We start from the raw sequence: 72089 nt of genomic DNA on the forward strand, positions 1-72089 counted from the left end.
GTGTTAACAGTGTTAGGAAAAGTCTACTAACCTCAAAAAGTTGATGGTTGCAGACTGGTGCCAAATTGTAACCTTATGAGATACTCTAATGGTCATCTGATCCTTTTCACCAAGTGCTTTTTATTTTCTTTCTCTGCGGGATTGGCATATGTTTAATTTATTTTGGATGGTATTTGAATTTCTTCTGAACCTGGAGTCAGATTTTACTAAGCTATAACCATTTTTTCCCTTTTATTGTTATTATTATCATTTCCATCAAACCCCCTGGTATTTTTAAATTTTTTTGTGTGTGTGTCTGAAGGCGCGCACTCAAACCTTTAGTTTTTCTTGTTTTTAATTCATATTTAATTTTGCTTTGTTTGAAGCTTAGTAAGTCTGACTTTCATGCTCTTCAGAAAGACTGTCAGTGACACATCAGTGGTCTTGAAAAAGTTAAACCCAACATGCTCTTTGAACTCAGTAGAGTTTCTTAATTCTAGTGGCAAATGTTGTCTTTATAAACCTTAATTTTGTACAGAATAGCCTTGGATTAGTTTTAGTTTCTTGGCCAATCACAGTACTCCATTACAAAAACAAAAAAAATGAAACGGATCCTCATTACACTGCAAAACAAAAGAGTATTTTGTACGAATAATATGTTGGTATTAGTTATTTGAAACAGTTTGGCATGTTTAAGCAGTTTTGTGGTATTTATAACTTGTGGTATTCTTTAACTAATGAAGTGCAAATAAAGATATATATTTATTACACAAATGTGTGTAACCATTCTGATGCTTTTCTTTCACTTTACCTAAGCCTAAACTTACTTTTGCAGAATTGTATTCTATTTATTCTTATATTGCAAAATATTTGAATGTGTGTACAGTTTTATGATTTTCATTTTTATGTTCAGAAATGTACTTCCTCTTTTTCACAGTATGATGGCGCTGTTGGATAAAAAAAAACTAATTGTATAACTACTGCTATCTAGCCTAGGTTAATTTAGTATTGTTAATTTATTTAGTGTTAATTTAATACAGTTTTTATTAATATTTTAGTTTTTATTTTAATTATGGTTATTTTATTTATTTCAGTTTTCGATTTAGTTTACTTTATTTCCAACTAGTATGCTAATTTAGAGCTTTACTTTCAACTGATTTCTGTTGGTAGCAGTTTCATTTTAGTATGTTTGAGATACTGTATTTTTATTAATATTGCAGTTTTACCGCAATAGTTTCCGTTTTCAGTTTAATTTTATTTTTACTATTTTGTCCTGTGTTTTTGTCGTTTTTAGTAGTTTTTGTCTGTATAGTTTTATTAATTTATTTCCGTTTTAGAAATTTTACACTATAAACATTAAATTTTTTATGTACATAGTTTATCTGATAACACCATCAGTAAAATGGTGTTGTTCTGTAATATTGTTTTAAGACTCACCCGTATTCACTTATTGCATTTAGTTATTTTTTTTTATTTTTTTTCATAACACATATAATGATAAAACATTGTTTCTCTCCGTGTCTCTTGTAGTTGTGTGTGTGCGCGCACGCGCTTCTCGTTGCGTCTCCACGCGTACGCACGCGTGCACTGCCTGACCTGTACCGGTGCACGAGGAGGGGTATGTTCAGTATTTGTGTGTGAAAAACAGGCGCATGCGCTCCTCGAGACACGGACGGGGAGCGTCAGACCGCAGCAGCTGCAGATTTTTTCCATCAGTTGGGGGGAGAAGCGGCCAGGAGGTGGAGAGGACAGCAGGGAGAGATGGGAATACTGTAATCCTGGGGAGGGTGGGGGGAGGGATGGACGGACGGATTGATTTTAAACCCACAGAAGCACGGACACCACCAGCACTTGACCACATCATCCACCGTATTCCGTGAGGAGCATCGCGGCGATGGCTGAGGGCAAGTGAATTACGGGCGCGCGTCCATCTGAAGTGATGAGACAGAAGCGCGCGGCTGGATCCGTCTGTCAGGTTGTATAATGGAGAGCTCCAATGGCTCCGACGCCAAACCGCAGAGCCATCATCCTCATCCTCAGGTGGAGAAGAAGAGGTTAAACCGCGCGCCTTCCCCTGCCAGACCCGTCCTGAAAGATATCCACTCGCGAACGACCAAACCGATCGTGCCGAAATCCCCCAAATTCAACAAGCAGCCCGCGTCCGCCGCGCCGGTGACGCCTCACAGCCGCGTTCCGAGACGCACCGTCCCGAGCGCGAAGGACAAAACTGCATCAGTACCTGCAAAAACCAACACCAAGCCCTCAGCAACAAAAAAAGCTGTTAAAGTCACTCAGCATGCAGCATCCGAGCCGAAACCGGCCTGCAAAGCGGTTGATACCGTTGCTCCGCAGATCGCCAAGAACAAGGGAGGGCTGGCCCCGATACGCGTCCCCACCGGACGCGGCGTCTGTCAGACGGACAGCAGCTCGGATCTGTCCGACTGTCCCTCCGAGCAGCTGTCCGACGAGCAGAGGCTCGTTCCGGCCGCCAGTAGCGATGTGGAGTCTGGAAGCGGCTCCGGTTCAAGCGAGCAGGCGGCCGGGGCTCGGGTGCGCGGAGGATCTCAGGCTGCACTTGTGCACGGTGCGCACGCGGACAAATGCAAAGCCGAGAAAGATGCACAATTCAAACCGGAGGGCAAGGAAATGGCCCAAGAGGAACTGCTGAGGGAAATCGAAGACCTTCGATCGGAAAATGACTACCTCAAGGTGAGCAGACACACCGATATTTATTTATCCTACTATATTCAGTATTATCAGCATGAAGCTGCATTTAAGTATTTTTTTTTTTTTTTTGGTGATACTTTAAACTCTTAAAAAGAACTGTGGTAGTATGGTACAGTGGGGAACTTTGATTTATAGGCCTACTGTACTGTATTATATTCATCCATTTCGTTTACATCTCTTAGACTAACAGTACTGCAGCATCATTTGTCTGTTAAAGCATCTTCCTAGTCCTTTGACAGACATATTTTCCAGAGTAAATAAATACATAGAAGTAACATGGCCTAACATTAGGTCACGGTAAAAAAAATTTTGGAATACCAAATAGACATGATACAACATCTCTTTAGAACAAGATTCAAAATGACAGTGCCATTATAGTTAACAAATAGATTAAAAAAAAAAAAAAAAAAAATATATATATATATATATATACTATTATAAAAACATGGTACTGTTAGGAGAGTAAGATCTAGATCCATAAATCTGCACTTGAAATGATTTTAGGTCACATCAATCAGATGAAACCAGCGTGCATCAGAAAGACCCTCAACCTCTCGCAGGAAACACATCACAGGCTTCACCCTCAGTGTGCTGGGTAGATGAAGGCAGGCCTAATTAGCATAATTTCATAAATGATTTATCTTTTTTGTCACATGCACAGGGATCGGCTGCTGTCACAAACAGGATTTTCACAAGTTTATCTCTGAAGACATGGTGTTAATCCGCTTTAGTAGCTGTGCATGTAATGGCTGCGTCCCTCGCAGGGAGCCGTTCGCAAACAAGCGTCCCTCCTGACCCAGAGCCGGACCGTGTGTTTGGAGCCTCCCTAAAGCAGATGTGCACAGCATCTGTGTGCTTATCACTCTTATTTCTGTCTCTCTCTGTCTGTCTCTCTGCAAGTAATACTATACTGCCTGTATGCATCAATATTTAATCAAATATTATCCATGTTATAGTAGTATGACATAGGGCTGTAGCTATCGAATATTTTAGTAATCGAGTATTCTACCAAAAATTCCATCGATTAATCAAGTAATCGGATAAAATGTGTTTTTGCTTAATTAAAGTGCAATATTAATTATGCAAGACAAAATAAGACTCCTGAGTCTCTTAAAATTAACAACTAAGTTTCCTTTTTTAGAAAAATTTTTTTTTTTAAATGCATAGAATGCAATGCATAAAATCAAAAATAAACATTTAATTATTACCCATTGTTTCTCTGTCTGTACTTGTACTGTGAACAATGATAATAAAATTGACAGATGAATTAAGTGCATTTAAGTGTCATTCAGTTGGGGTTTTAAATAAAGCCTTTTCTGAGATGCACATTAAACATTAAACACATAAAACATTCATTTAATTTATCTTTTAATAAATTCAGTGTGTGTGATAAAGGAACTTGCGCTTCTGCTCCATTCATTAACAGAGACACGCAGAACATGCAGGATTCATATTTAAATAGTTTGTTTAAATCCGGCTTAATATTTACCGATATTAGTCCATATCGTGATTTGATGTAAGTGCAATGACCTATTTTTGATTAATTCATTCAAAATTTGGCAAATTCCGTGCCATTCCGCGTTAAACTGTAAAATCCATTTTTATGACTGGATTCCGCGTTTCCCTCCGCGTTTTCTGCATCGCGGAAATCATAGGGCCCTAGTTGTGGTATGCCAGCTCTATCTTGCAATGTACACACGCCACGACGTTCTCTTTACGTTTGCCTGCGCCCTCAAATCAAAACACTGCTGACTCGGGCGCAGCGCTTGTGTCTCTTTCCGCTTTGTGGGTGACGTAAACGCGTTGTCACATTAAAAAAATCATTGCGAAAGAAGAAGAGGAATTTGCCTCGATCATTTTTTGTATTTGAGTTAATCGAGTACTCGAGGAATCGTTTCAGCCCTAGTATGACATTAATCGTTTAGTCCACCATAACTCATGTTTGACAGGAACATCCATACAGCTTCTGTCACAGGACTTGTCTCCAACATCATACAGTGAAGGTCATTGTGTTTTGACTGTTTGTAACTGTCGGTCTTTGTTTGTCTGCCTTTCCTTGCCCTTCTGTCGTTCTTGCTCGACCTTATTTACACTGAAAGGCATTGTGCAGTATTTACTGGGAAATGAGGCGTCACAAATGACGGGGGGTTTACAGATGACTACAGTTTCTTTACCTGCACTCTTATTTGTTCATTTTTGACGTGTCATTTTCTTTATTGTAGTAGGAAGGTTGTTCTTACCATTTCAGACCATGATTTTAGTTCATATAGACTGCAAAATTAGATCAATTTATAATCCTGAATTGGGATTCGTATTCGAATTCTAATTCAGTCCTAATTCTGGTTTTCATTTCATTTCATTTTCATCTAATGTTTCTCATTCTGGCTTTTAGTTTAATGTTCATCTTAATTTTGATTCTGATTTTCATTTTCATTTTTCATGTAACTACAGGACTTTGAGAGCAAAAGCATTGATTCAGAGATTTATAACCGAAATTCTAATCCTGATTCTTATTACTATCTTATTATAAGAACTGATTCAAATTATGATTTTCATTATAGTTCTTATGTATTACTTTCCCTTTGTTCCAACCCTAATTCTATATCTGATTTTCATTGTTCTTGACCAATTCTGATTCTCATTCTGTTTCTAATCCCGATTCTAGTTCTGAAATTCCTTCTGATTTTGGTTTTCATTCTAGTTCTGGTTCCAATACTTGGTTCTTTTTCTATTTCTAATCCCAATTCTCATTTTAATGTTCTTTTTGATTTTCATTGTAGTTCTGGTTCCAAATCCGCTTCTGATTCTCTTTCTGCTTCTAATCCTGATTCTCATTTTGCTGTTCATTCAGGTTTACTCCTAAATAAAGTAATTTCAGTGCAAGTTCATAATCAAATCCGTTTGAATTAGCCTCCTGAATGAGTATGATTCAGAGTTTTATCCTTTATTCCCTGAATTTAGTTCTGAATCTACTTCTGATTCTCTTTCGGTTTCTAATCCTCGATACTCATTCTGATGTTCTTTCTGATTCTAATTTTCATTCCAATTCTCTTATATTAATTGTCATTCTGTCTCTGATATTGATTCTCATTCTAGTGATGATTCTCATGGATTCCATTCATTCTTATTTTCCTTTTGATTCTGAGTCTCCTCATTTTAATTCTGATTTGAACTCTAATCGGAATTTGATTATAATTCAAATTTTCATTCTAATTCTGGTTCCAATTCTGTTTCAAATCTTGATTATGATTCTATTCTTCTTTCTTTTTTTTAATTCAGATTCTGATTCTGATGTTCATTCTGATTCTGGTATTTGATTCTGATTCTAATCCTAATTGTCATTTTGTGTCTGATATTGATTCACATTCTAGTGATGATTCTCATGGATTCTGTTTATTCAGATTTTCGTTTTGATTCTGACTCTCCTTTTTAATTCTGGTTTGAACTTCAAATTTCAATTTAGTTCTGGTTCCAGTTCCAGTTCTGCTTCTATTCTTGATTCGGTTACTCTTCCTCTTTCCTTTTTTTAAACTAGATTTTCATTCTGATGTTCATTCTGATTCTAATCCTGATTTGGTTTGCGTTAGGATGAAGTGGATGAGTTGCGGGCAGAGATGGAGGAGATCAGGGACAGTTACCTGGAGGAGGAGGTGTACCAGCTCCAGGAGCTGCGCAGGGAACTGGACCGCTCCAACAAGAACTGCCGGATCTTTCAGTACCGCCTGCGCAAGGCTGAACAGAAGAGTCTGCGTGTAGCTCAGACTGGACACATCGACGGAGAGCTTCTGTGCGGTCTGGAGCAGGACCTCAAGGTGTGTTTTTATAGGCAGTGTGTGGGGTTACATATGTGTTTTGATACCTAAGATCACATTGGTTAAATTCTTTTACTAATGAGAGATGAAAACAAATTAACACAACATGTCCTTCTTTCCATAGGTGGCCAAAGATGTATCTGTGCGTCTGCACAATGAATTGGAGACGGTGGAAGACAAGCGCACACGGGCGGAGGATGAAAACGAACAGCTCAGGCAAAAGCTCATCGAGTTGGAGATCTCCAAACAGGCCATGCAGAACGAGCTCGAGAGAGCCAAAGAGGTACAACACGCTTCACTATTAGATATTGAGACACTTTTGCATAGTGCATACTTTTATTGAATTGAGGAAGGTTTTTTCAAGTCGAGATCTTTAAAAGCATGTTCATGAAGTAGTGTGTCGATTTTGTGTCTTTTTAAAAATCTGTGCGGTTTAATTTTTATTGCGGTTAACAGTTCTTAAGAGGAAAATTCTGGATTGTTTACTTACTGTTTAATTTCTGTGGACAACCTTTTAGCCGATTATGAAAATTATTTCTTTAGTTTGTTAAGAAAAAAAGCAGGAATTCCGTTTATATTAATGCACTTACAATGAAATCTTGAAGCAGCTACAGTTTTTTTAAATAAAAAGGTGAAGCTTGTGTTTTTGTTAATGGCGCTCTAAGATTTTTTCGTATATAATGCATAAATCATTCATAAATTAATGCGATCCTTAAAATTAATAGTAAACAAACATCAACACTGAGCAATGGGGTGAAATCATGTCAGTCTTTTTGCTATTGAGATGACAGAGAAAATGGCCCAAATATCATACACATTTGTATTTTTGAATATTTTTATCACTTTTTTATAAAAATACAACTCTTCATTGTTAGTATACATATTAGGTCCATTAAATACCTTAAGATAACTTTTGATTTTAATGATGTATTAGTAAATGTTGGAATTAACTTTACCTTACAGCAAAGTGTTTTATATATATATATATATAAAACAGTTTACTGTTCTGCAATGTGTTTTCATTGCAATGCTGCTTGTTTTCCACAGCATTATTGTGCTTGAATTGTAAATAACCCAGAATATTACTTGAAGGCAGTTGAAATGATTCAGACTGTAGAAATGCTGTGATGTAAATCTTGCTGGATCACCTTTGTTGAATAAGGCACTTAAACTCGGACGGCCCGAGGGTTAGACTTCCTCCCACTGTTAGTGTACTGTGAACTGCTTTGAAGTATGGATGAATACATTAACTTTGAAGTCTGCTGTCCTGTGCATTAATGCATGAGAGGCCGTAGTGGTTGCTCTGCTTCTGTTATTGGATGCTGAGTAGTTTTTTCTGGAGTTGGTCAGGGTAATCTGAAACAAATAAATGCAGAATTGGTGAGCATCTGTTTTGGCTGTTTGTCTGTTTCTCCTATGTTGCATTGCCTTTTTCGGATTAAGTCAGATTTTAGAGCTGCTTTAGAAATATGTATGTTGCGTACGCTATACCCTTGTTATTGTAGTTCAAACAGCAGAGGATCACAACAGTGAATCATTGCACTGGTATCCCAGAATCCCCTTTGATTCATGCCCTGGGGGGAATAACAAATCTTCTTAAAGGAACAGTTCGTTGGAAAATAAAAATTCTGTCATTGTTTATTCATCTTCATGTCATTTGAAGCCTGCATGGCTTTATTTCTTGTCTGTGGAGTAGAAAATTCACGCTGCTTTTTTGACATGACTTAGAGTGCCATTGTTTGTTTTTGGGTGAACTTATTTTTCAGGATGCTGTCAGCCTTTATGGTGTAAATACATTTTTGTTTTATTTTTGCATTAATATTTATCATGTATTTTGGAAAGGTAAACACATTCACATGGATATATATAATGAGTGTGAAGGAGACAAAGTGTTGAAATGAGTGTAAGCGCTTTGTAAGCTATAGCGTGTCTCTCTGGAGGCTTGCCCCAGAAAAGGTCTAGCTTCACTTTTTCTCCATTCATCATTTTCCCTTCCCTTATTCGCCCCACACACAACATATGTGACTGAAATGGAGAATCATGCCGTTTCTTGCACACTGCCATGTTTAGTTAACGTGACATACTGTTCCAGCTGATGTTATGCCTTAAGTTTAAACCGGATGCCAACCTTGTTTCAACGTTAACAGTTTTTAAACATTAAAGTAGATGAAATATTAAAGCAAACATGAAATCAGAACTAACCCGGTTTGCTTTTAAATACATATCCCTGTTCTTAATGTGAACAGTTTATCGGTGTTTATGAAAAAACATATTTGTTTAAATAGTTTCTCATTGTATATGTAGTTAAATTTCAAAATGCTGCATAATGTAAGTAATGTTTTTTTTTTATTTTGTTTCATGTCGACTTCAAAGACTTTACACCTTAAAACCAGTCAGTCAGTAAATCAATCAATCAATCAATCAATCAATCGATCAGTTAGTTTAATTTATCAAATATTTTTACAAATGATAAACATAAAATCTCTACAAATATATAATGAATGAATAAAAGGGAAACTAAATAATTAATTGGAACAACCAATTATTTGACAATATTTAGTATTTGTTTTGGTTTTTCTGAATATCAAAAGAAACCGTATAGCAACTCAAGAACCCCTTCTGTGAAAAACAGTTCTTGATCAGCAAGATCTTTATTTTCTACCTGCATGTGTGGCACAGGTTTGGATGGTTTTTGTTGGAATGAGGTTAAGCTAGGCAGACGGGATGCTGTTTCCGTAAGTATCTAAATACTGATCTGGCAGTGAAGGAGCGATTCTGAACTAAAAATACAGCATTCAGTGTCATCAGAGTTCAGGAGGGTGCAACTCTAGATTTCAAGATTGTCAAAGCACAGTTTCCACCTGTCTGTGTTTGACAATACAATGCTGCCCTGCTTGGCGCTTTTGATTTACAGTATTTACATTTTACAGGGTTTGAGGCACATTTCTTGTGCCGTCTTGCAAAAATACTGTGGATATCAATAGTGGCTTGAACTACTGTGTTTTCAGTTTCTTGCATGACATTTTGTGGCAAGTTTGCCTGCATTTCTTGTTCTTGTTAGTGTCAAAAAAAGAAAGCAATGTTTTTGGATGTTTCACTTCCTGTTTCCTGCTTCCTTGTTTCCTGAGAATAATTTCCATAATTTCTCAAAGATTAAAAAAATATATATTTAAAATACTAAATTTATATATATTTATATATATTTAATATATATAATATATATATAAAAATTTTTGAAATATAAAATATATATTATAAAATGTATTAAAATGTTGTGCATTATTATTTTGCATTTGTGTATTAAGAATGTTGGAGAAAATAGAAATACACTTCTTTTTCATTAAGCAAAATAGAAAAAAAAAGTATTGTGATAAATATTTAAATTCACTTTTAGCTGTTATTGTATGGAAATGTTTTGTGTGTGCTATCGCTGGTGTCCAGGCTGTTTGCTGTCAGCTCTGGTTCCTGCAGTGGGATTGGCACTTGCACCAGAATTAATCCAACTGAGCTGCCTCTTATGAAACCTCCTGACAGAGAGAGAGAGAGATGCTCAGAGAGGGAGAGAGACTCTCAGATGGGCATATTATATCTGTCAGGCTGTGATATGACATCAGCGTATGGAGGTTTTTGTAAACAGTTCAGTCGTCTCATGTGCGAGCGTCTGTCATTTGTAATGCACCGTACTGCCACCACACGTCCAGAACTCGGTCTCAGACTGTTGTTCAGATACAACCCGAATTCCGGAAAAGTTGGGACATTTTTTAAATTTTAATAAAATGAAAACTAAAAGACTTTCAAATCACATGAGCCAATATTTTATTCACAATAGAACATAGATAACATAGCAAATGTTTAAACTGAGAAAGTTTACAATTTTATGCACAAAAAAAAACTCATTTCAATTTTGATTTCTGCTACAGGTCTCAAAATAGTTGGGACGGGGCATGTTTACCATGGTGTAGCATCTCCTTTTCTTTTCAAAACAGTTTGAAGACGTCTGGGCATTGAGGCTATGAGATGCTGGAGTTTTGCTGTTGGAATTTGGTCCCATTCTTGCCTTATATAGATTTCCAGCTGCTGAAGAGTTTGTGGTCGTCTTTGACGTATTTTTCGTTTAATGATGCGCCAAATGTTCTCTATAGGTGAAAGATCTGGACTGCAGGCAGGCCAGATTAGCACCCGGACTCTTCTACGATGAAGCCATGCTGTTGTTATAGCTGCAGTATGTGGTTTTGCATTGTCCTGCTGAAATAAACAAGGCCTTCCCTGAAATAGACGTTGTTTGGAGGGAAGCATATGTTGCTCTAAAACCTTTATATACCTTTCAGCATTCACAGAGCCTTCCAAAACATGCAAGCTGCCCATACCGTATGCACTTATGCACCCCCATACCATCAGAGATGCTGGCTTTTGAACTGAACGCTGATAACATGCTGGAAGGTCTCCCTCCTCTTTAGCCCGGAGGACACGGCGTCCGTGATTTCCAACAAGAATGTCAAATTTGGACTCGTCTGAACATAAAACACTATTCCACTTTGAAATAGTCCATTTTAAATGAGCCTTGGCCCACAGGACACGACGGCGCTTCTGGACCATGTTCACATATGGCTTCCTTTTTGCATGATAGAGCTTTAGTTGGCATCTGCTGATGGCACGGCGGATTGTGTTTACCGACAGTGGTTTCTGAAAGTATTCCTGGGCCCATTTAGTAATGTCATTGACACAATCATGCCGATGAGTGATGCAGTGTCGTCTGAGAGCCCGAAGACCACGGGCATCCAATAAAGCTCCCCGGCCTTGTCCCTTACGCACAGAGATTTCTCCAGTTTCTCTGAATCTTTTGATGATGTTATGCACTGTAGATGATGAGATTTGCAAAGCCTTTGCAATTTGACGTTGAGGAACATTGTTTTTAAAGTTTTCCAAAAAAATTTTACGCAGTCTTTCACAGATTGGAGAGCCTCTGCCCATCTTTACTTCTGAGAGACTCTGCTTCTCTAAGACAAAGCTTTTATAGCTAATCATGTTACAGACCTGATATCAATTAACTTAATTAATCACTAGATGTTCTCCCAGCTGAATCTTTTCAAAACTGCTTGCTTTTTTAGCCATTTGTTGCCCCCGTGCCAACTTTTTTGAGACCTGTAGCAGGCATTAAATTTTAAATGAGCTAATTAAGTGGATAAAAGTGTAAAATTTCTCAGTTTAAACATTTGCTACGTTATCTATGTTCTATTGTGAATAAAATATTGGCTCATGTGATTTGAAATTCCTTTAGTTTTTTAATTTTATTAAAATTTAAAAAACGTCCCAACTTTTCCGGAATTCGGGTTGTACATTCGTTATCTGGCTCTGCTGCACAAATTTTCCCCCGGCCTTTATTTAAGACCGGCCTTTATTTGTCTGTGTTGACCACGCCCCCGGCCATTATAAGAGACCCAACGTTTATTTGACTACCGGTTTTTATTTGAGGAATTACGGTGTGTGTATATATATATATATATATATATATATATATATAAAAATTACCCTTATGATTGGTTTTCTCAAATAATATACTAGCATATAAATAATACTTTTTTGCTTAGCTAGATAGCAGCATAAATAATTAATACAACCAAAAACCATGTTAATATCATACTTTGCCAACGATCTCTAAAGAAATTGTGTGTCCACAATCAGAATGAAGGTCCAGAGTTATTTTTAAAGTCAAATTCTCATATGTATCCTTGTGAAAGCACATTAATTTCATTCAGCATTAATGAACAAGTGTCCCAGTTTGGCAAAATGGCTTTGGATCTCAGTGTGAAGAGAGTAAAAAAAACTAAATGCTCCAACCAGTAGTCAGCTACATTGTTGTCACATGCCCAGTATTTATATGCATTGTTTTTCGTGGGTTGCAATCATTTTTTAATAAAATCAAAATTCTTAAGTTAAAAATAAATAGATATTTTCTTTGTTGCACAAATGACATAAGCATATCCCTTTGCAACAATATAAAACACTTGTTTTTGCACATGTATCTTTTAAACCCTATAAAGCGTGCTGTATCATAATTGATGCATGAATTTCTAAGGCCTCTAAATGACCAACATGATCAAAACTTTGCTGATAAATGCCTTCTGACATCCTGACGTTGATAGTTTAGACTGTTTTAAGTAAAAGCTTTTTTAGAGTAACTGTGCAAACTTCCACCTTCAGCTCATGCTTCATGTGTCTTTCTGCTGTCAAATCTTGACTGATTTTTATATGTGATTGTAAGAATAACTTTTATATCGTTAGTAATATTTCAAGATGATCACTGACTTGACTGAAGCAGCTTGGCTTTACTCAATTTTTTTTTTTTTTAAATCAATTATCAAATATGATCATCAGGTCAGCTCTAGTTCATCATTATATTGCATTGCACTATATATTTTTTTTCATAAAACTAAGATTTTAAATATCATCTTCAAATCTTAATGGAGATATAGAGTGAGATTTAGCAATTCATGTATGTAACCGCTATACCGCTATCACAAACATCAGAATTTCATATTTTTTGTCCAACATTTGCACCAAATTGCAGATTTTTGTTCTGAATAAAACTGACCATTTTTTCTCTTCATATTCTCACTATATCAGACTAGATGAGCCATAAAAGCCTGATGGATCAAATATAAAACATAAAACACATAATATTTTTAACCAACCAGCGAGGTCTGTACCCAAAACAGAGTTCAATTAACTTTTCCGTTATTATTTTCTATGTCAGGCTTAACAGTATTAAATGATTAATTTAAATCTAGGCATGTTAAAAATCACAAATGATATTCAATTTGTATTGGCGGCAATGGAAAGTCAAGTCAAGCACATTATGGGATACAGTGTTCTGTGAAAGCAAGCCATCCGAAGCATAACCTTTCTTGCATGTACCTTTTTGGCCACATCTGTGAGAGAAGCAGTTTGAAACTCTGTGGGAAAAGCAGCATGGAGGAAAACATTATTCCAGGCCTGGCTCTTCCTCCCTTGGACAGAACTACTTCATAGTATTTGGCACTGAGAGAAAGACTGTGACTCAGTACAGCTCGTCTGGGAAAAAGAGCATCACAGTGAGAATTATTTGGCATTTTAGCGGTGGTTTTAGATTCACAGTGATGCTCCACAGTCTGTATGCATCATCTGTGATCATCTGTTCTGGAACAGCAAACTTCTCAACAAGCTGCGTTATTATTAGAGATATCATCTATGTCAAAACAAACCACAGGAGTTTGCTCAGATCACCACGTGTAAGTAACTGGAAACTACGGGTTAACACAGCTCACATTCCCTTAACACCAGTGTGTTTAATGACCTTGTGAAGATGCAGAAGTGGTTCAGGTTGAGTAGTCCTCAGTGGTGCAGGTGGACTCCATCCTGTTCATTTCTCCTGCTCGTCTGTTAGGACAGATGGCGGCCCTCTAACCAGCCCTCAGAATGACAATGCAAAGCTAAACTGGACGTCTCAAGGGAAAAAGATCTGTTGTTGTTTTCCCTTCATCTTCTTTTTGTGGCAAGGATCAGGCGCCTGAGAGCAAACGCTGATTCATTAACGGATAGTTCTGACAGGATGAGCCACTTTCAAAGCCACTGAAAAACAGCTGATATATTAGTGACATCATATCAGCTAAAATCTGATGTAGTGCTCTTTTTAAAATATATTTTTTAATTCTATATTAGGTTTGATTTTAGGCTAATGAACTATAATAGTTGTTAATATTTATTTATGTACATCATTTGATATATATTTTTATATGTATGTAAATAATTTCTTAATGATTTAAATATGTATTTGAATAATTTGGATTGTAATTTCTTAAAAATATTTTTAAATATTGAGCAGTTCTTGTATAAGAATACATATATACGAACATACACTTACTTTTTTTTTTTTTTTGATGCAATATTTTTTTTAAATATTCTTATAGATAAATAGAGCTTTTTATACATGGTAAAAATTTGAGTTGTGTGTGTGCATTTTATGTATTATGTTATATAATTTCAGTTTTATGTTATAAATTAAAATAAATTGCACATTAGTTATATAATATATAGTGGGCAATTTATCTATCTTATTATAACAAATATTATAATGATATAATAATAATATATATTGCATATAACATAGTTTGCATTGCAATAAACAACAAAGTTGAAAAAATCATGAAATGCATTCTTCATTAAATAAGTGCATTAAATGCATGTATTTTTAAGCTTCTGTCCTCCTCCATTCAAACAGCTAACCAGATTTCCAGAAGCAGGTCTTTGTGAAGACATTAGCTGAGCACAGAGGTAATCTCTCACCAGCTGCCCATGTCAGACGCCTCTGACTGCAGGCTCCGCCCCTCTATTAACCACTCACAATAGGGAACCCACTGACCCAGCGAGACGAGAGGAATTGTCTTTGAGTGCAGAGACAGCCTCTCATTAACCAGCTGGACACATACAAATCCCTCCTCTCTCTCTCTCTCTCTCTCTCTCTTTCACACACACACACACACACACACACACACAATCGCATTCCCAACTCTCCGGAGACCACAGCATCACTCTAGCCAAATGAGAGAGCTTAAAAGAGCTTCCATTGTGTTTGACGCTCTCTGTAGTGATGTAGATGGCTTGCTTATGTGTCCAGAACGTCCTCTGGGACTGTGTGCGCGGCCCGTGTGGGGATGGTGATACACACAGGGTCCCTTGACTTTTCCAGACAGAATCCCAGACAGAGATTAATGGCTTAGAGGATTCTCCGTGTCTCCTGACAACAGCGGACAAGTCTTACATCATATACATAATGCTAATGAAATCAGACCAGTCACTAAGAATTCATGGGCTGTGTTGGGAATGGAATACTGGTATACTGCATACTGTGAAGTAATATAATATAAGTATATAATATATATTTATTATCTGTTTTTCACTATATCTAAAGTGTTAAATTGAAACAAAATATAGATAAAGATTGTAGTTCATGTCATTTCCAGCTCATTTGTCACAATAGAAAAATTTTGGGTTCATCGCGTGCATTGCATTTTGACATAAATTACTCACACAGTAAGCTCTGGTTGTAAACTGCACATTCTAGCATCATTCTATGCATGCAGCAAATGAGAATACATCTAGTAGGAGTCCTAAGGTATTCCAAACAAATCCCACATGTTACACAGAAGCTGTATTTTATTTGTTATTGATCACTTTTTGAACCCTGGTTGAGTTCAGGAGAGTCAGAACGGTAGAGATGCTAATGCTAACATGATATCACAAAGCATATATTTTTTGTTTGCAAGTTAGCATTAGCATGTAGCGCTCAAAATTCACAAGACACATCATATTATCCATGCATCCTTTAGCATGCATGCTTCCATGTACATATTATGAAACAAAACACACTGGATGATCTTTATTATTTTTGATACACATATTGATGTCATGTCACTTGTAAGTGATTTACGTTGTATTGCCTTTGAGTTTTTCTCAGAGAGTAAATCACTTTGCTCTTTAGTTTAGATTGTGCTGACAGTAAAATAAGAGGGTTTGGCATATCTTAGACCCCTCTGGCTTCTCAGTCCAGTTTATCTGTTCCCACACATCAACCATGTCATCAAACACATCCAGTACACTAGACTCTACATGTGACATAAGTAAGCACTCGCAGCAAAACACATTGCACAAACTGAACAATTTTATCATCAGCTGTATCTCAGAAAAATATGCTGGTCTCCCTCAGATGTCAGTATGACTCTGCTTTCTGTCATCATGCTGTTCTGACTCATGGAGTTCAGTCAGAGCGAGCGAGATGAGCAGAGCGTGAATGTTTCATTAGTGTTTTGTAGGAGTTCGGTGTGAGTACACACTCTATAACAATGCCTCACTGGCCCAGTGCTCGTCTGATGGATTGAGTGTTTATAAGATTGATCCCAGACCTCTTTTGTACTGTTTTGGGGCTGTTTTTGTGCTTGTAGCTGAAATGTTTTGGGTACAGACCTCGCTGGTTGGTTAATGTGCAGCATTTAGTGCATGTTTGTAGCTTTGAGGTCATCAATATCGACATTTACATTCATGCATTTGGCCGATCCAAAATTATAATGCACATACATTTGTTAAGTTCATGCATGAACTGAACCCATGACAATGGCGTTATATGAGGATATTTTGCTTAGGGGTTAGGAGGTTATATTTTTTTATAGATGTAACATGCACACAGATGAATTGTTCACAATCAGATCTATAACATGCATTTAGAAAATAGAGTGATTGTCCATTAAAGACCCATGCATTCATTAATGTTCACTGATGAAGCAGGAAACGTCTCTGTATTATTTAAGTTCATGCATTGCCTGGGAATCGAACCCATTACATTGGGGTTGCAATGTTGAAGGATTGCTCTATGCATTTACAATTAATCAATATGCAAATGTACCACAACAATGTTGACTTTTGGAGACTTTTTCATGCATAGACTAATATGAAAGCCTATTTATATTGTATATCGATATACATTTATATTTAAAAATTACCTAAAAATATTAAATGTAAAAATAAAAATGCAATTTTTAAATATTAAATATAAAAATATATCTGTGTCTCCTAGTTCTTTTTTGCCTCTTCATATGAGGATATTTTGAAATAATTTAAAAATGTTCTAAATTCATTAGTGACTAATTAGCCTTCTTTGTCTCTGTAGCTTCTGTATAAAGCAATGCTAAAACCTAATGAGTTTATTATATCATAAACCCATCTTAGAGAGAGTCTTGTATTTTATTTTATTTTTTATTTTGTAAATTTTTTTGTAGTAGATGAAATGCATAAATGTAAATGTGTTTTGAGACATAGATAATATATGCACTGCATCTTCTAGTTGTACATCTTTCCTGCTGTTTATTGAATTTTACCTGAAAAGTACTGGAGTCCATAAGCATCATAAACATTTTCCTCCTATTGTTCACTTGAACAAACATCTCCATCAGTCTTTGTGACAAAGCCCTTGAGAGATGTTATTTTTGCTTTTCTCGTCCTTATCAAGCCTTTAGCAGAGAGAGACATCGAGCGGCCCTGAGAGAGCCCTTGTAGCATTATTAAAAATGTGTTTGTACAAGCTTATGTCATCTTCATATTCCAAGGTTACGTGAAATGTGAGGTGAGTAAATTCTGACCCTCCATTCGAGAGGCGAGCATTCATTAGCTTTCATTAACGCAAGGACAGTTAGTAAAGAGTGGTTTTGTGCTACACACTAAATATATTAAAGGGGCCATATTTCAATTTTTTTCTTTCTCTTTGGAGTGTTACAAGCTCTCGGTGCATGAAGAAGATCTGTAAAGTTGCAAAGACTAAAGTCTCGAGATATTCTTTATCAAAGTTAAGACTCTGCCACGCCCCCCTAAAACACCTAGTTTAAACACGCCCCCACATGTCTATGTCACTATGTGGAAATATTTGCGTAATGCCACCCAAATGTTCACGCAAAGAAAGAAGGCGTGGTTTCTGTAACACAGTGTTGAAGCAGTCATGTCAGGGAGATGTGTGTGTATCTAGGAGAAAGTAAAAACACTACACAATAATGTACAGTATTTGAAATATTATGTGTTTTTATCAACATATTCTGTTACACCAAATACACCAAATAATGATTTTTATGACCCCTTTAAAATACCATGTTATTCCAGTCGGATCCTCACAGTATTTGTTGTTAGTGGAGTGTAGTAGAGCACAGGAATCAGAAGAGAAGGTGAGGGCTTGTGTTATTTGTCAGGTTTCTCCAGGGATGTGTTTGTGACTTTGGGGTGACCTCTGTTTTACTGCAGAGTCGGTCAGTCTGTTCAGGTTAGATCAGCACTAGATATTAGATATAAGTCAACCTTCATTAGATGCATTTCAGTCCATCCTCTATTTCTGAAGGCTGTATGCAGTGATATATATATTAAATCTGATTCTGATATAAGATTTGATGTCTAGATACAGTATGCATACATAAAAATATCTAAAAATCTCAACGATAAAAATTCAATTAATTTTTTTATATCAAATATAATTTTTTATCTCTAGATTCTGACTTTTTTCTTAGAATTGCGAGACGTAAACTCAAAATTAAGACTTTCTTTCTTACAATTCAGTTTACATCTTAGAATTATGAGTTTATATCTAGACATTCTGTCATTTTATCATATCTCACTATTTTATGTGTATGTCTTGCAATTCTCAATTTATATCTCTGAATTGTCCAAAAGTGGCAAAAAAAAAGTTTAAACTGCAAGGGAAAAAAGTGTGTGGTTAAAAACTGGTAATTACCATTGACAGTTTTTAATTCTGTGGTGGAAACATGCTTCCATGTACAGATATGTATTTGTGTAAATAGTGTAGGAAATGCAAATGTGTGTGTGTGTGTGTGTGTGTGTATATAAATGGGGAAATCCACAGCATCTAGAAATCGGTTTGCTAAAATAAAACTGAATGCCAGATTCTTCCTTTGTGCAGATTCATTAATTTGTGTATTGAAATGTTTTTTGAGTGTTGAATAAAGAATGACTGAATGTGTTCTGCTTCATCCACAAAGACCTCCTGCCGGAGACAGCAGATGGACACAAACCTCACACAGAGTTTCCAGAACACTGATCCTGGATCTGTAGATGCAACTTCAGCCTTTCCAAACCTATTTACACATTGTGATCTGAGATCAGCTGAGGTCTGACTTTACAGTCTGTTTTTACAGCAAGAGAATAACCTCAATCTGCAGCAGAGACAGATGACTGAAGCTTTGTGCTCATGCTGAATAGAGCGAGTGTGGAACTGTGTTCTGTCTAATTTCATCACTCTGAAATGCTTACACACAACTTAAGTCCCTCAAAAACACATTCTAGCCTTTATTCACCATCATACAGATGGTCAAACGCTTTAAATAGTCAATATGAAAGGGAAAACACTGTGTAAAAATATTTTTCTAAAGCTGTTTTGGAACAATTACTTGAGAAAAGCGCTATAGAAATGCATTTCATTGAATTTATACTGTGAAGAATGCCTTTTCACAACAAAAGTGAAACAAAAGAGCAAAAATAATTAATGATGAATGATCCATCAGCAACATTCAAGCTCGTTTCCAACACAGAATAAAAAATAAAAAAGGTAATTGTGCCTTTTTTTCTCAGAATTGCGAAATATAATTTTTTTCTTGCAAATTTGAGTTTTAAATCTCGCAATTTTGTCTTTTTTTTTCAAGTTCATATCTTGCATATATATATATATATATATATATATATATATATATATATATATATATATATATATATATATATATATATATATATATATATATATATATATATATATATATATATATAAACCTTTATTGAATTAACCTTTATTGTTATTTATGTATTTCCCGTGGTGGAATACATTGAATGTTCGCAAGAAAATACCTTTAAAACATGATTTCCTTCTGGTCATGTCTTTTTGTTTAGAATACTTGTATTTGTTGTACCATATCTACTCTAGCTGATCTGATCTGTTGTAGTGACATCCTGATGCACTGGTCTGTGTAGTGCGATTGAACAGTAGCTGTCGGTCTGTGGATGTAGGGAATCAGAGGACGAGGATTTGTCGACTGTAATTAGACTGTGATTATCTAAGCCTGAACGCACTACTGTTGTGAGCACAAGCTGTCATGCAGCTCACCTCTTCCTGATTTTCTCTTCTTGTACCAGTTGACACTTTTGCTATACAATATTTTAGTTGCTTTTGACATACTTTCAAAAGTTTGAGGCTGGTACAATATTTTATTCAAGTTTTGAAGTATCTTGTACTCACCATGACTGCATTTATTTGATCAAAAATACCCTAAAAACAGTGTAATATCTTTACAGTTCAGAGTAACCGATTTCTACTATAATATGTTTTAAAATGTAATTTATTCCTGCGCTGCTGAATTGCACTGCACATAATCCTTCAGAAAACATTCTAATATACTGATTTGCTGCATTGCATTTGCATTGTTAATGTTTAAAACACTTGTGCTGCTGAAACCATGATACATTTATTATCAGGATTTTTTTTCAGCATATATTTGGAATGTCTATACTGTTGCTTTTGATCACCTGCAACTTTGCTGAATTAAAGTATTATTTTCGTTATAAAGAGACTTTCTTTTAGTTTTAGATCTTTTAGATTTTTTATGGAGGAATAAAAATATGCACACATCAATCATTCGCTATGTATATCAGCTCAGATTATTAAATCATGGTGAAAACTGATGGGAAATGAGTGCATTCTGACTCGATTGCAGATTCAGTAGACTTCATTTGTTCTCCATATAATCATGTCTAGGAGAAACATTTGAGATCTTTTATGTCAGGTTTATTATCGGAGTATTTTCACCATACTCCATATGAGTGTATACTGTAGTTTAACAGTAACAGTGAGGGTTGAGTTTGGGTTTTCAGCAGCTTTGTTTTTTTTTAATCAGGCATTGTCACTAAGCTACACCCATTACATTACGTCAGTCTGGAAACACATGCACACAGGCTGCAGAGAAAAAGCATGCTGTAATGCCTTTCCAATTAGATAATCGTGCAAATGTAAGAGGGACAGAGAACTGAGGATGAGAGAAGAAAAGCACATGTTGGCTGATCTGTTATAAAAGTTCCCTTTGTTTATCTGTTTTATTAGAGGTGTTTCATTAAACACTCAGATCACCCTAGCAAATAGTTGCATGCATTCCTCTAAAGCCAATGCATGGCATTATTGTTGCAGATTTTAAGTATGTTTTAAGCTGCATGTGTGTTTGCATGCTAGCGATGGGTGGATAGAATTAAACCGAGAGTGTTTTGCACAATAATGCATTAATGTGTTTGTGTAACTTAATCTCTGTGTGTGTTATGCAAACACATTACAGTGTTTCTCAGTCAATTGCAAAAGTCATTGCCACAATGCTAATTCTGTTCTGAGTGGTTTCCAAGGCACTACAATGTTGCTACCAAGATGTTTTTAGCATTTTTTTAGCATGTTAGGTGTTGCTATGCAGTTGCTAGAGTGTTCTGGATGGTTGCAAGGTCTTTGCATTCAAGGTATACAACCTTATTAACCAATAGAAGCAACAAGCAATATAAAGTACAAGGAATATAATGCATAAATGTAATGCATTACACATGATGAGGAAATCATTACGTCTGGAGTGTGAATCATGCACTAAACTTCAATGCTTAGTCTGAGAATGTAACTAAATATGAGCAATAGTTATAGTGACGTTTGACTTAGCATGCGTAGAAATGTCAGTTTTTTTCTTAATGGTTGTGCGATAGATGTTTGTGTGGCAGCTAGTGGTGATGACTTCGCTGAACATGAATGGGAAAATTGTGAATCATAAATTGTAACCATATTGCAGACTCCCTCAATGACATCACCTCATCTCATCTCCTCCTTTGTTTTGGAGTCTTGCCTTGTTGCTGTGTGTTGGTGAAAAAGTTTCAAACTCCTTCCTCTCCTGTGCCCATCTCACACTTTCCATCTGTCTGGCCATAAATGATTCAAGCTAACGCAGCCATCAGCAGCAGCTATTTAAGTTCGGTGTATGACTCAAGATAGACTGTGCATAAGCAGGGCTAAGTTTACCTACTTAACTCTTGATTTAAGTAGGAGATTATGTGCGGTCAGCCAATGATTATAGCAAAATAATTGGATGTGTTCTTATTCCTGGTAGCTAAATATAAGCGTACTGACTTTAACTTGCTTAGTATGATTCCCTTAAAACTACTGTTCATCCACAATGACAGTAGCTGATCTGAAGTAGAAATGAGAATAGAAGACAGTTAGCGCCTCTTGTGGCAACTCTGAGAATGCAACTAACGTAGTTCATCTTTGTGCATTTGGCCTGATTTCACCCTGCACTGATTCAACAACCTGAAAATATATTCAACTTTATTTTATTTATTTTTTTCCAGCAGATTTACTGTGTACCATATTATTACCAAACCTGGTCACTCTTTGTTCACATCTTTTTTATTTCTTTTTTCTAAGTGCTTGGCAACTATTTTGGTTTTTTCTACTTCACATATGTAGCATTCTATTTAATTCAAAGTCATCATTTTACATTTTTAATTTGTAAAAGTGCAAAAAAGAAGAAAAAAAAACAGCATTTGGAGCATTTGCAGAATCTCAAACTAGTATTGCATACAGTAGTTTTGTTTATTTTTGTTAATATCCAGAGTCACCTTTATTAACAGCAGAACAGCTGAAAAGCCAATGCAGTTTGCAAAGCATTGGCAGTTTTGTTTATTATGCATTAAGTGTTGTATTTATGTAGTTTTCCGACATATAAAGAAGAAATCCTAAAACTGACAGCAGCTGTGTGTTATTCAAATAGTAAGATCTACTAGATAGTTAAGGACCATGACTTGTAATAGCCTACACATAATAATAGTTTTAAGCTTGACACGGTATTCATAGTTAATAGTGTGTGAAAAAAAAAAAAGATGCTGATTGTTTTTTTTTATTCAAAATTAATAATTTATTATCAGAAGCTTGCTCCTGTTTTTCATGAAGGTTACCAGGCTTGGTAACAGAAATCAAGATGTTGTTCATTAGTCGCTGACTCTCACATTTTGTTTATCTGCTCTGTCATCTTTACACTTTGTAATTTGGCTCTTTTTGTCTTTCAGACTGCTCTGCGGAGGCGAAGCAGTAGAGAAACCTTCAAAGATAAGAAGTCTTTAACTCAGGTGTGTACAAAGAAACACAAAGATCAATTCATAAGCCTTATGTTATGCTTCTTTATTGACATCTGTGGTTTTATGAAGAACCTTTAACTTCCATGGAAACTTTACATTGCACAAACCATTCTTTATTGTCGAAAAAGGTTATTTCGACTATTAAGTTCTTCACATAAAAATTTTTCTATAAATAACTGTTCACAGAAAGGTTCTTTGGAAAATCCAAAAATAGTTATTCTCTGTCATGGCTTCAAAACCCCGCATTGGAAACATTTATTTTTGAGTGCACAGAACAACACAATATACTAAATGCACTACTTGTTGAGTATATAGACTAGATAACCTCTTGACTTCTTATATGTTGTCGATGCCAATTATTCTGTCACTATTTGCTATTTCAAAACGAATGGTATTGCCTTTTATGTTCACTTATTTCTTTCTTTCCAGGAGGACAGTGCAGATCTGCGCTGTCAGCTACAGTTTTCCAAGGAGGAATCGGCTCTAATGCGTAAAAAGATGGCAAAACTTGGCCGCGAGAAGGATGAACTGGAACAAGAATTGCAGAACTATAAATCAGTGTATGGAGACATGGACAGTCCTTTGCCCCTGGCCGAGGTGACAGGTGGAGGCCCCCACACCTCCCGGGAAGCTGAATTAAGGTTACGACTCAAACTGGTCGAAGAGGAAGCCAATATTCTGGGAAGGAAGATTGTAGAGCTGGAGGTGGAAAACCGTGGTCTTAGGGCGGAAAACGAAGACCTACGCTGCCAGTACGAGAGGGACTGCTTTGGGCGTGAACCCTTCTCAAGTGTCCCTACCTCACCGTATGGTGGCGATGCCCTGGAATCTGCAAGCGAACTGCGGCGACACTTGCAGTTTGTGGAAGAGGAAGCAGAGCTGCTGCGGCGCTCCATCTCTGAGATTGAGGACCACAACAAGCAGCTGATGTCTGAGCTCAACTGCTTCAAATTTGCACCCAGCCAAGCCGACCGGGAGTCCAAGGGATCTGAGGGTGGAAATGGTGGCACACTCAAACCTGGTAACGGAGGAGGAAATGGTTTTTCAGGAGCAGGGAGTGGCGCCACACAGCAGGAGGAGCTGAAAGCCGCAAGACTCCAGATCAATGAACTAAGTGGGAAGGTGATGAAGCTGCAGTATGAGAACCGGGTGCTAATATCAAACATGCAGCGCTGTGACTTAGCGGCACACTTGGGAATACGCACCAGTAGCCCACGGGATAGTGATGTGGATAGCGATGCTGGGCGAAGGGAACCAGATGAGGACGAGACGGCCAGGCTTCTGCTGCTCCACCCCAAACGTGAGGGTCCTGTAGGCGGCGAGAGCGACTCCGATGACTTGTTTGAGAAAACGGCAACTTCTGGTTTCGCCAGTGGTGAGAAACCCTCAGATCCTGGAGAGCTGGGAGTGGCCGAGTTTGCCCGACGGAGACGGGAAGACCGGGAGACGCTCCACAACGTCAGGCGTGAAGCTGAGATGCTTGGTAAAACAGTGGAGCGGGTCATCGCGGATACGGACAGTCTGATCCACGAAGGTGGTCTTGTTGTCCTGGGAGGGGATCATCTTGCAGAAGGTTCGGAGTTCAGAGGCGATGGGGACTCTGCTGAATATAAACCCGACTCTCAGGTGCTTGATTCCATCAATACCCGCATGAGGGCTTTCCGAATGGAACTCCAGCAATTCATGGACAAGGTGGACCACCTAGGGGAGGGTCTAAGGGAACGCATCGACGACCTTTCCCCCATGCCCAACCTCACCGAATCTAGCAGCTTCCTTTCCACAGTTACCTCCATGTCAAGGGATTCGCCTATCGGCACAATGGGAAGGGATCTGGTGACGGACTTCCAGGTAGGTTATGTATATCTCGACCCTTCATCTTTATTCAGTTTTTGCCATCACATTCAATCACATGACATAGCAACTTCCTTTTTTGCTTTGCTGCTTCCTCATTTGAAATTCCTTTTTTGAGAATTAATACAAACCTTTATATTGATTCTGCATCTTCATGTATCATATATATCGAAGGTCCTGAATGCATCACAAAGGAAACTATTCACCTAATTTGGCTGGCATGACTCTTCATCTCAAACCAGAAACAATACTCAGATAAGAAGGGAAAAAGGTAGAGTTGCTTGAGATATAGGAGCTGTAGGCAGATTAGCAAACCGTTGTATTGCCCCGACAGTGATATTTCTTATCTTTTCTGTTGTAAGTTAGGTGTGAATAAAGATCCATGTGAAAGATAAATGGGAGATTTGTGAGCAAAGTTACATTCTGATAGACCTTCTCTGAGATTAATGAGATGATAAAACAGCAGGAGACACAAAAGGATACACAGAGTTGTAAAGATGTTTGGTGCTTTTTAATTCATTTTGACATTAATAACCTTAAATGTAGGCAGTTCCAGATATCACAGAACAACACTCGCTCATCAATATTAACTGACCACTTAGTTTTTCTTTGAGAACAACATATTATTTTTGCTGTATGTACATACATTTTCTGCATGAATGGACTACCCAGATAACCTGCTTTACTTCATTTACCAAAATGTGCAGTATAAAATATCCCAGAATGCAATGCACATTTCCCTTACCCACACTTAGACACATACCAGCCCTAGTGCTAATGAGCTCAGCCAAGATGCCCCTTCCTCTCCTTTCCTGGCAAAACCACCCTCAATTGCTGCTCATAAACACCTGCATTTCTACCTGCCACATCCTCTTACCCACAACCCCCTTGTCTCGCACCTGGGGGTATTTCCCGCATGGCTTGACAGAGCTATGTGTACTGTTTAGTTGTCTATGATTTGAAGGGTCCAAAATGTACTATGCCAGTAGTGGGTAAACTAAGAAATATTTCCCAGCCGTAAAAGTGTATTTTACTCAAGCTTATTTCCTACCACAGAATAAAAAATATGACAAGATAACTATGACTGAAAATTCAGACTCTTTTTTTTTTTTCAGAATTCTAAATTTGCAACTCGCAATTCTGACTCTTTTTTTTATAATTCTTCTGACTCCTTGCAGTTCTGACAGTTTTTTGGAATTCTAAATTTACATTTTACAGTTCTGACTCTCTTTTTGGAATTCAGAGTTGACATCTTGCAAATCTGCCTTTTTTAATTCTAAGTTTACATCAATTTAAAAAGCTCAATTTAGATTTTTGCATCCCTAGTTTACATTTCACAATTCTTACATTTTCTTTATTTATATATATATATATATATATATATATATATCATACATTTTGACTTCTCAGAATTGTGAGTTAACATCTCAGAATCTCAAAATGAATTGTGAATGAATTGTGTCAGAATTGTGAATTAAAAAGTGGCAGTTACCTTTATTTATTCCATGCCAGAAATAAGCTTTGATAGTATTTAGTATTTCTTAGTCCATATCTGTTATATTATTTTTATGCATATTTGTCACAAATAGTCTAAATGTTATTCGCAGCATCATATATGACATGAACACAAGTGCAAATACCAGCTGTGAGCGACTGACCAGGGCACATACTTGCATTTGTTTATAAATTGTGTGCCATCTTGTTTTGTAATGCATCAATGCATGAAGTCTATTGGGCATTGCTATAAGCTAATACTCCCTCTGTGCAAATGTTTGTCCTTAAACTTCACTTTTAACAAAGACAGGAGGACACATTGTTTTCTAGATCCTCATATTTTCATATTGACATTGCACATCAGTTAATACTGATGCAACATATATGGAACATGCAGCCATTAATATGAGATATGGCAGACAAGAAGTGATTATACTGCGTTTTTGTTTTCTGAGTAACCTCCAGAGGCTCTGTGTGACCTGTTAACATACTCTGAATACACTAAATGTTTGTTTCTCTGTATATTTTTAAGTGACTCTGATGTGGTGGATCATTCTAAGGAATAATTCAGCTGTGTCTTTTGTCTCAATGATTTTCAAATGTTTTGATGTCATATATGCGAAATAGTCTCGGGAAGCTGCCCTCCATAGAACTGCATGTAGCTTATTTCCTGCTTTGTGCTTTGAATCTGCTTTATGATAACATGAGTCAACTTTCCAACTAATAACTTGCATGTAACTACGGGTTTGACATCTGTTGAAGTTTTAGTAGCTTTGAAGCCTCTGCATGTGATTTGATATTTCAAATTTAAGGTCAATATTGGTTGATTAGCTCATTTGGATCATGTTCATTGGTGCAAGCCATCGGTTGAGCCGGGCGGTTCTTTGCTTTGGGTCACGTCACTTGAATCCAACCACTAAAACAATATTCATCAAGCATAAAGCCACAGCCTTTTCACCTCATATGTATGAACTGTTAGATGTCCCCCACCGGTTAATGCTAACAGACCTGATAAACACTCATATAGGATGTTTTTTCAATATGCTGCTTTTCTTTGCATGGCTGAGCTTTGCTACAAGCAGCATGCTGCCATCGTGCCACATCCAAACCCTTTCAAAGTCCTACACACCTTGCAGATGTTTGTTACGCCTCATCCAAAAGCCTTTAGCGTTGTTCTATCACTGATCTAGAACTACAGTTATAATAAAACAATAAATCAATTATATAGTATAATATAATATCTTTTGTATTCATCATCAGCTATACTTAGCTATGGTAGTATAATTAGTATTATTAAAATGTAAAATGTATTATTTTTATTTTCAATTATCTTAATTGTAGTTTTTATTTAAATGTATTATTTTAATTCCATTTATTATTTTAAATATTAGCTAAATTAATATTAATATTGCAATGAATGGTAGAATAAATCTAATGATAATAATTAATATAATATTTAGAAATGTACTATTTTAATTATTAGCTTAATATCAATGTAAGGTACTTATTAAAATGATAAAATAGTATGTAGTTAAATCATTAAAAGAATGTAATTGTCATTGTAATCATTTCATTAAGAATTATTATATTATTGGATTTTATTAATATTAATTCGGTTAAGCATTAGGGTTTTTACCTGGACTTGGATGTGGCACGACGCCACTAGCGTTTAGTCGCAGCTGTCAGTCACTGCACATTTCGGGTTATTGGTTGTAAGACTCATGTATCCCCATCGCATGCGCTTCATAACCAGTATTTTGCATTCTTTTTCCCCCTTGGTCCTTCCCTTTTTCTCTCTTCGTCCCTCATTTCATTCCCAGATGTTTCAGCCCATGATTCTGTTCCTCCTCATTCTCGTTCTCTTCTCGTCTATCTCCTACGCCATCATCTTTAAGTTGGTCTTTCTTTTTGCGCTTTTCTTTGTCTTGTAGCCCGCTGGCTCTCTCTTTCTTTCTGTTTTCCATTCGATCATTGTTTTGTAATTCATAATCATTTTTTGAATACAGTGTGTCGATGACCCCTCACCCATGCATTCCACACTCTGAGTTTGGCATAAACCCACGTTCAGTTTTATTTTCCCCCTCCACTCTTTTTTTCGTCTCGTGTGTGTGTATTTGTCGTTCACCGATCCCCATGCACCTCCCTCTGTCTCCTCCTCCTGGACCCTTTCCTCCCCTCCTCACTCACAGTACGGGCGCAGGGAGGAGCAGGAGTGCTGTCTAGAGCGGCAGATTGTCCCGGAGACCCCTGGACAGGGACAGGGCTTCACTAAGGGCTCCGTCACAGCCAGGGGAGGCCCTGGACTCAGTAGATACACCAGACCCCACAGTTTCAGACCCGAGGTCAGTGCCTCGTCCATCTCCCTCTCAACTTTAAGACAGATACGTTTCTAAGTGTCTTTGCAGTGCCTCTGACTTCCTGAAACACTGACAGTTAAATGTGGTACACAGTAAGATAGTAAACACTGAATGGATATTCCCGTACTCTACCAAAACGGCATGTTTATGGAAAGCCTTGGTTATCTTGGGATTTCGTCACATGTTTGATTGAAATACGAAAGCAGCTGGAACATTAATGTGGTGAGTTATTTTCAAGAAAGCACTGTAGTTTCAGAAAAGTGTAGCATTTATTGACTCTGAAATGATTTGGTTTGTGTGTGTGTGTGTGTGTGTGTATAGTCTGCTATAAATTGAATATTAAGAAAAGCCCTTATTAAATATGAATGTTAACATTGTTTATAATTATAAATTTTATATTATATATATATATATATATATATACACACAAAATATAGAATTTATTATATATATATATATATATATATATATATATATATATATATCAAACTGAATTAGATGTTTGTAAGTTTCATACATTCAACTTCAATATTTAATTTAATAATTTAATTATTAATGATTTCATATAAATGGTAATATTATGAATATATATAATTATATGTAATGTATAATGTAACCATATCTCATGAAAAGCAACAGCTGTCAAAGATATCCAGAGATAACCAAGGCGGTAATCCTCTTTTTAACAATAAAACAGGCCAGTAGGAAATGATTTGGTGGTGTATGGAAAACTAGAGAGCTGGAGTGCCTTTCCTTGTGAAAATGTGCAGTACAGATTTGTTTAATGACAAAGCTTTCCGTCTTGAAACAGGAATGACCTCGCTTCAGACAGACCAGATTTTCAAGGGGTCATGAACTGCCTTTTCTTTATTCTTTTGTACTGTTTTCTGAGGTCCACTTATAATGTTATAATTTTTTTTTCTACATGAAAAAACAGAAAAGAAGACAGAGAAGCTGCTCACTAGGTCTTGTTTTTGTATTTAGAAGGAAAGGAAAGCCTATAACACACTTTAGTATGAAGAGCAATTCTCTCTAACTTGTATGTATTTCATAATTTAAGTGGATAAAATGCAATAAATCTGTAATGTAGTAAAACCAAATGCAAGCGAGCCAAATGTCATAAAATAGCACTCAGTTATTTTACACCAGGTTAATAGACCAAAAACAGCAACAGCATTGATTCATCTGATGCAACTAAATGAAACTGAAATGAAATGGGACTGCAGATGGAAATTAGCATTTGCTAACTCTGGTACAAAACATCTCTTCGTAAGATTAATGTATTTTGTACATTGTCCCTGACAAATAAACTGAATAAAAAAAAAAAATAAAAAAAAAACACAAGATCTAGCTGAGATCGGTTTGTTCGCTCGAATCATTTAATTCACATCATTGTCTCTCAGTGATTCTTTTGGTTTCTTCTCGCTCAGCTCACAATCACTGCTGTTATTTTAAAATCACACTGATTTGTCATGAATTACGATCACTCACCATCCTCTCACACAGGAGCTTTGAGAATGTGATGTTTCTGTTTGAAATAAGGGCTGTATGTGTATTAACCATGTCATCTGTAGATATATATATATATATGTTTGCATTTAATTGTGTATGTCTATTGCTTGTCCCAGTTTATGTGCTATTGCCATGCAACCAAATCAGCTAAAAGACAGGCAGTCAAGTGTATTTAGCATCTTGCAATATACAACAATGCACACTTACTTTACAAGCATCATGCTTCCTTCAAGTCCTGGTGGATAGGTCCTTACTTTTACAGTCATTTTACGATGATTTTTTACTGGAACAAATGAACACTGGTAATTTTATATATTTTATCTCACTTTTATCATCTATCAGTTTTAGCACTACTATAACAATATAAAAAGTGATGGATGTGCATTAGTTGTGCAACTGAAGCTGTGGATATTTTAGCATGTAGCTGCAGAGAATGATGGGAAATGTAGTTTTGCATGTCGCCTCATAAACCACTTTTTACCTGTTACCAACTTTGGGGCTTCGGGTATAAATTAGTAATGTCACTGTAATCTTGCATGTTTATATTAGTATTTTTATACTGATGTGCAATACAAACAAATGCACTGCATAAATTAATTATATATTTTTTTTACAAATAAAATTATTTTAAAATAATCTTAAAATAATGATTAAATGTTTAAATCTAGTCTGCAGAATTGGACCGATTTCCCTCCAGAATCCAAATTCCAATTAAAAATCCCCTTCAAATTTCAGGACGCGAAAACAAAAGCTTTTGTAATTATGACCTGATGTTACTTCATACGCACTCAATCATTAATGAAATGACTTGAAGGCAGCATATGCTTATTTTTCAGCTTGAAATATGAGATATTCATGCATATGAATCTTAATGATATTTGATAGTACATGATATATGATAGTTTTTGTTAATATTTATATTTAGATAATAATAGGATTTTATTTGTATATATTCACATTTTATTTTTAGTAAAAAATATTGTTTATTTCAGATAATATTATTTATGGTTTTATTTTTGGTGTTAGTAAACAATAATAACTCTGATTCAGCCTTAAATTAAGACGTCTGTTAGCACTAACAAACAGCAGCACATAAAGCACAGCTTAGTATTTCTTCAGAGTAGAAATTAATCTAAATTGATCATGAGCTTATAAAGAATCTACCTTTGGCTGACTGAATTAATTCTCTTGCGTTTATCACCAGCGATCCAGAAAGTTTATTAGGAAACTGATCCATTAAGAATGCAACTTGGAATGCAATTTAATGTTGTCCTGGCTAACCTTTCCATGTAAAGGTAGTGGATCTAGAATGAGAAGATACCTCACATCTGCCTTGCCGCATGACACGTATATGTTTATGCATGAAAACTGATGGTGTTTCTCTCGAAAGTGCTGGGATTTTGAGACTGGTGTTCTGTGTTCTGATGGGGTCCAGATCCGTGACCCGGTCCTGGACCACGACAGGAGGATGAGAGCTGGAGCGGAGGAGAAAGACAGCTTGACTTCATCCATCACTCAGGTACCTGCTGTTTAACATCATGCATTACTGAATTCAACTCAATCACTTGAGAGCTGCTTTACAGCTGAAATTGTATTCATCTCGTAATTGAAGATTAAAAATCACAGTGAAGCTCCTTTGAAATGATCTATAATTGTATAAAGTGCCATAAAAATAAATGCGACTTGAGATGGTTTACTTTTAGAAACAGGATCAGACCTGCAAGTCATCAATTCAAAGAATCCTCACATAAAATACTGATGTGAAAATAGTAGTTTGCAATGAATAAAAAAAAAGTTTGCATATGTTTTTGTTGAGTATCATATTTGATATATCAGGCTTTTATGGTTCATATAGTTTGATATAGTGAGAATATGGAGGAAAAAGGCCCAAATTGAGCAAAAATATCCAATTTATTGCAGATCCTGATATTTCTATCACACAAAAAGTGATGAAATTCTGATGCTTGTAATGTAAATCAATGAGATCTTTATAACAGAATAACAGACTACTTACATAAAATACATATAAATATCTATTGTCACTCTGTATGTCTCAATAATAAGTCTTTTAAGATGATAAATAAATGCTGAGTTTGATGATCAAACCTTATAATGCAATGCAATCCAATGACGGTTGAGAGATGAACAAATAAATGTTCCTCAAAAGCTTTATGATCATATTTGATACTCACATTTGAACATGATTTTATGGATATTCAAGTAAATCCATGTTGTTTCAGTCCAGTAAGTGTTCATCTTGAAATAGTACTAACAATATCAAAGTTATTCTTATGTTAGTCTTATTTTAGAACTAGTTATTGCTTTATTGCTGGTACAAGTTAATATACCAGCCTAGCCAGGTTCCCACTAACTAATAATCCACCTAAACCAGCTTAGACCAGCAAGAAAACTGCACAATAAAAGTGATTTTAGATGGGTTTTCTAGTATGATTTACTTTTCCACTTGCCTTTAAACCCCCACATGATCTTTCAGAGTCTTGGTGCTCTCTATGCAAGCATGCATCTGTCTTATATCATAATGATAACAAGTATATTAACCATAACTCTTGTCTATTTTGAATGTTTTGGCTTGTGCAGGAGGAGGAGAGGAGGCGAGCCGAGGCCCGGCGAGGACTCGAGCTGAAGGGACTTCAATCTAATGAGCCAACATGGGCACATGATAGAGTCATGCTGCAACAGGAAGTGAGGTTGTTCCACCACAACATGGTCATTGTGTACATGAAGCTGCGCTGGATCCTGATGCACTGGAGGCTCGGCCGCAGGACGGACGTCCTGGAGGAGGGAGCACATACTGAGGTGAGCAGATCCAGAATAACTAGCCTAGATGACTAGATTACCAGGACATATGCTGACAGTTTTTATGAGATTGACCCGTTGCATCAATAAAAACAAAATAAAAATATCAGTGGAATATGTGACTCTGGACCACAAAACCAGTCTTAAGTGTAAATTTTTCACAATTTAGATTTGTACATCACATGAAGGCTGAATAAATAAGCGTAAACTATTTTAAAATCTGGAATCTGAGGGTGCAAAAAAAAATAAAAAAAATTTTGCCTGTAATTGAGATTTAAGTTTGCGCTAATTCGGGTTGTTTCGAACCCCTGCAGACAGTCGGTCAGAACTGTGTAATGACATCAATGGTAATGAATTCACTCTGCAGACTCCAAATCTCTTTGAATGATTTACTGATGATAATTTCAAAAGTAACAGGTGTGGTTTCTGGAACAAAATACAGATATAAACTTAAATGAGTGATTACATTAATTTACTTTAACATTTAGAAGTGATAGGCAATACTCTTTACAAATATGAATAACCATATATGTGAGCGGTTAATGCCAGTACTAGGAAAACAATAGACAGTTATACTATGTAAGGCCACAAGATGGCGCCATTGGCACATTTATAGTGACTGAACACATTCAAACCAATGATAGCATGTAATCATAAATCACTAATAATCTAACACATTGTCATATTCTACTGTAAATAGCAGGTATTACTTGCAGTAGCTATTATGATAATAGAGCAAAGAATAACAGGATGGCAGCAGTATTTAAATAATGCAGATAACACAATTTCCTATGCCGCGATGGCGCTAGATACATCCGAATCGCGGCAAGAACGATCAGCATAATTCTGAGGAAAAAAACTAACAAAATACACTTACTTTCTATTCACGCACACAATATTACATCAGTAATATTCAGATACTGCCAACAAACGTGCGATAAAGTGGAGTCATCTCAAAACGATCGCGTTCATTGTCTCTGCTCGTTGCACCTGCTTTTCTCCTTACCACGAGACCAGTGATGACGTTGAAGAGTGCGATTGGTCAACTAACAGAGGAGCCTTTTGAACAGCCGCCCCCGAATTCAAAGCTTGAATTCGCACATCTTCCAAAAGGGTTTAACCTATAGTAGGTTATTCCTAATCAAGCAGGACTGGAAGTTTGATAAGACGGGATACTGGTCGAGTGTACAGTTTTTTCTTAACCTCTACCGTGACTGACCTCACCCTTGAGTCTACTCCCGGGAACACTTCTGTGATTTTTCCCACTGGCCACAACGCCCGAGGCAGTTGAGGGTCAACAATCATCACCACTTCGTCTACTTGCAGATTCTCTTTATTTAACCTCCATTTCTGGCGAGCTTGGAGACTAGGCAAGTAATAGCTGATGAAATGTCTCCAAAAATGATCAGCCAAGAGTTGGCTGTGTCGCCAACGGCGACGACTCAGCACATCCGACTCCTGATAAACCACCTGTGGCAAAGAAGCATCTCTGCGTCCGATGAGAAAGCAGTTGGGAGTTATCGGGTCGATATCTGATATATCTGAAGAGGTGTAACCCAGAGGTTTTGAATTCAAGATCCCTTCAATTTCAGTTAAGACTGTTCTCAAGACCTCTTCCGTCACAGTCTGCGCCCCTATGGTAACTCGTAGAGCCGTTTTAATTGAACGGATCTCCCTCTCCCAGCATCCACCAAAGTGAGGCGCTCCTGGTGGATTGAACACAAACTTGATTTGTTGGGCAGCCAGGTTACGTTGAAGTTCACTGTGCAAGGCAGCAAAGGATTCTTTCAACTCTCTTTCCCCACCCTTGAAGTTAGTGCCTTGGTCACTTAACAATTCATGTGGTTTTCCTCGTCGCGAGATGAATCTTCTCAAGGCCATCAGGAAGGAGTCTGAATCTATACTGGTTAGGTAATCAATGTACACTGCCCTGGTTGTCAAGCACTTGAATAATATGCCCCATCTCTTCTCATTTCGACGTCCAATCTTGATTGTGTAAGGACCAAAGCAGTCCATGCCAGTTGAGAAGAAAGCAGGTTTGAAGAGCTGTTGTCTTGCAAGTGGCAAGTCAGCCATACGGGGGACTTCTGGTTGACCCTTCCATCTTCGACACTCTACGCAGTGTCGTTGGTGGCGCCGAACTGCTTCACGTCCTCGCAATACCCAGTAGGTCCTCCTTATCTCTGCGAACACCCGTTCTGGTCCAGGATGGTGCAGCCTTTCATCATAATCTTTGATAATGAGTCTGGTCACAGGATGCTGAGGGGCAAGGAGGATAGGATGAATTAAATCCAGATCTGTCTCACTGCGACGTCTCAGGCGCCCACCCACACGAATGAGTCCAGTGGTAGGGTCAAACTCAGGAGAAAGAGAAGCAAGCCTACTCGTACCTGATACCGGTTTCCCTAACTGCAATTGGGCCACCTCAACAGCGAAAGAGTCTATCTGAATCTGACGAAGCACTAATAACTCTACCTCCCTCCGTGTATCAGCGCATGAGAGTTTTGCCGCCCCGTGAAGCTGCTGACTGCATGCCTCAAGTAACTCAGTTAAAGTGTCATATTGCTGTGGATTCGGCATGGATAGCACTGTAGTTGATCCACAGAAAGCAGACTGTCTTAACTCGTTACTTTGCCCATCAGTTGGCAAGGAGGGTTGATTGGGCCAATTTGCTAGTGGCAGTTTAAGAAAAGAAGGCCCTTGAATCCACTGGCTTCCTTCAACAAGGTCACAGAGGTGTTTGCCTCATGTTATGTCATCCGCAGGATTGTCTTCTGATCGTATGTGCTGCCATGTTGCATTTGCTGTGAGTTCCTGTATTTCCGCCACCCGTGTCCCCACAAACACTTTGTAACGGCAAGAGCTTGACAACAGCCAGGTGAGCACAGTCATGGAATCCGACCAGAGTGTTAAGGAACAGATGGGAATAGTGAGTTCGGTGACAAGGACCTTGGAGAGCTGAGCACCACTGAGAGCTGCACATAACTCTAGGCGTGGGATGGACTGCTGCTTTCGGGGTGCAACACGTGACCTAGCAGCCAGGAATACAACTTCAACTTGGCCTTCTTGGTTCTCTGTACGCAAATAGGCTACAGCCCCATAAGCCTTCTCTGAAGCATCACAGAACACGTGTATATCACGCCTGCTAGAAGGGAGGTCCATTTTTGAACTGGAATAACACCTCGGCAGCGAAATCTTCTCCAGATCACTCAACTCTTCCTCCCACAATCTCCATAACCTGAGCAGATCCTCTGGAAGCTGCGGGTCGTCCCAGTCACGCTTTTTATCCCATAAGCGTTGCACCAGTATTTTCGCTCTAGTGGTATATGGGATAATGTATCCAAGAGGATCATATTGGCTAGCTAGAACCCGATAGATGCTGCGCATAGTTACTTTAGAGCAGTTCACAACCCGATGTTTGTAGTGCAAGGTGTCAGACTGACACTGCCAGTGAAGGCCAAGTGTGGATTCAGGGGTTACTTGCTGACCCTGACTAAGCCAGAGCTCACAGCTGTTAGATCTTGATTCAGGTGGCAAGTGAGCGATCACAGATGGGCAATTGCTGGCCCACTGCCGTAATTCAAAACCTCCTTCAGCTAGGAGGGAACAGAGCTGATCGACAAGTTCTTTAGCCGCATCTTTGGTGGTGAGACTGTACAGGCAATTGTCAACATAAAATGACTTCTCGATAACTTCCCTCACCTGGTCGTCTGGTTGACTGTGGTCTAGCACATGCTTCTGCAGGGCAAACGTGGCACAACAGGGGCTACATGTAGTACCGAAAGGAAGCACCTGCCACTGGTAAACATCTGGTGCTTGCTCTAATGCCATGTCTCTCCACAGAAACCGAAGTAATGATTTGTCTTCAGGGAGCAGCCTCACCTGATGAAACATCCCTCGGATGTCGCTACTTATGGCTATAGAGCGTTCCCTGAAGCGAAGTAACACGGCTAACAGAGTAGAACTCAAAGTGGGACCTGGAAGGAGCAACTCGTTCAAATTTTGACCCTGGTACTGAAATGAGCAGTTGTAAACAACACGATTTTTGCCGTTATGCTGGACCATGTGGTGGGGGATGTACCATGATTCTTGTTTACCATCTACTTCACATGGTCGCAGTTTCTCTACATAGCCAGCATTCTTAAGCCTTTCAACTTCGGTTCTGTAAGCCAGGGCTTGTTCAGGGTACTTTATCAGCTTCCTCTCAATGTTCCTTAGCTGCGGTAGTACAGCTTCTTTGGGCATATGCAAAGTTGGCATGTTTTGGACTCGAAGGAGCGGTGTAGCATACCGCATGACCCCATCCACATCAACTCTCACTGTTCTCTCTTGAAGGAGTTTGATGGCCTCCTGATCAAGCTTTGATCGCATCACTAATTTCTCACTTTGATAAGGGATTACGTCCATCTGCCATAGCTTTTCTACTTGAGAGAACAGCTCAGAATTGGGTGAGATAGCAGTAAAGAGGCACTGATGAGAGTTGAGCCCACGTTTGACTTCGTGTGTAGGTCCTTGAAGTGTCCAGCCTAACTGAGTTCTGACGGCAGCAGGTCCACCTGGTGGGCCTAGTAGGACAGGCTCGATGGGGGTGACTAGATGTGGGCAGTCTGAGCCAATTAGCAGTACTGGCTGTACTCTGTCTAGTTGCTGCAGCGGCAATCCCGCTAAATGTCGGTACCTCTTTTGAAGAGCTGCTACAGGGTAAGTTTGCTCAGCAAGACCAAGCCTTTCGGCAGTGAAAGCACCTTGAATAGGGAATTTCTTGTGTCGATTCGTGACTGGAGACACAGTGAATGAGACTGCCGCCCCATGAAGAACCTGTTGGTCTTGCCTCACTGTTCGTAATATAAGGTCCTCAGGCTGTCCCTTGAGATCTAACTGCTGTGCTGCTGGGTGGAGCAGTATGGTCCTCTCAGACCCATTGTCTAACACAGCATACGCTTCAATCGATTTGTCACCATTGGTGATAACAACTTTGCTCACCTTGAGGAGAACCTTGCGGCTGTAGATCGGGCGATCTACATACAGGATGTCGTTGGTGGTGTTAACCAAGCAGGAACTTTCCTTTGTGTCTTTCTCCGTTGTATCCTCCACAGACCATTCGTTCACATCATGCAGTATGAATAGATGCTTCCTATTGCATGTCTTACAGGGGGTTTTCAAGTTGCATTTCGAGGCATGATGACTACGTCCGCAGCACCAGCACCGATTGTTCTTACGAATCCAGCTTTCCTTTTGCTCCTTGGATAGCTCTTTGAAATTGGAACACCCATTCAGGAAGTGATTGACACTGTCACAGTAGGGGCAATATGCTTGTGACCTTCCCTTAAATCTGGCAAATTTAGAGGTTCCCTCTGGGGCAGGTGCTCGAGTTTCATTCCTACTCATATGTTTCTCTGTGCTTAGCAGTATAGAGGTTGGTTTCCTAGTAGATCTTGAGTCATGCTCGAAGGAGCGGCGCTCTCTTTTCTTACTGCTGAATTCTAGTGGGAGACTTGTCATCCTGGAGCCCTCATCTTGAACTTGGAGCTCATACTCCAACCAGTTAGAGAAATCAATGAGAGTAGGTATGGTTACTCGTAATGGGTGTATGTATCTCTTGAAACTTGTTCTCAGTTCGTGAGGGAGTTTGCATTGAAGCCTTGACACATGCGACCCACAGTCTAATTCAACCGTCCCCTCAGGCCCCAGTTGCTCTAACATGCTCACCAGTGAACGCACACGGAGTGCAAACAGCTTAAAAGCCTTAACGTCTCCAGTTCTGATGTTAGGGCCGTCCATGACTTGAGCGATGTTCTGTAAAACCAGCTTGTGCGGCTGCCCATACATCTTGATAAGGGCTTGCAAAGTATCTGTATATGGGTGTGCTGAGTTGCCATAAGAATCCGCCACTAGCAGCGCTTCCTCTAACTGCAAATGATCTGTGAGGATCTGATATTTGAACCGTTCGGTGGCGTCAACAGGGAGGAGGTTCTCTAATGCCATGCGCAACCTTGAAAACTCTCTGGGATCCGATGTCGTCAATGTGGGTATAGAAGGCTTGGGTCCCCTGTAGATCTTCTCTTTGAAACATGGCGCTGCAGTTTGTTGTATATGTTCAGATCGCTGCGTAGGATATGACTCACTGACACCCATGTAGGGATGATGGTTGTCTCTAGAAGCCCTTTCATCATAGTGGATGGGTTCAGCATACTGGTTTGGATGAGCATATGAATGCGTATCGCGACTCTGAGTAGGTGTTCGATAGATTGATGTTGCTTGAGGCTGATTAACTTGTACAGGTGAAATAGTGCAGTCCATCACCTGCTCAGTTATCTGTCTGATCTGTGCAGAAGGATATTCATTGTAGTCTCTGACGTGCGTGGTGTGGACTGGCTGGCCGTGGCTCTTTTCTGGCACGTGGAAACGGGGAGCTGGCGATGGGGGCACTGGTTTGCATGAGGTGGCCACGTTTGTGGCTAGCTGCTGAATCTCACGTTTCATGATGGCGTTCTCTGCTTTCAGTCCCTGTAACGCAGATAAAATCTCTGGCAGGTGTTGAACGCAGCTACGAAGCTCATCATTTTCTCTTTGCATCTCCTTCCATCTAGGCGGTCTGTTTTGTAGCTCTTCATTATCTCTGTGTGAGTCTCCCAGTGTATCTTGCCATTCATCTTGTATCACCAAGTCACTGAATTGTGAATGTTGACTTATAGGGGTAGAGACACGAGACTCGCGTTCGGCAGACAGTGACGCAAGTTCAGCATCATCTTCATCAGAATATGCAGGTTGCAGGGATCTTCTTTCAGGTCCAGGTCTTTGTACTTGAAAGTCTGCCAAGTATGCTGGTGGCTTTAAATGTCGTCTGGGGCGGACAACAGGAGGCTCTGGACGGAATGCCATTCTTCTGCAGTAATTCGAGATCCGGCTCGAAGGACCATTTGTAATTGAGATTTAAGTTTGCGCTAATTCGGGTTGTTTCGAACCCCTGCAGACAGTCGGTCAGAACTGTGTAATGACATCAATGGTAATGAATTCACTCTGCAGACTCCAAATCTCTTTGAATGATTTACTGATGATAATTTCAAAAGTAACAGGTGTGGTTTCTGGAACAAAATACAGATATAAACTTAAATGAGTGATTACATTAATTTACTTTAACATTTAGAAGTGATAGGCAATACTCTTTACAAATATGAATAACCATATATGTGAGCGGTTAATGCCAGTACTAGGAAAACAATAGACAGTTATACTATGTAAGGCCACAAGATGGCGCCATTGGCACATTTATAGTGACTGAACACATTCAAACCAATGATAGCATGTAATCATAAATCACTAATAATCTAACACATTGTCATATTCTACTGTAAATAGCAGGTATTACTTGCAGTAGCTATTATGATAATAGAGCAAAGAATAACAGGATGGCAGCAGTATTTAAATAATGCAGATAACACAATTTCCTATGCCGCGATGGCGCTAGATACATCCGAATCGCGGCAAGAACGATCAGCATAATTCTGAGGAAAAAAACTAACAAAATACACTTACTTTCTATTCACGCACACAATATTACATCAGTAATATTCAGATACTGCCAACAAACGTGCGATAAAGTGGAGTCATCTCAAAACGATCGCGTTCATTGTCTCTGCTCGTTGCACCTGCTTTTCTCCTTACCACGAGACCAGTGATGACGTTGAAGAGTGCGATTGGTCAACTAACAGAGGAGCCTTTTGAACATTGCCTTTAAAGTTGTTCAAATGAGTTCTTATCAATGCATATTGCTGATCAAAAATTATGTTTTGATATATTTACGGTAGGAAATTCACAAAATATCTTCATGGAATATGATCTTTACTTAATATCCTAATGATTTTTGGCATTAAAGAAAAATCAATCATTCTGACCCATACAATGTTTTTTTGGCTATTGCTACAAATATACCCCAGAGACTTCAGACTGCTTATAAATAAATAATGATAAAAAAATAAAACAACTAAATATTTTTTATATAAGACTAAAACTAACTGAAAAATAAATAAATAAATAAATGAATTAAACTTTTTTTTTTTTTTTTTTAAATTTATGTAATTTTTTTTTTTTTTTTAATTAAACTTTGATTAAAACCAGAAATAATAAACTTTCTGAGATGCAAAATGTAAAAAATGCATGATGTAAAGATGCATTTCTGGTGAGTTCTTGTAGACCTGTATCACTTCTTTTTTTAGATGTATTTGTCTCTTTCATGGCAGTTTTTCATCTGTTGAACCATAACAGTTCATTAATGGAACAGTGTGAGCACATGTTGTATGATTTTTAATTTCACAGTCCATCTGTCATATCTACAACAGCTGCTGTAAACAAATGTTGGTTTTCTGAAGCACAGCAAAATTGAACTATGAAGCTCAGAAACACTTCCAGTGCAGAAATATTAGTCAGACTGAAATTATTTTACAGCACATCAATACATCATCGTTTCTGTAGCAGGAAAGCATTGCAGTATTAACGCCAAGATGATCCACAAACTGACTCAAATGTAAATACATACATTAAAATACAACAGAAACTACTTTTTCATAATTAAATACATAATCCAGTACAAATCACAGGTTAAAAAAATGTTAATAAAATGAATAAATGAATAAATGTAAGAAAAAACAAAACAAAATCACCTTAATACATTTAATATTATTTTAGACTCAATGGGTGAATCTCATAAAAATGTATTGGTCATCTGTCTGGTCAGAATTTAACCCAAAATAAAGAAGAAAAAAAAAGTATGTTTGAAACCTGTTTTAGGACTATCAAAATTTTGTTTGTTTGTTTTTTTCATTATAATTTTTTATTATAATTTTTTTATTATTATTATTTAGTTTAATTTTACGGAGCCCTGCACATGTCATGCAGGAAAACAATAGTAGGCCAAATCATGTGCACAATTTACTATTGTGTTTCCTCGATTTATAAATTGTGCGGCAAATTTTCTAATTCATTCCCTTGATTTGCTAAATAATGCACACGATTTATAAATCGAGAGAATGATTTAGTAAATTGTGTGAACAATTTAGCAAATCAAGGGAACAAATTTGTAATCGTGTGCATATTTCAGTACATCGAGGGAACGAATTAGTTAATCGTGCGCACACTTTATTATTTTTTTCTTGCGTCGTGTCTGGGGTTTCATATTATTTTTTTATAAACAAATAAATTTCTATTTAATTTTATTATGTTTTTAACCAGTTAGCATTCAACTTCAAGCTTTAAAACACGCAGCATTATAGGGAATTTTACAGAAATGCTAAGCGGTTAACTGTAACCATTTTCTCTGCTCACCCTCTTCTTTGTTTCTTTAGTATGAACAAATGGAGAACATTCCAGAACTGGGCATTATGACTGACCAGGGTGATGGAGAGACAGAGAAGGAAGACAAAGTTAGCGCCCAAATCACAGGAAGTGACCTCACAGAGCCCGGCCCCCTCCTGCTGTCACCGGAGAGATTCCAGAACCAGAAACAGGTTAAATACCACAGCAATATGTTTTGTAATAATGTCTCAGGTATTCACTCACTTATGCATTTCATTGATTTATTTATTTTTAATACCACAGCAACATATCCATCGAAAATGAAAAAAAAAAAGAAATATGTGCTTTTGTTTGTTCACCTTAAAATCTCTCTTCTCTGTAGTAAATATTAAATCAGTGTAAATGTTTTGGCAGCGGCGCTGGCTTCTCTAATTGAAATGCAATATTTGTTTATCCGGGCAGAGCTGAATATATCTTTATTTCAATAAATGGTGAATTTGAGATTTGAGTTTGTTTGCTATTTTGTTTAAAAGTTGCACACTTAAAGGGATAGTTCACCCAAAAATGAAGGGTGAGTAAATGATGGGGTGATTTAAATTTTTGGGTGAACTATCCCTTTAAGAGAGATCTGATATTAATGTGTCTCAGATTTTATAAATGTTCTTTTCTGATCACCATTCTCATTTATGCTCACTTTTAGTTTGAACAGGATGCCTTTGAAATTATTGAAAAATCAACTAATGATTTTTATCTTTGTAATGCATTTTACGGTCCCTCACATGCAGAAAAGAAAAATTACAGATGAGACCCTTGCAAAATATCACTTATTTCTCCTATATAAAATCAACAGAGACTAGCCAGAATACATAGAATAAAACGTCCTGATTCTCAGAATGCTTCTCAGAATGTTCCTTGTTTCCCAGCACAAATGATAATTATTTTGTATAACAGTACAATTACAATACTACAGAGCAGGAAAAAAATATAAGGTTAAATCGTGTGCACGATTTACTAATTCGTTCCTTCAATGTACTAAAACGTGCACATGATTACTATAGCGTTCCCTCGATTTATAAATTGTGCGCACAATTTACTAATCGAGGGAACGCAAAAGTAAATCGAGGGAACGCAATAGTAATCGTGTGCACTTTTTAGTAAATTGAGGGAACGAATTAGTAAATCGTGCACACAATTTATTTATTTTTTCTTGCATGTCATGTGCGGGACTCCGTACAATAGATATTAATGGTTAATTTGTTTTGCACTTTTTTTTATACAAATGCACATTATAGAGAGATCTCAATGTAAACTTAAACATTTCTCATTAATGAGTTGCTGTTCACATTAATTTTATAGCTCTAGAGTCTTACTAGTGACTCATTTGTGTCCTTTTCCTAAAGAATAGCAGGGGAAACATCTGAGACGAAGTTGATACTGGGAACTCCTTTAAGCTACAACAGAGCAGTCTCTGAGCAGTAACAGTGTCCTCCATGTGTGCAGACAGGTGACAGTCGGCGTGTGCTACACGCGCTGCGCTCTCTGCTGGAGGAGCTCAGGGCGGAGCTCCGCGAGGAGGCCCAGCGGCGCTGGCAGCTGCAGCAGACATTAGCCAATGAGAGAGCGGCGTGGGAGATACAGCACGCTGAAATGAGGAGTCACGTCAACAGGGTACAGAAACAAACCTGACATCACAGCAGAATCACCTGTGACAGACAGGAAGCACCTAAAACAGGACTGCTGTCTACATAGGCAGCTACCTTCTCAGACAGCATCCCAACACACATGGAAACTTATAAGTGACTGAATTGAATCTACATCACATCAACTCTATAAATGGTCACTCACTCATCGATGAGTCACATATATAAGCACAAACTAATATATATGTGGAATAGTTACTTAAAAAAAATGGAATTTTGGATCAATTAATTCTGCATGAAAAAGAATTTATAGAACAATTGTTTAATTTTAAAAAGTGTTAAAAAAGATTTTTATTTCAGATAAATGCTGTTCTTTCTTCTGTTCATCACAGAATCCTGAAAAATGAAATGTGTCACGGTTTCCACAAAAATGAAGCAGCACAACTGTTTTCATTTACATTTACATTTACATTTACATTTAATCATTTAGCAGACGCTTTTATCCAAAGCGACTTACAAATGAGAACAATAGAAGCAGTCAGGTCAACAAGAGAACAACAACAGTATACAAGTGCCATGACAAGTCTCAGTTAGTCTAGTATAGAACGCATAGGTAGGTTTTTTTTTTTTTAAGAAAAGGAAAAGTGCTAGTGTTAGTTGGTTAAGTGCAGGCGAAAAAGATGAGTCTTTAGCTGTTTCTTGAAAATGAGTAAAGACTCAGCTGTACGAATTGAGATTGGGAGGTCATTCCACCAGCTGGGCACAGTCCAGGAAAAGGTCCGTGAGAGTGATTTTGAACTTCTTTGGGATGGTACCACAAGGCGTTGATCACTTGCAGAGCGCAAACTTCTGGAGGGCACATAAGATTTAACCAATGAGTTTAGGTAAGTTGGTGCCGTGCCAGTGGTCGTCTTGTAGGCTAGCATCAGTACCTTGAATTTGATGCGAGCAGCTACTGGTAGCCAGTGTAACCTGATGAGGAGCGGAGTAACGTGAGCTTTTTTTGGCTCATTGAAGACAACCCTCGCTGCTGCATTCTGGATCAATTGCAGAGGCTTGACAGTACATGCAGGAAGGCCCACCAGGAGAGCATTACAATAGTCCAGTCTGGAGAGAACAAGAGCTTGGACAAGAAGTTGGGTTGCTTACTCTGACAGGAAGGGTCTAATCTTCCTAATGTTGTATAAGGCAAACCTGCAGGACCGGGTAGTTGTAGCAATGTGGTCTGTGAAGCTTAACTGATGATCCATCACAACTCCTAGGTTTCTAGCTGTCCTCGAAGGAGTAATGGTTGATGAGCCCAGCTGTATAGAGAAGTTGTGATGAAGCAATGGGTTAGCTGGAATCACCAGGAGTTCTGTCTTCGTAAGGTTAAGCTGAAGGTGATGGTCATTCATCCAGCTAGAGATGTCACTCAGACAGGCTGAGATGCGAGCAGCTACCGTCGGGTCATCTGGTTGGAATGAGAGGTAGAGTTGGGTGTCATCAGCGTAGCAGTGATAAGAAAAGCCATGCTTCTGAATGACAGATCCTAATGATGTCATGTAGATTGAGAAGAGAAGTGGTCCAAGTACTGAGCCTTGAGGAACCCCAGTAGCAAGGTGGTGTGATTTTGAAACATCACCCCTCCAAGACACACTGAAGGATCTGTCAGAGAGGTAGGACTTAACCCACAGGAGTGCTGTTCCAGAGATGCCCATCTTTCTGAGGGTGGACAGGAGAATCTGGTGATTAATAGTGTCAAAAGCAGCAGAAAGGTCCAGTAAGATGAGTACCGAGGATTTTGAAGCTGCTCTTGCTAGTCGCAGGGCTTCAGTAACCGAGAGCATAGCAGTCTCAGTTGATCGGCCACTTTTGAAGCCAGATTGGTTGCTGTCCAGGAGGTTGTTCTGTACAAGGAACATAGAAAACTGGTTGAACACCGCTCGCTCAAGTGTCTTTGCAATGAATGGAAGAAGGGATACCGGTCTGTAGTTTTCAAGAAGCGCTTGATTTAGAGATGGTTTCTTGAGCAGTGGGCTTACCCGAGCCTGCTTGAATGCTGAGGGAAATGTTCCAGAGTGAAGAGAGGAGTTGATAACGTGAGTAAGCGAAGGTATGACTGAAGAAGAGATCGCTTGAAGGAGGTGAGTAGGGATCGGATCAAGTGGACAAGTAGTAAGATGATTGGACAGGAGAAGTTTGGAGACGTCCATCTCTGAGAGTGGGGAGAAGGAGGAGAAAGAGTGTGCATCAGTCATTGTGAAGTTGTCCTCAGTCTGCGGTGTGGAGAATTGGCCGCTGATGGATCTCGTCTTATTTGTGAAGAAAACTGCAAAGTCGTCCGCTGTAAGAGTCGATGGAGGAGGTGGTGGCGGCAGATTAAGAAGAGAAGAGAAAGTCTTGAAGAGTGTCCGAGCGTCACAACAGCTGTTAATTTTGTTGTGGTAGTAGGATGTTTTAGCCGTGAAGACATTTGCAGAGAAGGAAGAGAGGAGAGACTGATACACACTGAGGTCTGTAGAGTTTCTTGATTTCTGCCATTTCCTCTCTGCAGCCCTGAGTTTAGAGCGATGTTCACGGAGAACCTCAGACAGCCAGGGGGCAGATGGGGCAGTGCGTGCTGGTCTAGACAACAGTGGGCAAAAGTTGTCCAAGCAAGATGTTAAATGTTTTCAACATTGGTAATAATCAGAAATGTTTCTCGAGCAGCAAATTAGCATGTTAGAACGATTTCTGTAGGATCATGTGACACTGAAGACTGGAGGAATGAGGATGAAAATACAGCTTTATGCCACAGGAATAATTTAAATTTTAAAAGATTTTAATTTTTAATAATTTCTAACAAATTTTATTGCACTTTTTTTTTATTGCAAATAAATGCAGCCTTGGTGAGCAGAAGAAACTTCTTTCACAAACATTAAAAATGTCACCGACCCAAACTTTTGAAAGGTAGTGTAAATAGCTTTTTTAAAGCCATTAATCCATTTTATCAATGTCCAAGGTAATTTTCTAAAGAGTCAAATATGAAATTTGGTCTTGTCATAAAACAAATTTTCTTTATATCTTCAATAGACATAAATCTAGTTAAGCAGCATATGCAAAGATGTTAAGCATCTGCAGTGCCATGCGTTGCTTTCAGCTTACTGTACAGTGACTTGTGCAGTTTTTGTGTCAGTAAGTTAGGGAGCGTCTTTAAATAGCCAGCTATAATTATGCAGTGGTGCAGTTCGGCCATCAAACATAGTCATGGTTTATTAAAAGAAAGGAGATGTGAGAGGATCCCTGCTCATTCAGACAGCGAGTACAGACATGCAATAAGAAAGGTGTATCTGGACTCTGCTGCAAAACATTTACTGCATTTCATTTGGCAAACTTACACACTGACGGTATATTTAAAGTGCTATTTGAGTGTGTTTGTATGACTGTGTTCAGAATTGTACACTCACATACTGCTGATTCCATTCTTTGCAGTATACACTATGTACTGTATACTTTGTGTTAAAAATATAATTTAACAAATAGCAATTCACCGTATGCAAAAATAAAAGAAACAATCATTGGTATTTATTAGACAGCAGTCTGTTTAAATAATGAGTCAAGAAGTTGATGTTATTAATCACAGTTGTCATTACCATTCTTTTGTTGCTCTGAAAATTGAAGGTCCAGTGTAATGCATTTAATTAAGGGATACAGTTTCCTGCTGAAGGTTTTATACTGCACACTTTGCTAATTGTTGTATGTCATTCAGTTGTACTATGCATATATAAAATCTGTGTATCATGCATGCAATGCAAAGCTAGAATGAGCAGTATGTTATTCCAAACATACCCTATGGTGGCATTTATTATTTTTCTTGTCTTGCTGTCATCCCTGCAGCTGCAGGATATGAGAGGAGAGACTGGAGGTGTAGATGAAGGTGCAGTTGCTTCAGATGTACTACAGCAGGAGCGGGAGGAACAGAGCCGTCTGCTGGCCAACAGTCACAGCACAGCACTGGAGCTGCACTGGAAACTGCAGCACGGAGAGAAATGCTGGACCCACGAGCGGAATGAACTACTGGAGCGGTTCGAGAAAGAGAGGCAGGAGTGGGACCGCAGCTTACGGGAAATGTACCGCAAAATGGAAAAGGTGGAAAAGTGGTGTAATTCCTTTTTATTTCACTCGTACACATCACTCAGTACATGGTAGACGAGACATGTAAGTGCGTGCAATGCCAGAAAGTATTGGTATTAAGCGTAATTAAATATGCCAATAATACAGTCACCTTTGTTTCTATAGTGTTTAGTACAATACAGATTGTGTCAAAGCATCTTCACAGAGATAAACAGGAAAATAGCAGAATCAATCATGGAAACTCATTTGTTCCTCAGTTATTTGAGCAGCATGTTAACATAATCATCATGATATAATCCACTGCACTCAGCATCTCAGAGCACTTTAGTTAGCAGTAAATGCATAAATCTCTGCTTGTGCTGTGAGTTTAACATGCATTTGGTAATGCAACATACACTAGGTTCACTTTATTTACACATTTTCAACAGTTATGTGGACAGAAGTTACAGTATTTCAGCAGTATTATAGCAAAGGTTGAGGATTTGAAATGTTTAATGTTTTGAGGGTTTAAACATTTGAAAATATTTACAACAGGAATATATTTGTTTATTAATTTCTAATTATTAGAGTTAAATATGATTATATAATAAGAACTAGAAATAGTATTATTATTATTATATGTGACCTTGGACCACAAAAGCAGTCATAAGTGTCAATTTTTCAAAATTAAGATTTGTACATCATATGAAAGCTGAATAAATGTTTCCATCGATGTTTGGTTTGTTAGGATCGGACAATATTTAGCAGAGATACAACTCTTTGAAAATCTGGAATCTGAGGGTGCAAAAAAATGTTATATTGATGAAAAATGCCTTCAGAGTTGTCCAAATGAGTTCTTAGCAATGCATATTACTAATCAAAACTTAAGTTTCAATATATTTATGGTAGGAAATTTATAAAATATCATTTTGACCCATACAATATATTTTTGGCTATTCCTGCAAGACTGGATTTGTGGTCCAGGCTCACATATTATATTTGATTGGGCTCCAGTTACAAAGTCAAAATAAAACACTTATTAATAAATTATTAAATATTTTATCTATTTACATGCATGTCATGTGACCATTAACCAACATCAGAGAACCATGAACATGAAAATGTATTGTTGAATTATATAATTATTAATTTATACTCCCAAAAGAGTAAATGTAAAAGTAAATGTAACACATCTAAGGGGTTCAGCCGGCCGAAAAACAGTTGGCAGCAACACTGCTTACTAGGTCTTGAAACAAAGCAAATATTTCCTCTTCTCCATCCCAGATGCAGAAAGACGTTCTCCAGCCAGAAGGAGGCACAGCACATGTCTTCTCCCCTCAGGAGAGCCCCTGTAAGGCTCCTAGATCTCCACGCTCCCCCTGCACAGCCGCACACATGCGTTCCCACTCCGACTCGGAGGCCACACTGGAGGAGAAGTGGGTGCTGGGCAGACCCAAACCCTTTGAGGGACACCGGCCCCCAGAGAGCCTGTTCCTGGATGCCCTTTCTCTGGATCCTCTGAGCGAAACCGAGGTGCCTCCTCCATCATGTCTGGAGAGCGAAAAGCGGTTCCCTCATCTGGAGGAAGTAAGAGAGAGAAAAAGAGTACACACTGCACGATGGGGCGCATTTCATATCATGCTTTTTTTTTATGAGGTCTACTTATAATGTTGTTGTTTTTTGTTTGTTTGTTTGTTTGGCACCAAAAGCTTTTTTCCATAGTCTTTATCCTCTCTTTGACCCTTATTATTACACAGGATGTTTTTGCTGCTATAAAAGAGTTCTATATGTAAATGACCTCTTTTATGATTGGCATCTTTGCATGTCAAAATGAGGAAGAATTATTACATGGCAAAACTATCTCCACTGTACTGCATACATTTTTAAAGCAAGTTAACAATGGTTTTAATGTTTTAACTGTGTTGTTGTTTCAGGCACTGAATGAGATTTCTGAGAGTGTGGATCCTGCCATTTACCCTGAGGAAGAGAAGAGCGGAGGCAGCCTACTCAGGTATGGTTTCGGTTAACAAGTATGTGTGTGCTAGTCTAAGAAAGTAAAGTAAGTTTGTTCTTCTGTTAGGGACCTAAGACTCCTCTAAAGAATAGCAAAGCTTGACAAAACAGCTGCGCAATTGAATTTAATAGAATAACCTTATATTTCAATGCTAAAAGATGTATGTTATGATTAGGGTTAATTTGTCATAATTATAAGTATAGTGGTGTTTGCACATGCCTGGGTGAAAAGTGCCCACCCCAAATTTCAATGATTTTCTGGCTTCATAGCTCGGATCCCTTCCATTATTCTGATCACTTTGTAACAGCCTCACACATCTTCTCAACGAGACAAATGATTTGAGATGCCAAAGTTTACTACTGAAAGGGTTAGGGGTGAGATTTCTCAATGAGTAGTAAAAGTAATTCTGGCCTTACAAAACATTGCCAATTTGCTCATTTTAAACATTGTGTGAATGTGAAGACTGAGGCATTTAGTTGCTGGTGTTGTTATCTGGCGGTGAACTCATGTGAGTCCATGTTATTGACCCTATGTCCATTTATAATTGTCTTTTCATTTGTCTCAGTTACTGTAGATAAGCTTCAGTGTCTTTTCCTGACCGTCTCACCTTGTACAGATCAATCAATTTCCCCCAGTTCCCCAGTTACCAGTTCATGAGGGTTCTATGTTCCCCAGTTCCTAACATCCTGTATTCCTAGGGTCCTATGTCCCCAGTTCTCAAGAACTGGGGACATAGATCCCCTGTTCCCAAGCTCCCACATTAATTGGGTTCTAGGGAAGTGAACTGACATTCAGCCAAGTATGGTGACCCATACTCAGAATTTGTGCTCTGCATTTAACCCATCCAAAGTGCACACACACAGAGCAGTGAACACACACACTGTGAACACACACCCGGAGCAGTGGGCAGCTATTTATGCTGCGGCGCCCGGGGAGCATTTGGGGGTTCGATGCCTTGCTCAAGGGCACCTAAGTCATGGTATTGCTGGCCCGAGATTTGAACCCACAACCCTAGGGTTAGGAGTCAAACTCTCTAACCACTAGGCCACGACTTCCCCACTTCTATGTTCCATAGTTTCCACGCTCCTATGTTCTTAGGGTTCTGTGTTTCCTAGTTTCCAGGATCCACTGTTCCCAAGGTCCTGTCTTCCCTAGTTCTTAGTGTCCCTTGTTCACAGGGTCCTATGTCCCCAGCTTCCATGGTCCCCTGTTCCCAAGCTCCCATGTTCTCAAGGTCCTATGTCCCCCGTCCCCAGGATCCACTGTTCCCAAGGTCCTGTGCTCCCTAGTTCTTAGGGTCATATGTTCTCAAGGTTAGGGGAGCATAGGGTTAACTCTGAGAGCTGCTTCTATCATTGGTTACAGTGTTTTGCAACACCAATGTAACTTTTTTTTTGCCTCCGCAGGGCAAAGTCAGTCTGCTCCATGAGTGACTTCCAGCGTTTGATGGACAGCTCCCCCTTCCTGCCAGATAAGAGCAAGCCTAGTGAGCATGGACTGGATGATGTGACTCCTCCCCTTTCACCAGATGACCTCAAATACATTGAGGAGTTTAATAGTAAGGGTTGGGATCTGCCCACCAGCTCCCTGGCTGCTTGCCCCATTCCTGACCCAGAAATCCACCCTCCTGTGATGGAGGCATGGACAGAAAGGGCAGAATCCAGAAGGGCAGAGTCTACTTCAGAAGCATTCCAGCAAGCCTCCTGGTACCTGACCACCAGCGCTACCTTGACCACCAACACCATTAGTATTCCTGAGTACTGCCAAAATCTCCCACTCAGTGCAGCCCAGGGGGGTGAACAGTTTGGGGTGCAGGTCCTCCACGGTCCTGTTCGAGGGGAGCGGTCGGCTCCAGGATGCCCTGAGCAGGAAAATATGTTATCCAAAGTAAAGGCAAGGGAGGTAGTAGGCGGTGCTGATGAGGTGTTTGGAGGAAGGTTGCCATGTGAGCTAAGGAGTCATTTGGAGGCAGGACTTAGGCCTGGAGAACGTCCATTGAGTCATGCTGCTGTCGGGTATACCTCGTCATTAGAGCTGGAGCTTTCACGGAATCTGAGCGATGACATGAAGGAAAAGGCATTTTTTGCTCGGAATGCCATGCGATCATTTGCATCTGGATCTAGCCCTCCGGAAAGGCAGCTACGGGACATGGCATGTCAGACAAATGGTTTAACCAAACGGGGAACACAGACCACCCAGACCATCAGTGTGGGATTGCAAACAGAGGCTCTTAGCACCCTCACAAGCAGCCCTCACCGCTGTCTGACACCCAAAGGAGGCTCAACGCCCATCTCATCTCCTTCACGTAGCCAGAGAAAGATGCAGTACTCTCCAATCGTACAAGCCAAGTTTGAACGTCCATGCTGTTCGCCGAAATATGGCTCACCTAATCTCCAACGGAAACCTTCTAATTCTGGCAAAGCAGAACAACCTGTTGGCCAAACCCGTGCTCCCACCCCAGCAACCACTGCTCCGCAGCAAAAAGGGAACAATGAATCAGCTTGGGCCCGTTCAACTACGACCAGAGACAGTCCTGTTCACACCACCATCAACGACGGCCTCTCCAGCCTCTTCAGCATCATCGACCACACGCCAGTCGCTTACGAGCCCATGCAGAAATTCAACAAGTCCCCTAGCCGCTCTCGTCCCACTGAAACCGAGCCTCAAGGGACAACAGACCCCAAATCCCCCAGTGTTTGTGCTGCACAGGGGCCTTTGAGGAACTCAAGGGGCCGGTCCCCAAGCCCTGTGCAGCTGATTGTAGAGACGCAAGGCGAGAAAACTCCAGAGGTGATTAGCACCAGACAGGACCTGTCCGCTCCTCCAGGGTACACGCTAGCTGAGAATGCAGCACGGATCTTGAATAAGAAACTACTGGAGCAGAGCTTCAGGGAAGAAAGGAGGCTTTCCGCTTCATCCACAGCTGCTCCGAGCAAAACCGGAGACACAGAGAAACCAGGATGTCTTGAGGTAACTGAGAGGTTTTATTTCTTTCTACCTAAAAGAAGAGCACATGCTCTTTTATAGCTTTGGAGCACTAGTCAACTTTAAAAATGTACCTTACTTTCTTATTAGTTGTTCCTGGTCTTATTGTGCATGTGCACATGTTTGTCTTTGTAATCTGTCATCAAAATGAAGATTTTGTTATAAATTTTAACTTTTATTTCATATTTTAGTATCTTCGCATATCTAAACACAGTTTGAGACTGTTGATATCTCTTCTCATACTCTAGAGGAGACATGTATAAGATTACTGGGGTATTTTTCTAGGAGGAGACCAAAGCAAATATCTTCATTCTGTCTAATCTCATTGCTGTCTAGTAGACACAAATGAATTACTGAGAATTAATTTGTGATTGCAGGTGCATGCATGCATGTGTAGATTGTATATTGTGGTATAAAATTGGCTGCTTGTTAAATGTTTTGGTACTTAACCAATCCAGTTTCCAGGTACAAAATTATTATAAAAAATAAAGTATCAAAACGTCTCATTGCCAGCTGCCAAACCCTGCCTGAGCGCAGGCCTTATAAATCTGAGCTGCCTGCTATAGCGTGTTGCTTTGTTGCTATACTAACAGTAGTATAATCACATGCTGCTTGTTTTTTTATTTTGCAATGGAACTAGCCTGCATAATTACTTTGGATACTTTGGATCTAATTTACCATAAAAAAGTAGTATCCAGTGTTTGATGCCTGCCAACCTCTATCCATTTGGAAGATTAATCCCTCACATAAAAGCACGAGACATTTGTCAACAGACAGATCAGCATTTACTGCAGGAGCGCCATCACTGCACAATCCCATGATGCTATGTTAATGGTCAAAGACACATTTACAATGATTTTAACATCATTAAAGGCAGATGGTTCTTTGTGAGCAGTGTATGTATCTGGGATTTGTGTTTTGAATGTAATGGATATTACAAGGCATGAAGAGTTTCAAGTTGGCAGTACATTTTATATTGGAAATTAGGTGTTTGTACAATTTTTTTATTGATTATTTCTATTGCTTGAGACAGTCATCTTGCTGAATAAATCTGAATATCAAGGCTATTAGGAAAAGTATGAATATATTCTGAGTGTACACAGGTAAAATCACATGTATCATAGAGTGCATGTATCAGTATGTATCAACCTATGAGGACGAATCTCACAAAAACAATGGTCACATTTCACCCTAGATTTTTGTTGCTAGATGGTGCGTATTCAACATAAACAAAGACCAGGTAGTGCAGTTTGATGACGCCGTGACTGAGTGTGGAATCATGGGAGTTGCCTCCGCTCCTTCCGCTGTTTTATCATACTGGATACACTTGAAAGTTCTGTTGTAATGCTACTCTGTGCGGTCATCACCGGTCTATTAAAATGCTCAACAAATTAAAGCATCGAAACATTTGGGAAAAGTCAGTGTACACACTAAGAACACTGTTCTAGTGGTTTTTGGATATTTTAATAAAAAAGTCTTACATATTGTGCCTTTAATAATAATTATTATTATAATAAAGCTATATTTTTCATACCTTTTTAGAATTATTAATAGATCTTTTCATTAAAAAAATAGTGGCATTCATACTTATTTATGCAATAATGATTATATTACATTGCATTACATTGCAATGCACATAAGTAAGGACAATTGGGCAAAATTTAAAACCAGAATACACTTTTATTATATTACAAAATATGTATTATATTTTTGTATTTATTTTGGAGGAGAAATATGGCTTGGACAGGTTTTGAAACCAAGCTTCTATATTGTGAATCTCAAAAAAACATATCCATGTCACATTTCATAGCAAAATAATAATAATAATAATAACTATATTTTTCATAAGTGTACATAAGTGTATTTATAACTATAAATAAATCTTTGCATTAAAAATAAAAAATAAAAATGTATGCATAACAATGATTATATTATACAGTATATTGCAATATTGTAATGATAATTTGGCAAAATATAAAGGGCAAAATACAATATTGTATTATATTATAATTATTTTGGGGGAAATTATGGCCTGTATTGTGTTGAGATTCACCAAACTTCTATATTGTGCTACAATGTTTCAATTTAAAGGAAAGTGAGCTGCTTTTACAGGTTTAACCGTAGACGTCCTGTGACCGGGCCAGACTTGCCAGATCCCCGCTGTAGTGGTTGCATAATTTTGACCAGTGTGTTTACTCCTGTTTTTCTGGGTTGTCTCCAGAACCACACTGTCTTACTAACTGCACCCTGGGGACTGTAACGCAGCTTGTGCTCGCCGTGCAGTAAGTTCCACCGATCTTACTTGACCTTTGACCTCACAGTGACCTCACTTGTGTTCCGTCTGACTGATTTTAATGGATTTCTCTCACCGCATGCCACACAGTTTGTAGACACGGTATCACTGCTAGGCATTGTGGGAAATATTGTGTGTGTACATTTTTTTGGTCCTTATGAAGGTGTGAGCATGCCCATCATCTGATATTAATGACTTCATTAATAAACAGCCATCCAAAAAGCTAGCTAGGTTTTATTGGACCAAAGTCATCCCAAAAATTCATTAACATGGGGTGGGACTTTATGTGATAAAACACAAGAAGCTTTGGCTGATATATCATTGCTCAAATTTGAAAGCTAAATATCACAAGCAAACTATTCAAACCATTTCCAAAACAGACATTTTAACAGATTAAAATATAAAAAATAGTGTTTAAAATGAAAACAATAAGTATTTGGACACTTTTTAAAGTGACTTAAAGTGTTAGTTCATCCAAAAATTAAAATTGTCATTATTAACTCTGTTTCTTTCTTTCATTTGAGTATTATGGTGAACAAAAAAGAAGATATTTTGAAGAATGTTGATGGAAACCATTGACTTGCATTATATTTTTTTCATACTATGGAAGCCAATGGCTTTGGTTACCAACATTCTTTAAAACAACTTCTTTTGTGTTCATCAGAAGAAAGAAAATTATACAGGTTTGGAACAGCTTGTGGCTGAGTAAATGACTGCATTTTTGGGTGAACTGTTCCTTTAAGTGTCCAAACATCTTTGTAATCACTGTAGATCAAACTCACAAGTGGCTTTTTGGTTGGTGTAACCATTTTGACTATTAATATATAATCACTTTTTTATTTTTCATAGGTCTTTTGGCTACTTTGTGTTTGTAATTGTATTATTATTGTCCATTTTAAAGGGTCTTAACCTCACCAGCCCTACTGATGGAAACTACAGTGTATCATCTTGTGCTTTCTCAGTTCACAGTACTGTAATATTTGCTGTCTGGTGTTAACAGGATGCGAGCATGTTAGCAGTGATAGTGTTTTTAATAAATTTTAATATATTTTTAGTCATTTTGTCATTTATATTAGCTGTTTTTTTATATTTCTTTTTAGCTTTAATTTCTTTTTATTTCAGTTGATAAATATTAGCTTTTTTATTTTTTTACTTAATTTATTTCAGGTAGCTGCTAAGGAAACATTTCAAATTTTCTAATTTCTACGTTTTTTTTAAGTAAATTTTTTTTTTTTTAAGTTTAAGTTTTTCATCTGATATTTATGTTTTAAATTATTTCAATTAATGATAATAATTAATGATGTCACTGGAGTACAGAAACATTCAGGACAAACATTCATTTTTTATTTTTTTGCCTCAAGTTGAACCACTCCATTTAAATTCACTTTGTATCAGCTTCAAAGTCTCACTCCAAGAACGAACGCAGATTCAAGATGTAGTGAATCCCTGTTTCTGAATTATTCAAAAAACAGAAAATATCCACCCCTCATGCTTTAGTCTCATTCATTTTTTATTTTTGCTTTATCGCTCAAATGAATCAAGCTGAAACCACGGTTTTCCTCAAAAGCTAAAGTTTAAACAAACTGAGTGTTATTCTTTAATATTTGCCACAGACAGTATGAAATTGATGTTTATCTATTTTAGTTAAAAGTATAAACTGTAAAAGTACTAATGCTTGCAGACCAGTGTTATTTTAATATCGTTTTTATATTTTGATTGTTAATTTTAGTTTATTCATTTTGTTTTGTTCTTTTGCCATTTTTATTAGTTTTAGTTGTTGTTATTTCTATTTAGCCTGAATTTATTTTAATTTACATTTTAGTCATTTTAGTACTTCAAGTTATTTTATTTGAGTTAGTTGCCAAGGTAACTTTCATTTTATATTTATATTTTATTTTATTTAAAGGTACAGGTTGTAGGACCTGCCACTAGAGGGCGCACTACCAAAAAAATAACAATCGTGTGGTTTGATGATGCTAAGGAGCGTGGAATGATGGGACGTGTTGTCTTCTACCCAACCGCTGACTGCCATCAATCAGACGGAAAGATAAATCATGGATTTAATGCGAGTTCAACGATTTGCGCGAGTAAATTACATACAAAGTCAATGCAAAGACGCTATCAGACTATGGATCAGACGCGTCCTCCGCGGGTCTAGAGACGCGATGCCCCGCGTTTGGCGTGTATGCCCCATAATACTAATCTTTTTGATCGTTATAATAGCATACGTTTTCTACGTCAGTAAAGGCGTAACAAAGGGGAACTAACGTCATTGACAGGCGACTGCACTGCCCCGTGTCACTGGTTAGAATGGGAATTTTCTCATGATTTACAAGTAGTTGAAAACATTAGAGATATAAATTAATAAATTATGCATTTAGCAGACGCTTTTATCCAAAGCGACTTACATTGCATTCAGGCTAACAATTTTTACCTATCATGTGTTCCCGGGGAATCGAACCCCCAACCTTGCGCTTGATAAGCAATGCTCTTCCACTTGAGCTACAGGAACACTATATTGTTAGTAATCAGCTGGACAAAATATATAACACTAGCCTAGTGGTTTTTGGATATTTTACTGCAAATATCTTACAAATTGTACCTTTAATAAAAGCATTTTAATATTTTTTTTTTATCCAGCTTTGATTTCAGCTTTTGATTTACATTTTCAGTTTTAGTCATTTTTAGTAGTTTGTCATGTTTTTTTATTTCAACCTAAACTTATTGAAGTTTTTTGCCAAGTTAACATTTCTATTTTCATTTATTTATTTATCTAATATTTAATTTTATTTCTGCTTTATTTCAGTAAACAAAAACAATTGACATTTCAGCTAACAATAACACTACTGTTGCAGACTTACCACCGACCAACAAATAAACTTAAGTTTTCTCCCTCGACGCAGGACTTGCCTCGTTCGCCAGTGGCTCCACCTCTGGACTCCTGCTTCCTGCGTCCGGCTCGTCCTGCCAACCGCCGTCCTCCGTCCCGCTGGGCCACCCTCTCGCCCTCATCCTCGCCCAACTACAAAGACAGATCGGAGAGGTTCTGCTTCCCTTCACCCGTCAGACCAGTTCAGACCATCCCGGAGATAGAGGAGCCCAGTCAGGAGAATTTCCCTTAACCAGCCTAGATAGACTACATCCTTCTCTTCTATCTGTCACCTTAAGTTCTGTCAGAAACCTGTTTATCACAACCTCAAGTATGAATATAAAGCGAGATGTAGAATATGAATTTAAATTTTCACTTCTGAAAAAGGGAAGTGTGGTGATAAATCATGATTTATGCTTTCACTCCCCTTAACCATCTCCCATTCCTGACCACACGTATGCACACCATCAAGAACCTTTCTAAAAAACATGTAACTGCCCTGCCACTAGAGGGCAGCGTTCTGTGAGCACCAGCTGAACTTATCCAATAGGAAACAGTTCCAGAAATTCCGTTTCGGAATTATCATAGGACCTGGAATGTACTGACGCGAAACACCGCAGAGTGTTCCATAAGAGGTGCCTACACACACGTGACCTCGTGACGGTCCCGTACTCGTGTGTGTCCGTGTACATGTATGCAATACATACCACTCGATATGTGTTGGTCATGAAGCCGCAAACTTCTTTTCAGATGTTCTGAAAAATATAACTGGATAGTAATAACATTTGGCGGATCAGCATATAAGTTTACATGTGTTGATTGTTGTTTGGAGGGGTGAATATCATTTGTTAAATTATGTTTTGTGTATATGGTTTATAAAACCATTTTCTTAATTTCTGCGTACATCCCATTTCGTTTGAAACCTTTGATGCTTGAATTAAAAAGACTCAGTTGTATTTGTAAAGAGAATTAGATAAAGACTAAAGGAGAAAACACACACTCTATTTAGACAGGGACGAATGATATATGATGTCAATCATAATGTATTTTAAAAGCCAATATAAACCTGAATGTTCGACATGATGACAGGAGAGTATATTGACACTGATTATCCTTATGCACATTACCCAAGTAACAAAATCCTGAAGGAATATGTGCAGGATTCCAACGGAAGTTAACGTCGTAATTTGAAACCAGTTGTAAAAGAGTTTATGAACTAACAACATTCAAATCTGCTCTGGCTGAAACATGCTGCAAAAACGATCCAAGATTTAAATGCGTGAATATTTAAAAAGCCATCCATTGAGCCAGTCTGTGATTGGTTGTTTGTTGCTTAGCAACTCATTGTTACATTCTAACACTGGATGGTTTCATACTGTAGACGTTTTGAAGCAAATTATGTGTCCCACATCCGACAATGGCTAAAAGTGATGAAAACCTATTTTCAGAATTAGAAGTTTGCAAAGTTGCTCAGACCAGGGTTAAAATGAACCCTAAAGGAATAGTTCAACTGAAATGTAAAATATGCTGTTTGTTTCTTCATCAGAACAGATTTGGAGAAATGTAGCATTGCATCAGTGTCTCATCAATGGATGCTCTGCAGTGAATGGGTGCCGTCAGAATGAGAGTCCAAACAGCTGATAAAAACATCACAATAATCCACAAGTAACCCACATCACTCCAGTCCATCAGTTAACATCTAGAGAAGACAAAAGCTGCAAGTTTGTAAGAAACAAATCCATCATTATGATGTTTTAACTTCAAAACCGTTGCTTCCGGCTGAAATATGAGTCTATAATCCATAAAATAGCTTTCTCCAGTGAGAAAATCATCTCGTTTGAATCAGGAGAGAAATATGCACAGATCAAATACAGCTTGCAAGTGAAATACTTTTAAAATAGTTCTTAATAAATATATTGGTAGATTTTGATTTGAGAGACAGGAGATGGTCTTTTTAACTGGAGTATGGAGTGTCGTATTTCGACTATTTAAAGTCGAGTGGGATCGAGTGGGAAGTCGTGGCCTAATGGTTAGAGAGTCGGACTCCCAATCGAAAGGTTGTGAGTTTGATTCCCGGGCCGGCAGGAATTGTGGGTGGGGGGAGTGCATGTACAGTTCTCTCTCCACCTTCAATACCACGACTTAGGTGCCCTTGAGCAAGGCATCGAACCCCCAACTGCTCCCCGGGCGCCGCAGCATAAATGGCTGCCCACTGCTCCGTGTGTGTGCTCACAGTGTGTGTGTGTGTTCACTGCTCTGTGTGTGTGCATTTCGGATGGGTTAAATGCAGAGCACAAATTCTGAGTATGGGTCACCATACTTGGCTGAATGTCACTTCACTTCACTTTTTTTTTTTAATGATGGATTTGTTTCTTACAAACATGCAGCTTTTCTCTTCAAGACATTAACTGATGGACTGGAGTGGCGTAGATTACTTGTGGTTTATTGTGATGTTTTTATCAGCTGTTTGGACTCTCATTTTGATGGCACCCATTCACTGCAGAGCATCTATTGGTGAGCAAGTGATGCTAAATTTCTCCAAATATGTTTCCATGAAGAAACAAACTCATCTACATCTTGGATGGCCTGAGGGTGAGTAAACTCTCAGCAAATTTGGATTTTTATTTTGGATTAGATCGGTAAGTGTCCAATAGTTTAGAATTGGTTCCAAATTGTGGGATCTATTCCACTAGGAATCCAGTGCAGGTTTCTTCTGGATGTCTTGACTAGGGTTTGGACAGCAGTTGTGCAGATATCATATTTGATATGCATGCCTTTAAACACTAGCACTGTAGTGCATGTACTCAGACACTGTTGTACCTTCTGATAAAGCTCTTGATGTAAGCCCACACACACACACACACTCCCGTTCACCATGTGTGGCGGCTCATGTCATTTTTCTTGCCATTGAATTTGCATTGACACAATTAAGAACACTTTTTTTAGCCCATTATTGTACATAATAACTGGTCTTTGTATAGATGTTATTATGAATTCAGATCTTTCTTTGGAGGAAAAAGAAAAAAATATGAATGTTTTAAATGAAATCTCTGTCAGATGTCTAATGAGTGTTAAATTGGTAATAAATTGAATGTGTATTTACAAGAAAAAGCTGTTCATGAATTTTGTGATTACTTTCATAAGTTATTTTTTTAACAAGGATGCATTAAATAGTGCATTAAAGAAAGGGATTTATAATGTTACAAAAGATTATAAAAATACTGTTCTTTTGACTTTTCTATTCAAAATATAATTCTGGGGGGGGGGGGGGTTCTGCAGAAATATGAAGCAGCACAACTGTTTTCAACATTGATGATAATCAGAAATGTTTCATCAAATCAGCATATAACAATGATTTCTGAAGATCATGTGACACTGAAGACTGGAGGAATGATGCTGAAAATTCAGCTTTGATCACAGGAACAAATTATATTTTACAATACATTAAAATTGCAAACAGTTATTTTAAATTATAATAAGATTTCACAATGTTATTGTTTTTACTGTATTTTTGATCAAATAAATGCAGCCTTAGTGAAAATAATAGACTTCTTTAAAAAAAAAAAACTAACTGAGCCCAAACTTTCAAAAATATCATGGTACCATGGTATTATGTAAAAAGCCCATATAGTACTTTTTTTCTAAATGAAGCTATTAATAGTATATGTCTAAATTAATATGGTATTTAAAAAATTATATAACTTGTTGGAATCTATTTCAGAGAAAACAGCTGGAGAAACTGCTGATAGTTGCAGGTCATAAAATGAGCAAAAAACTTTTAAAGACGGTTTGAGGACATGAGAGGACCACAGGCATGAGTTTGCTGTAAGGAGATTTCCCAGGACTCTCAAATCCTTTCACTTCAGTGTAACGCACAATGTTGAGTTTAAATTTATGCATTTAATATTAAAGCAGCGAGTGCTGCGTGCAGGGCCGTAGCTGGGGTCAGCGGGGCCCCGGTGCAAGTTGTACCAGTGGGCCTTGTTTGAAATTGTTTAATTTATATGTTCATTCTATTTATTGATTTGTGCCAGTGTTGGGGAAAGTTACTTTTAAAAGTAATGCCTTACAATATTGCGTTACTCCCTAAAAAAGTAACTAAATACGTTACTTAGTTACTTTTTATGGAAAGTAATGTGTTACATTACTTTTGCGTTACTTTCACGTTACTTTTTAAATATGAGCTGGGCTTGTTTGTTTTTAATATAAGAAGTTCTATTTATAGCAAATGTAAAAGCCCTTTCACACCAAAAAGTGTAATGAATAAACCTCAGGCTGAAAGAAAAGTAAATTCACGTCTGTACAGTAGAACACAGGAGAAGAGGGTTCAACACTCTTCAGCAATAAAAAAACAAAACAATGAAGCACAATTGTTAGTTTATCTAAAGTCATTTTTTAATTATTAGTATGGTTGAACTGATTCATTAAAGGTCAGCAGCAAAGACACTGTTAATAAAATGGGAATAGATACATTTGTGTTATTTAATATATTTAGTTATTGCAGGTTTGCGTCATATTCTGAGTTTGCATTTCACAGTTTTGATTAATTTTGATGAATACTAAATCTGTTTTGTTTTTTGAGAGTGGGATGAATTAATGCACATTCACATTTAGTCTAGAACTACAGTAACATGTTCACACAGCGCACACAACGCCTCCATACTTCCGATTTCTCCCAATATGGGAACAGGAGGCTTGTCAGTCAAAAAATGGGAATACAAAGTAACTGGCGTTACTTTTTTGAAAAAGTAATGCGTTACTTTACTAGTTACTTGAAAAAAGTAATCTGATTACGTAACTCGCGTTACTTGTAATGCATTACCCCCAACACTGATTTGTGCTAATTGCACAATGTTTAAGTTGTTTCATGTTTGTAGGTGTCCAGGTACAGAAAACAAATAATTAAATATAAAATAGCACTGCATAGTCTTCATGTAAAAATTTAATTAACAGTCAAACCAAAAATGTATTCAGACACCTTCAACTTTTATTACATTATCACAGTTTATTTGCTCTAGTTTATAAAATGGTAATAAAATATAACAAGAACTCAAGAGTTGAACTGTCAGAACAAATTCATCTTGATAATGTCAGATAACTTTGATAGAAAGATATGTAATGGATTACAATCAACCAAAACTTCAGACAACTGTTAGTATGACAATATTTGCACAACTATCAATGCTTAATTTTGTTCAGTCTGTGGTGTGAAAAGGTTGCATTAGCAATTCAGGAAAAAAAACACGTAAGCAAAACATAGTGAGGTCAAAGTGTCTGAATAATTTTTGGTCCCATTTTTTTTCTATCAATTTCACTAGTAGTCCAATGTATAAAGATGTTTTGGGTATAATATGTCACAGCTCGCTTTAATTTGCTATACTCTCTTACCTAAATTAATTATAGTGTCCTGCACCTATTATTAAATCTTAAAAAAAAATGTCTTTCTTTCATTTTCTTGGATTAACATTACAGCAGCCAGTAGCTAAATTAGGCGCGGTCACTTTAAGAGACAATGAACGCATCCAATATAATACACATCCCATTTTTTTCCTCAACTGTTTACTTTCACTTAAGAAATAACCGACAGCTTTTTCGAACATATTTTCCAAGATGGGTATTTTGACATATTTTGTATGTTTTTGTCGGTACAAGAGCAAAAAGAGGCAAATTCTGTGTTAAAAAAAGTGTTTTGAGATCCTTTCTCTGCGTGAGCCCTGAACACCAGAACACCGTAGTGCTGAAATGGGCTTTTTCACATCCTTTTCTGTTTGTTTAAACTGCGATTTGTGTTTGTTCGTTCAGGTGCAGGAGGAAGTTCGAGGAGAACTTCGCGAAGGAGAGCTCGGTTTAGTGTCACTGTCTGTCAGACGCGGCTCTCTCTCCGCGTGCGCACCGAACACAGCGCGCGAGTTGAGCTTTTCCGCGTCTTGTGTTTGAATGATTTAAATCTTTTGAATGTTTAAATTGAAAAGTGGTCAGGCTTAAAAACACATGGAAATGATAAGCTTTCGTGACGACACGCAGCAGTGGCCTGTCTGTCCTGATCGTCTTTTTACGCTGGCCTCAGCCAGGCGGTTGAGATCATTCGGTTGTTAAGTGATGACGTAAGAAGCGCTGTTTCAGGGTCCAAGCCTCAACTCGCTTCACTTGAGAATACGACCTCAGCAGCCGTTTATGAGCACCGTTTATTCATATTAATAATTTAAGCTAAACGCTTTCAAACTTACGGTATACACTACAGTCTCCGTGCTCACAGCGTCCCAAACACAAATAATTTTTATATTTTTTTTTTAATATTTATATTTTCATTGTCTGGCTATCTGGGACACTTTGGTATGGAGTTAAAGGTTAAGATTATAACTTTTTCGCTAGTATTCTATCACATTGTGAGTTTATATTATTTATATTATTTTCTCGTGGTAACTGATGGAGCGTTTGGACACGGAAGCGCTGCTACGTGATGTCAGACTTAACAAGCGAATAGACTGTATAAAAACATGGACGTAGTGTCCGTGTCGTCACCCGTAGACTACTGAAGTGTGTTTTTGAAGACTAAAGTGTGTAGAGCGGGCCGTCGCCATCTTGGCAGCGCGTCACCGCGCGACTCTCCCAGGCGGCAAGGAAGTTGACCGGAAGTTGAAGGCGGCCAGGTGCCGCCTTCTTGTAGCAGAACTTCACTTGCGTTAGCATCCCATTGACCTCCCATTTATTTTGGCGTCACTTTGACAGCGAATAACTTTACATCTGAGGCGTTTAAAGACTCCATTTGTCTATTATTTATTTTCTAAAGATACACGACAATGTATAAAGGGCTCCATTACCTTCTTTGTTACATTATGGCCCCGTAGAAACAGTTTTTGTAAAAATAGGCTAACGATTGCGTCATAACCACTCGACTCTCTGTCGCACAGTAGAGAAATTACCGTATGGACAGGAGGAGAAGCTCGCAGGCAATTAACTTAATATGGCGTACTGGCGTTACATTTTAAAATACTATACAAAATAATTAATCAGAATACTTACTCCTGCTCACTCACGCCAAAGAACTCCCCGCTCAAGCTCGCCGTCTCTGCAAGATTAACGATGGCAGTTTGCACGCACAGCTACTAGAAGATTTATATCTGTCAGACAGGTTGCTGATGTCATCAAGCTTAGTTTGAGTCTGCGCGTCAGAAACGGAAGTGCTAAAAATCACTAAAAATGGGCTTCACTTGTCTCAATTGAGTTCCAATGGGGTCGCTGTATCCATTTCTTTTACTGTCTATGAACTCTCCCGGACAAAAATGGGCAAAAAGGCGGGAGCTAGTTGCTGAAGCCACACCCACCTAGCACGACGGCAGTGTCAGCAGCGGCAATCCACCTGTCACTCAAGTGGCTACGCCCTTAATTATGCAGAACTTTAAGTCTTAATATAATTTAAACGGATGAGTTATAAAAAAAATCATTTATTGGCCTCACGAGAGAGAGCGGGAGGTTGGCGCTCGGTTGAGATCGACGGGCCCCCCCCCCTCTGCCCGATAGAATGAGAGTCCAAACAGCTGATAAAAACATCACAAGTAATCCACATCACTCCAGTCCATCAGTTAATGTCTTGAGAAGTGAAAAGATGCACGTTTGTAAGAAACAAATCCATCAAGACGATTATAACTTTGAGTTAAAATGTGAGTTTTCCCGTCTGAAATATTGCTTTCTCCAGTGAAACGGTTGTCTGGTCTGAATCAGGAGTGAAATCTGCACAGATCAAGCACTGTTTATGAGTAATAACAGTCCAAAACAGCTCTAAACAAATATGTGTGTGGATTTTGATGTGAGAGAAAAACAGGAGATGGACTTTTTGACTGGAAGAAGTGTTATTATGGATTACTGACTCATATTTTGGCAAGAAGCAACGGTTTAAAGTTAAAAACATCTCAGTGTTTTTAAAGTTGTAATGTTTGCCTTAGGAAACAGCACTAGTAACTCACTGCAGACTGATTCTATTGCTGCATTGTCACTGGATATGGATTTGAGATCTCCTTTGAGTCTGTGCTCGACTCTTGGGTTACATTTATTTAAATACATGTTTCAGTGGAAAGCCTATCACACCAGAGCATCAAGAAAATACATAACAGTTCAATATAACAATCATATAACACGAACGTTATGTTACCATGTAAAACTCTAAAGGAAATACTTCTTATTTATAGATCTTATTTAAATCGTATGACTGTTTTTAAGCTCTTGTAATATTACATTGTTTCATGGAAGCATCTGTTGTGGTGGAGCTTAAACAGGAAGAAAGAGGAGATGATCCGATCAGAGCTTGAAAAAAAAGATCCTTGGACATAATCTTCCACTGCCTGCGAACATGCATTGTGAACATTTCAGGAAGATTAAGATTTAAGCAGAATACAACAGGACAGAAGTGCTCTGTAAAGATAGAGAGGGGTCAGTAAGATTGTGTTATTCTCAATGAGCCACAAGGGGAGTGTGTGTGTGTGTGTGTGTGTGTGTGTGTGTATGTGTGTGTGTGTGTGTGCGCGCGTGTGTGTGTGTGTGTGTGTGTGTGCATGTTTGTGTGTTCAGATTTGGCTTTTTGTGAAGGCCATATGTTTCAAAATGACCTTACAAATTAAATTAAATGTTATTAACTATGATATTATACTGTATATGATATTGACTTGCTCTTTTTTTATTTGAATAACTAGTTGGGGTTTAGCATAAATAAAAATATGCATTATTAAAATGCAGCTTCTTTAAAAAATAAATAAAAATGAGTAGGCAGAGTTCGGGGGGAGAGTGACTCTCATTAAAGCAATCTCATATAAAATATTAATAGTCATGAATAATTTTGTTGTTTTTGAAACTATAAATAAATAATATAAATTATAATAATTTTTTTATACATATTTTAACAAAAATCAACAGCTTTTAATGAATGCAAATAACTGAGAGAACTTATCAGATATGTTTTATTTCACAGCAACATAAACATAACAATAAATGCAATTACTATTTGTAACTAATATTTCTGTCAAAGTAACATTAATAACTGATTATATAAGAGCTTATTCAAGATGCCAAGATGCACATTTCTCTCACAATTTTTTTCATAGTAAATAAAAATAAAATGAGATCAAAACAAAACAAACTCAAGCCAGCAAGGTTCAAAACAAAGTTTTCTGAATTCCTGCTCTTTTTTTGTGAAATGTGAAATTTTATTTTCCTGATGTCTAATATAAAATTGTTTTAGTGGTATGAAATATTCAGTGATTGAAACTGCAACTATGGATGCAATTAAAAGCAAATGCAAGTACATTTTCATGGCACTGAAAAACATCAAAAACGAAAAGAAAAAAAAATATTTACAATATACATCACCTGACAGAATAGAAAGAAAAAAGAAATCAATGAAAATCTGAATGTATTATAATACCTGTGGGATGTTTAGTGTCCTGAGGTGAGGTTTTGTTACACACTTTGTGATTTATTTTTGTTTACTTTAGTTTTACCTGAATCAGAGCCGATCCAGGAGAACCAGAGCCCGTTCTAACCCAAACCCAGAGTCTATACTGCGCACAGGGTCACAGAGGCATGAGAAGGGATTGAAAAGAGCCGTGTTCACGCTGCCGCCTCGCATCTTTGGCTGAACAGCACTTCTACGACCTTGGGGTCAGCCAGGGTCGAAAGGTCACCCAGGTCTTTTTCATTGCGGGCGATCTGTCGCAGAACTCGACGCATGATCTTACCTGCAGGACGGGTGAGAAGCTTGAATTTAGGAGCAAATGCAGAGATGTGGGGAGAAACTGAAAAATGCAAGATCCCGGTACCTGAACGTGTTTTGGGAAGCCCTGGAGCGTTCTGGATGAAATCTGGGGTGGCGATTGGTCCGATCTTCTCCCTCACTGAATGAAAAGCTCACGTTAGGAAGCATGGAATAGATTCCGATTGTATCTTCTATAATGTGATCATAAGCTCTGACCTTTTCTCTTTAGTTCCTCCATCAGCGTGCGGTTGAACTCTTTGTGGTCTTTCAGAGTGACGAAGCAGTACAGACACTCTCCCTTCACTGCATGAGGCCGACTGACCACCGCAGCTTCAGCCACCGACGGGTGCTCGGTCAGAGCCGCCTCCACCTCTGCTGTGCTCAACAAATGACCTGAGAGAAAAGACACGACACAGAAATAATCACTACTGTTCAAAAGTCCGGGGTCAGTATGACTGCTCTTATAAAGAATTAATACTTTTATTCGGCAAGGATGCATTAAATTGGTCAAAATGCATTCATGAATCATGGTTTCCACCAAAATATGAAGCGGCAACTGTTTTCAACATTGATATTCAAACAGAAAGTAATAATTTCAAACTGTAATAAGATTTCACAATATTACTGTTTTTACTGTATGTTTGATCAGATAAATCTAGATCAAAAACATTTAAAACTCGTAATGTTTCCAAATTTTTTACAAGTGCATGCATATACATAAAATATAGATTTAGATATATATAATATTTATATACACATAAATAAGCTGCTATCTAGTATTTGAAAAGATAACTTAAACTATTTGCTTTATTAAGAAATGTCCTGTTTTGCATTTTGCAGCTATTTTGTATTTCAAAAGCAACTGGATGTAGTTTTGTGTATTTTTGCGACATTGGAGTCGAATCCAGTGTTGTAAATACATCACTGTCGTGATTACATTTGTTTCTGTCGATCCACACTTTTCGCTGGATTTCATCCTTGCTCACCAGAACAAACGTTTGGGAAAGAAACAGAAGCCATTCACCTTATTAGAAGTCAGTGTACCATCAGAATGATTTTAAAAATGTATATTTCAGGGTAAAAAACAAAAATACAGTAGCTTCTCGAATGCTGAGAAGGAGTTAGGAATAGTAGCCTAATAATGTGTCGTCTCTAATGGCCAGGAGACAGCACTGAAACACAGTCTCACCAGAGACATTCAGCATGTCATCGATCCGGCCGGTGATCCAGTAATATCCGTCCTTGTCCCGCCTGCAGCCTGAGGACACAAGGACACTCGGTTACAGTAACACACATCCCTCATGCTGATGCTAAATAGTAGCTGCAGAAGTTTTGTGACTCTGCTGAAACAGCCACATGGTGACTGGTAATGTACATCGCTTTCTGGAAAAACCATGCAAAGCAACCTTACCTTTTGAATGTACATCATAATACCTAAATTACTTTCAATTTAGTAACTTGTGTGATATTTCTAGAAAAAAAAAATTATATATATATTATATATAATTAATTAAATTTCCCATTCCCTTAATTTCCCATTAACAACGTTTATATATATATATATATATATATATTTTTTTTTATAGATGTGTATGTGTATATAACACTGTAAAATTAGAATACATTTTTAAATATATTCTGGCCTATGAAAGTTGAAACTGAATGTATATATATATATTTGCCATATGGACTTCCAGACGTGAGAGAATGTGACACAAAATTCTATAAAAAAAGTAACAATCATAATCATTAACTTTTGGAATAATGTAACACTCCACTTTGAAATGTAACATTCACCAAGACTATTTCTGATATGGATGTTTTGCTACATTACCATCTCCTGTCACATAGAATCCTGGGAATTTTCTGAAGTAGGTGCTCTCGAATCGCTCCTGATTCCCGTACACACCCCTCATGATTCCCGGCCAAGGCTTCCGGAAAACCTTAGACCAAAACATCCGTTTCTAGTCAGAATAAACTGCCACAGTTTGGAATATTTAAACAACTGCTTGATCTTTAAAGATGAAACGTTATCAGGGTTCAGAACATCATTCGATGTTGACTTTTTAACCAATCTAAAACGAGGATGAAATCTAACCAGGTATCCCTCTGCCTCGCCTTCTAATTCTTCTCCGTGTTCATTGAGAATGGCAGGCTGGACTCCAAAAAAAGGGCAGGTCTGCACAGAGAGGACACGTACACATCAGAGTCATCCATCCCCATTTTTAACAGATACACATTTAAGATGTGATAAGTGAAGGTGGATCTCAGGAGACTCACGGCAGATCCAGGCTTCAGTGGTGTAGCAGCTGGAAGTGGAGTCAGAACATGGCCACCCTGCCGACGCAACACACAGTAAACTCATAACTTATTATTATTATTAAGTGTCTATTGTGTGACATTTCATGCAAGCAAGTATGCACTTTAAATCAGCATTTTACCACAGTTAAAGGAGGGTTTTATGCAACTTTGTTCCAAAAAAACTTGGTTTTGATTTATAAATGTTTTACCGTCTCTGTTTGCCAGAAGGTGTCGATAACCGGACAGCGCTGCTGACCCACAACATCATAATACCAAAGCCAAGCCTCTGGGTTTATGGGCTCACCTACTGTACCCAACACACGCAAACTGGACAGATCATACCTGAAACAGACAGAAACAAGATTACTAAAATAACTAGTTTTCCACACTGCGATGCAATATTTGTACAATATTTGAAAACAGACAAAAACCATCCATGTTTAAAGCACATACTGTGTGTTGTGCAAAACGATAATGAAGCAAGGTAATTTTAGGTTTCACTAAAAACCTTTGATAGTGTAAACTCTCTATGAGCATAATTACCACACTGAGAAATGTGTGAGATACCAAGATTTCAGCACTATTGGCTACTAGTGGCGCTTTTCCACTGCGTGGTACGGTACGGTCCGGTACGGTACGGCACGCTTTGGCGCTTTTCCACTGCATGGTACGGTACGGTACGTCTTGCTTCGGCTCGCTTTAAATGGTACCACCTCTGTTGAGGTTCCAAGCGTACCGTACCGATACTAAAATGTGACGTGAAAACACTGCAGATCACTGATTGGTCAGACAGAATCGTCACTACCAGCGTCATTGTATTTGCTACACGAGACACTAAAACCCGCTAGATTTAAATAGCCAGACAACAGCCAACGCGGTAGCACCTGTTTTTAGAGTATTTACTCGATAAAATAATTAAAAAAAAATTTTAAAAAAAGAAATGGCTGAAATGGTGCAGACGTTCCTCTCGTTGGTTGCCGAGGAGCGGATCCAGCCAGAGCTAGATGGGGCAACACGGAATGAAAAAGTGTTCCAAGAAGTAGCACAGCTCTTAGCCGCACACGGCTACCACCGGACCTACAAACAGTGTAGGGACAAATTAAAAAAACTAAAAAGTGACTACCGAGCCATAAAGGATCACAACGGCCGGAGTGGTGCAAACAGAAGAACGTGGATGTGGTTCGACGAAATGGACGATATCTACGGAAGTCGACCTGCGAGCAATGGGAGAGAGGGTGCCCTGGTCTCGGCCACCTCATCTAATCCTTTTCTTATGTCGTTTTGAAAGCCTGCACTAAAATTGGATATATCATGAAATCCTGTTGCTTACCATAAATACATTATTGCTAGCTACTGTAACTTTGATTAGTTCACACTGTAGATCATGGGGTTGTTAATGAACAGTTCTTTCATAAATTAATCGATGATATGTGATAAGCTTTATTTTTACTCTCAATTTTTTTTTTGATTTTAGCAAAAACCTTTAGAAAAAAAAATCACAATTATAACTTTTCTTTCCGGGCACAGAGGGAGCTACATTTGCAGATGGCAATAGATGAGGCCCGGCAAGTAAGGGAGCAGGAAGCGGCCTTAAGGAGGG

The 72089-nt window shown here is 38.1% G+C and overlaps 2 protein-coding genes across 2 annotated transcripts in view; one reads left to right on the forward strand and one right to left on the reverse strand.

Moving 5' to 3' along the window:
- The first annotated feature begins 1748 nt into the window (after positions 1 to 1748).
- Positions 1749 to 58618, forward strand: LOC132154456 (microtubule cross-linking factor 1-like). The gene is made up of 16 exons (XM_059563020.1): positions 1749 to 2688; positions 6294 to 6518; positions 6643 to 6801; positions 23178 to 23237; positions 23676 to 25094; positions 28781 to 28933; positions 31851 to 31979; positions 33059 to 33277; positions 42619 to 42780; positions 44069 to 44236; positions 48067 to 48318; positions 49567 to 49869; positions 50217 to 50293; positions 51703 to 53266; positions 55503 to 55563; positions 58478 to 58618. The coding sequence occupies exons 1-15, from the start codon at positions 1963 to 1965 to the stop codon at positions 55539 to 55541; spliced, it is 5655 nt and encodes a 1884-aa protein (XP_059419003.1). The 5' UTR covers positions 1749 to 1962; the 3' UTR covers positions 55542 to 55563; positions 58478 to 58618.
- A 9306-nt stretch (positions 58619 to 67924) lies between these two features.
- Positions 67925 to 72089, reverse strand: part of acss2l (acyl-CoA synthetase short chain family member 2 like) — an 18385-nt gene continuing 14220 nt past the window's right edge. Inside the window, exons 11-18 of the mRNA XM_059563022.1 lie at positions 70699 to 70831; positions 70469 to 70525; positions 70287 to 70367; positions 70023 to 70131; positions 69378 to 69446; positions 68405 to 68581; positions 68253 to 68327; positions 67925 to 68171 (exon numbers count right to left, since the gene is read on the reverse strand). Coding sequence (XP_059419005.1) covers positions 68044 to 68171; positions 68253 to 68327; positions 68405 to 68581; positions 69378 to 69446; positions 70023 to 70131; positions 70287 to 70367; positions 70469 to 70525; positions 70699 to 70831 — 829 coding nt within the window. The 3' untranslated portion in view covers positions 67925 to 68043. The remainder of the gene's footprint in view (positions 68172 to 68252; positions 68328 to 68404; positions 68582 to 69377; positions 69447 to 70022; positions 70132 to 70286; positions 70368 to 70468; positions 70526 to 70698; positions 70832 to 72089) is intronic.

This window comes from Carassius carassius, chromosome 12 (assembly GCF_963082965.1).
Source record: "Carassius carassius chromosome 12, fCarCar2.1, whole genome shotgun sequence".
NCBI classification, from domain to species: domain Eukaryota; kingdom Metazoa; phylum Chordata; class Actinopteri; order Cypriniformes; family Cyprinidae; genus Carassius; species Carassius carassius.

Coding starts and splice junctions, on each gene's coding strand:
- LOC132154456 (XM_059563020.1), top strand. CDS start 1,963: ATGGAGAGCTCCAATGGCTCCGACGCCAAACCGCAGAGCCATCATCCT. Junction 42,781..44,068: donor GATTCCAGAACCAGAAACAG/GTTAAATACCAC, acceptor CCATGTGTGCAG/ACAGGTGACAGTCGGCGTGT. Junction 50,294..51,702: donor AGCGGAGGCAGCCTACTCAG/GTATGGTTTCGG, acceptor TTGCCTCCGCAG/GGCAAAGTCAGTCTGCTCCA.